This window comes from Falco peregrinus, chromosome 8 (assembly GCF_023634155.1).
Source record: "Falco peregrinus isolate bFalPer1 chromosome 8, bFalPer1.pri, whole genome shotgun sequence".
Taxonomy (NCBI): domain Eukaryota; kingdom Metazoa; phylum Chordata; class Aves; order Falconiformes; family Falconidae; genus Falco; species Falco peregrinus.
Window position 1 is genome coordinate 9,800,129 of NC_073728.1, and position 52,826 is coordinate 9,852,954.

The 52,826-nt window shown below is 40.3% G+C and overlaps 1 protein-coding gene across 2 annotated transcripts; it reads left to right on the forward strand.

Moving 5' to 3' along the window:
- Positions 1-1,775: 1,775 nt before the first annotated feature.
- Positions 1,776-46,529, forward strand: BARD1 (BRCA1 associated RING domain 1). 2 transcript variants are annotated; one of them, XM_055812462.1, is made up of 11 exons: positions 1,776-1,982; positions 2,114-2,170; positions 5,766-5,911; positions 12,658-13,649; positions 22,369-22,449; positions 23,140-23,312; positions 31,052-31,160; positions 32,662-32,797; positions 33,802-33,894; positions 44,197-44,294; positions 45,015-46,529. In XM_055812462.1, exons 1-11 carry the CDS (start codon positions 1,831-1,833, stop codon positions 45,342-45,344), a joined length of 2,367 nt encoding a protein of 788 aa, XP_055668437.1. In that variant the 5' UTR covers positions 1,776-1,830; the 3' UTR covers positions 45,345-46,529. The 2 variants fall into 2 exon arrangements, with proteins under 2 accessions (XP_055668437.1, XP_055668438.1); XM_055812463.1 differs by lacking the exon at positions 2,114-2,170 and having other exon boundaries at positions 1,847-1,982.
- The last annotated feature ends 6,297 nt before the right edge of the window (positions 46,530-52,826 follow it).

Sequence of the window (52,826 nt, forward strand, 5' to 3'; positions counted from 1 at the left end):
ATGATAACAAACAGCCCTCCTGTTCGCAGCCCTCTGCATTGGCAAAAAGGAGATGTGTGTGGATGGGGACACCTACATCCATTCCTCTCCCTCTAGGCTCAGGCCCCGATTCTGCAAGGGCAGAGTTACTTGCAAAGTCAAGCTGTTGTTTAACCCTTTGGGTCCTCCATACACCTCCACAGCTACCTTTCTCACAGATAAGGACTGGGAGTTATCAGGAATGCAACCAAAATGGCGTTTTCTGGGGTTGAGCAAGTTAGGAGATGGCACTGATTTAATAGAGGCTGAATACGCCACCATCGAAATCAGTGTGATGGTTCACCCTGTGACACGTCAGCTTGCCCCAGGTGACAGTAGCAAATTTTCTCGGATCAAGGGGGCTAAGAGACTTCACAATTCCCCATCCTGTGTGGTGCTGACCTCCTTGCACCTCTGGCTAATATCGGTAGCAAAGATAAATATTTAACCTTCCATAAATAAAGCAAAAATTAAAAAAAGTTTTAAATCCCGATTTAAAGCGTCCCTGGTGTTCCAGAGCTAGGGAACTACACAATCAGAGAAGTGTGAAACCTCAAAACTGAAGAACCTCCTTGGAAGACACGGATAACTTATCACAAAGTGTCTCCAGCCCCGGTTTAACACCCATCAAAGTAGAGGTCCTTCTCTGTAGGTGAAGTAAGAGCCGTGGAAAACGCCCCTGCCATCACCAGGGGTCAAATGAGTCCCTCTCGTCAGGCTGCCATGGCTCAGCCAAGTGGCAGTACCCCACATCTTGTTGCTTTTGCTTCGCCTGGAGGAAGTGGAGGGAGATGTGGGACGAGCATCAGCACCGACATTCTGGACAGGTTGCTGAGGCCGCTCTGACGGCTGTTTTCTAAGACTGTCGCCAACCCAAATTTTGCAGCTATGTGCCACCACGTCCTTTTATGATGAAGTTCCTTCAAAGAATAACTCGCTTGCTTTAATCATGTTTGCTCTGAGATTTATGGCTTGATGCTTATTCACTGGCAGAGCCTCTCGACACGAAATGTCAGTAAGCCTGTTATAAATCGCTCCTGGCATTCCTGCTCTATCTTTTATTTGGCCAGGAGTATTTCTACCTGAAAGTGATAAATTCCTGCTATAACTGCTTTATGTGCTCCAGTAATTACACTACAGGGATGGTGGGGGCCGTTGTCTGTGGAGGTACACCCTCAGAAACAGCAGCCTCTAAGAAGTGGGAGACTGGGCTGAACCCTGAGGTGCTATAGGACACACAGGCTGAGAAAAAACCCACTCTTGAAACCCGAAGTAAACAAGTATCTCAGTCACACTGAAGCTGGTGACTGTGCGGAAGAGAGGTTAGTAAATTAGATTTTTAAAGTTGGGGCGGGAAGGCATCGGCATCGGGCAGGCGCCCTGTCTGGGCTGGGAGGCTGCCCTCAGCACCATAACGCCGCCGCGCCTGCCCACCCGTTTCAGGCCTTGTTTGCGTAGCAGGTGTTTATGCTGCATTAAGTATGTCTGTTATAGATAAACAGATACTGGAAAGCCGTATATAGACACATCCGGGTTTAGGTATTTGATCAATTTGGCTGCTACTGACGTATCAACCCCGCCTCCCCGGTCGGCTGCCAGCCACCCCGCCACTTCCCTCAGACACCCTCTGAGGAGAGGACCCGCCCCTCCCCTGGCCCCGCCCGCCCCCCAAGCGCGGGAAGCGCGGCGGCCTCGGGGCGGGACGCGCGGTTCCCGGGGCGCGCATGCGTGCTGGCGGGCGCGCAGCCTGCGGCGCGTGCGCAGTGGTGGCGGGCGGGGGATTTGGAGCGGCGGCGGCGCCGGTACCGAGCGATGAGGGAGGTGCTGCGCGGCCGCTCGGGCAACCGGCTGGCCCCGGAGGGCCAGCCCCGCACCGCTGCCCCCATGGCGCCGCCCGGGCCCCCCTGGGCCCGCACCCTGGCCGCGCTGGGGCAGCTGGAGAGGGCGCTGAGCTGCTCCCGCTGGTAACGTGCTTCCCCCTCCCCTCCTTGCCGTTGCGTCCCGGCTGCCGCAGGCGAGCGGGGCCGCCGCCGCCGCCGTGCTCTTAAGGCTGCGTGTGTTAACACTGCCGCGTTTTTCCTTCCTCTGCCCACAGCGCCGGCGTCCTGCGGCAGCCCGTGTCCCTGGGGCAGTGCGGGCACGTCTTCTGCCTGTAAGTACGGCGGGGCGCGGGGCTCGGCCCCCCCGCCTCCCTCCCCCGGCCGCCGGCGCTTTGCAGAGCGCCCCGAGGCCTCGGCCGGGCCGCCCTCCTGGCTGCCATGCGTTGGAGAGGGGGCTGGCGCCCTGGGGAGGTGGGCGCCCCGGGGGCTTTCTGGCTGGAGGGCTGGGTGGGAGAGGAAGGTGGGAGCTGCGGTTCCCTTGTGGCCCGCCTCACCGCGCCTGGCTTGCCAGAGCGAAAGCCAAGCTTTCTGCGTGCTGCTTTAGGCTTCTGGGTGCTGGCCAGGTGCGAAGGGAGCAGGCAGTCTCGTGGAGGGGGGGGCCGCACTCCTAGTGAGGTAGAAGGTGGAAATGGCTTGCCGTCTTGTTGTCATCTCCAGCTCCGTCTTCCCTTCAAAATAAACAAAAAAGAGCAGCCTGTAAAGATGCTTCCCGCTTCCAAGGGGTTTTTGCTCTGCCTGGGGGGATTGGGTGCTGCTTGTCACTGCTTTGGCCTTCTGCTGTTTAATGGCTTTGTTCCTTCAGATCTGCTGCTGTGACTGTTCCTGTATTCATGTCCATCTGAACATGTTGGGCTAGCATGAGTACCTCTACTTCCAGTTTGTCAAGTAATCTGGGTGTTTAAAAAAAACTGAATTAAGTTAAAAACATCCTGCTAACAAGGCAGTTCCGAGGAGGTGGTAGTCGCTTGGCCTGTCTTAGCACAACTCACTGCATTGTGGTACAGGCAGAGTCTGAAATACTGGTGTCCCAGAATCTGGGGAAGGTGGTAGACAGGTAGAGCCTTCTGGCTGTCCTGTATGTCATTGTTTTTCACGGCATGCAAAAGCAAACACTGAGAGTTAAACGGTCAGTCATATATCTTGGCAGTTTCTCTGCACAGCACAGATATGAGCTGTCCATTACTTGCTACGGTGGAGAGGATAGATGCTTTCTAAGCTTGGCTTGTAAGCCAGTCTAGATATTCCATCTCTTGTTAATACTGTAGTCATTGTCAGGAAAAGCAGAGGAAAACCCTCTCTCCCTCATGGCTATATATTCACTCCCTGTCTTCAGCTGTACCTTACTAATGGGAACTTAAAGTGTTGAAGAGTAAAATACTAGAAAAAGTTTTTCTTGCTTTTTAAGGAGTAACTGATTATGGGACAGATGCCCTCAGCGTTTCTTTCCCCCAGTATGGATGTGTTAAGAGTCACAAATTACTTCTACCCAGACATGTGGGTTCTTTCCCAGCTTTGGCCGTTAATTGCTGTAGAAGATTATGCCGTCTGAAGGAATTTTTTGTTGTTTGCTCCATGTTTACTACCTGTCTACAGAGTACCTGGTAAAATGACACCCAGAAGCTTGTCCAGGTTATAAGTATGTTCCTATCTATCTTATAAAATGTTTTTCTTTTCCTCAGGTATAGTGTGGATTGCTGAAGGATAGTGTACGGATGTCTTGGTAAAAACTGTTTAGTTGTTGGGTATCTAAGGCCTTGTAGTTTTATTGTGGATAACCCTGTTTTCTTCTAGGTGATCATTTTAAACACCCACTGTTTCCTGAGGTATTATTAAAGAAAAATTTTCAAGACATCAGAGGATATGCTGGAAGGAGTAGCTAGGAGGAGTTTAAAGTACTCATTAGCAGCTATTTCTTATGCCAGAAAAAGTTTATTTGCTATTATCCAAGTTATTGTTATACTTGATCTTTCCTCGTTCATATGCCTGACCTTTTAGTCATCAATTTAATGTGTCCTTTGATGACTAAATCTTGGATAGCAGCTGGTTTTTTAAATGAACCTAAGGAAATTTTATATTAATTTGTTGAAGTAAGTTTGGTAGGGCATGGATTGAGTCTGCAGCATTCTGACGTGAAGTGATGCTGATCCATTGCTAAAGACAGACATTGCCCTGGAAGGAGTGGGGTGAATGGCTGGAGCTGGCTTCTGATATATGAATTGAAGTATGTCAAACTAACGAATGCAATAATTAGGTCACACATAATGTAACTGGTTCTCCCTCAGCATGGGTGTTATAGGCAGGGATATTAACATAAGTTTCTGCGTTTTTTTTCTTAGTAACTCTACTAAGTTAGTTACAGTCATTATCCATTAACTATAAAAAACCAACAGCTAGAAGTAATTAGGAAATGTCATGGTATAAAAGTCATTCTGCATTTTCTTTGCACTGCCTTTTATGGACATTGGAGACCTGAGGCCGACTTTGCTAGAGAACCAGGCCTGGCTGGTTCTTATCTTTGCTCCAAGTGATTTGTCAATGTCTTCTAGAATATGTCAGAGCCAAGAATTGTACTTCAGTCTCCTGATCATGGCAGTGTCTCAACCGCGAGTTCCTTTGCCTGCTCAGAGCAGGCTGTTTAAAGCACAAAACACACCTAGCAGCAATTTTTACATACCACATTTCCTGTCTTGGAGTTAACTGAAGGCGTGATGATACTTGTGTGGTGCTTGAGGGAGGGATGCCAGTGCAGAGAACAGAACTGAAAATAACTCCACTTAAGGAAAGTGGTGGTAGTTATAATTCTGGTATTGTTAACTGTGACGTTACTACTTTTGGGGTGTATGACTGTCGGCTTCCAAGCTGACTATATGTTTAGAATCTAGATGCTTTGACTTTGATCATCATCTTCAGGTAGCAGTGCCTTGATGTTACTTGCGTTCTCTTCCTCTGAATGTTTAACATGATCTGCTCACATTTAATTTTACCTTTGGCTAGACTTGTGCTTGCTATATGGTGGTAAAGTAACGGAGACTTTTGAAATTAATGTGGTCTTGGGTATGTGAAATTATAACGTATTTAATAGGACAGGCTGGAGTTGAGAAGTAACAATGACCCTTGAATGTTGCACTTCAGATGGCAAATCATAAGGCTAATGAAATCACTGGACTAATCAAATGAATAAAAGATTTTAGGCTCTCATGGGGAGAGTAGTATTACTAAGAAGCTACAAGGGTTAAATGACACTTACTGAGTAAATCTGTCCCCCCACCCCATCTTGATCATCTCCTGATATAAATCCTCTGAAAGTGAGAAGTGATGGAATACTCTGAACACTTGCAGATCCTCAAGAGACTTCTTATGGAAAAGTCTTCAGATGTGAAACTTCACAATGTCAAGAAAACGTTAAGTAGGAAAAAATGGAAATGATAGTTTACGATGGGCTGTCTGTAACTTCTTTAAAAATATAAGACTGCAGAAGAATAGCCCTACCTATAGCTGAGACGTAAAAGAATGTGTAGTTTTAACTGTTCGATCCTAATTGTTAACTGGTGACAAACAGCAGCAGTGCTTTAGCATACCTTGAAAATTTGGATCAGCTTGTGATTTTTATGGGAGTCACAAGATAACATGTCTTTCATGACAGTGTTCTGACAAGGCTCTGGACTTAGCTTTCTTAATTATGGCTTGTCACTTTTCATGATAAATATACCCTCTCCTGCATTTGTCACTTAACTCGCATGGGCTTTACAGTAGTGGTTTGTCAATGCTAAAATAAGAGATTCCTGCTGAGCATTTGGCTGTGAAAAGGTTGATAATGAGTACAGTAGATAACATGCTGGGTAATGGATTTTTACGTTTGACTTCCAGATCTTGCCTGGGTGACTGTGTTGGCACAGAATGCCCAGTGTGCCACATGCCAGCCTGGGTGCAAGATGTACAGATACACCGGCAACTAGATAACATGATTCAGCTTTGCAGCAAACTGCAGCATCTGCTGGGTGTGGACACCTCAGGTAAGAGCAAACCTGGGTCTCTGACAGTGTTGAGGCCAGACCGCTCGGTTTCATTTCACAGGCTTTATAGCGAACGAGTAGTGCAGCCCTGTTTAAGATTCTGAAAGGTTGTTCTGAATCATGTTTGGAAAACTTGATTTGAAGAGAACTGTCTGTATGGATTGCTCATTCTTTGAATCTGTTTTACTAAAAAATCTGCATGAGCAGGTTAGTCCATAATTCATTAGAATCTGTCTTCCAAAATTAGACAAAAGTGAGATTCCCAAGTCACGTAGCAGTTGCACAAACCAGGGGCACAAGTTGTCATATCTTGTGCTCTTAGGGGAGCACAAATGTGTAATGTTCTGCAGTGTACACTTCTTTAGGGGGGCCCTGTTAAAAGATTAATGCATATATTCTTTTGGCTCTTGTGTGTTTGTGCACCAAGGCATGCATGCAGTCCATGTAATTTTTAGTTTAGGGTTTCTGGAAAAAAATTGTGTCCCTTGCCTAAAAGGGGAAGGAGGCAAGTCTTAACTCATTTATTTTCTGGTCCCTAACAATCAGCTAGTCTGCTACAATGGAATTTTGTCATTGCTGACTGTGCTAGAAGATTGCAGAGATTGTATACTGGGAATTCATCTCTCTATCAAATTTTAGGCTGATTGTCAAAGTAGAAAAAAATGAAGTGAAATAAGCGTAGGTGAATGTATGTCTGTTCTGCAAGCTCAGAGAAGAGCATTTTATGTATTGCTAAGTTTTAGAAAACATTCATTTAGCTGTCAGATACAGAAAAGGTAATTCTTCCTTCGTTGTTGCTTCCTAATATGTTTATCTAAATTAAAGATTTCTTTTTAGAAGTTTAATCCCATCAGCACCTTCATGTTTTGGGGGTAGCTTTTTATTGACATCAAAATGCATTTAAGTGAGGAGGCTGGAAGCCTATGTCCAACTGTAATGGAATACATTTTATATAGATATAAAATTCCATGGTGGTTAAATCTTCTGAAGCATAGAAAATACAGATGATAGCTTAAATAGGATTTGAAGGTAACGTTTTAAGTGATGAAGGTTTCTAAAACATAGTTGCAAGAGAATCTGAGAGGAGGTATTTGTGATGCTATAAACAAACCATTTAAAATACAACATGGTAGTATCATTGATGCTGCTTAGATGTTTTGGAGAACTCTTGCAGATGGATTAACTCTTAAAAATTGGTCTGATGATTAACTGTACTAGAAGTTGAATAATATATTTAATCCCATAATTCTTCTAAAATTTGCGTGGGGTGGCTAAACAGCAGAACAAGATGGGATTCTTATTGTTCCTTGTTCTGACTTAAAGGCAGACACAAAACTGAAGTTTACAAGAGTGTTTTATTTGGACCTAAACTTATGAACTGATGCTGGAGATTTACTTTCCATCGCTGTGAAGTCTTTGCAGCGTACTAAGGATTAATGGCCTTTTGGATGCTTCATACTGAGGTTAAGGGAAGAACCTCCTGAGTTGGTAGTAGTTCACGGTCAGGAATGATTTGGATACATAAGTGAGCATGCTTTAATAACAGCCAATTACGTGTTGTGCTATGGCAAATTACAGAATGCTGTAGCTCTATGAATCTTGAGAGCAGAACCTTTAGGATGTTTCGGTCTCTGGAAAATTGTCATGTCCCATAGATATGTCTTGAACTTTATAGAAAATGAAATATGTTTGGATTTAGAGAATCATGGCCTCTCTTGTTAAGGGGCTGCTTCCACATTCTTATGGCACTGTACTTCTGACGTGTTCCTGTCAACAATATTTTCTTTTTTGTTAGAAGGTCAGAAATTGTATTTTATGTTCCGGTAAAGGAAATGGACAGAAAAATCAATCTTTCTGTGGAGGAAAGGATGAGAGGCAGTTGAAAAAAGGAATATTGCCGTATATTTTTTTATATATCTCTTTTACGTATTTGTTTTGTATGCCTTGTTTTGAGACAGTTGTGGCGTGTTTGAGGTCCTTGTTGACACTGAAAATGCAAAAGCATCATACTATGCATTTTTTAATCTACGACAAACCTAGTGAATGCGGTAGGTTGTGTGTCTTGTCTTGACAAAACCCACAGAACTACTGCGGCTGAAAAAGATATGGTTAAACTCATGTGTTGAATGTTTCAAGCGTAAAAATCCCTGTACCCTGATGTTCCACAGTAGATATGAGAGGGATCTCACTTTGTACTCCATTGGGTTGAGAACAGCTTTTTGCCAAACAGCATGTGCGTTCTAAGAAGCAGCAGCAAGTAATTCAGGAAAGACTACACAGAACAGCTAATGCTTCCCTTTTTAATTTAAAGGGAATCGCAGCAAATGACACTACAGAATAGTACTGGAGCAACTGAAGGGGAATTGGCAAATTATGAACCTGAAACTGGCTAGAAAATGCAAACTGTAGGTAGCAAATGCTAAGTCTCAAAATGAATTCACTTGTTTGAGCTGTTATATCTTTAGTCTGTGGCAAGGTGAGGAGAGCTGTCTGACCTTTTCACTGCCAGGCATCGTATCTTTACGAGGGTAAGGGGAAGCTATCTGGCTAGCAGGTGGGATGTCTGCACCTCAAAATCAGTAGCTCTAATGTTGTGGAGTTCAAGACATCTTGAGAATTGGAGTTGGTGGGATGATAGGCTTCATAGGTGGGTAATTAGTAAGAACTTGTTGAATCATGAGTAGGGTACTAGAGTTGAAAAAGGTTGATTTACAGTAATCATTTTGAAAGTGAATTTCTAAATACTTCAGCAGATTTTTCTGTTATGTTCTTTTAAAAAGAAGAGATTGTCATAAATTTTCATGGCAACCATTTATAGATGATTTTACTTTATTGTTTGTAACATGATCTGCTTTACTCTAACACAGTCAAACGAAGCCTTCCTCCTCCCTTCTCATATGGAGCTAGACCTTTTTGGACAAATCTTCCTAAGATCACGTTGGTGCTGGTAGGCTGCAGGAGAGATTGACTTTTGATTAGCCTTTATAGTGTCATAACTTAGTCTCACATTTACTGATGTGGAGGGAAAGATGTTGAACTCCTGTTGTAACAGATTACATTGCATTTCATGGATGCTATGACATTTTTCATAATAGCTAAAGATGAGTTTTGAATAGCTGGAATTTCTCCCCTCCACCCCCCCCACCCCCCATACCCCGCTGAATACTTAACTTGCAAAATAATCATTCTTCAGTGAAGGCACTAATGTTGCACAGATGGTACCAAAGCACTTCCCTTTGATTTTTAATAAGGGACTAGTTTGTCAAAGAGATTTCTCAACTTCTGTTCTGAAACCCATAATAGAGAATAATTTGAAAGGCACACAATGTGCATCATTATATTCCTTTGATGCAGATTAATGATAGCTAAACCACATTTTCTAATTGCTCCTTTTTTTTGCTGCTCTAGCCTGTTATTGCACTACAGCAGAACTCGGAGATGTAGCGCTCCAGTTGCAAGGCACTGTGTATCTACTAATATTTTTGTCTACTCTCAACCCTTTTAACACTTAAGAAATTCAGCTCCGTTAAATGTTAGCATTCAGAAACTTGTACTTGTGTGCAAATAAGTCTAATTTACAAAGAAATCAGTCAATACATTATGTATATGAATGTTACATTTAATAGGTAATGGAGAGTAGATTTACTGCCTTTATCAGCTGATTCTAATACTGTTGTGGATACTCTTTACACTATTGCAAGTGCTTAAAACTTAGAATTACTATGGCATGCTTTACTGATTTACCTTGTCTCAATGCATCTCCAAAGACTTCGGGAGAAAGTCTTATGTATTAAAAAGACAATTAAATCTCAATCATACGTAGTATTTTTTTCAGGCTCTGGCTTCCAACTTGGAGACAGCAAAGAATTCCTTTGGATCGATTTTTCGATAAGCAATTTTCTCTGAAGGTAGTTTAAGCAAATGCACTTAGCTGTCAGATAATACCCTCTTAATATAAATTAACGTTTACACATTAGACCATAAGAACTTCCTTTCAGCTTCTTAGCATTGTGTGTCTTCTCCCGCTCATAGCTCTGGGTCCAGCAAAAAACTAGGTTGTCAGGGAGGGTAGATTGGCCATTTGTCCTTATTACTTCTGCTCCCTACCTCGTACACTTTGAAAATGGTGGAAAGGGGCAGCAGAGTCTGAGTAACATTTTTTGCAGATGCTATGCAGAACTGATCAGGTAAAGCTGATATTGGCTACAGAGCATTCCAAAGGATGAAGTTATTGAAGAATATCTGAGACACAGCACTCGCCCTGGCAGACATTGCAGTTTCTTCTCCAGTAGGCTATGGATGTGTCCTGGGTGTGCACAGCTGGCCTCCCTGTGACAGATCTCTTTCACTGTATGCATGGCCTTGTAATCATGTTCCACAAGTACCTCCCTGTTCTATGCAACATCCTCTTCTTACACCTGAAGTAGTTGTATATGAGGAAAAATAATCCTGGAAAACTATTTGGTGTATTTTTAGCAGGTTTTCAATTATCTGACTAGTAAGTCACTGGTGAGCAACCAGTAATGTACAGATCGGTTTTAAAACCCTTGTGGTTGACTTTTCACAAGCTTTCTTGCTGCCAGAAGTGGTACATCCATAGCTTCCCATGTAAATACTTAATTGCGTTATGCTGCTTTAGATCATAGTTCTGAAGGACAGTGTATTTGATTTAATTTGTTGCTTGGACTTTGAAGTCTTATTGTGCTGTACACATCAAAAAGAATTCTGGCCATCACAAAGTTGTCACACAAATTACTTTTGCAAGCTAATTTTATTCTTGCTCTTTACTTGGAGATGACTGATAGTTCTAGCAAGGTAAATATTTTAGAAAGAAATCTGCTAGTTGTGTAAATAGTGAAGGCAAGACAAATAGTAACTGTTTTATTTTGCATCTGTTTGCAATCAAGCTCCTTTTTTAGACCTTATTGTTAGAATGAAATTGGATATGATATCTTTCTGAAGGCTAGCTAGTTACAAGATTTCAGTCTCAACCTCAGTGGGTTTTTTTCCTGTTAGCACCAAGCCCAGCCCTACAGGAAAAGCAAATAGCTGCATTTCTGTACTTGATTATTATCTTGGGCTACCTAAATGATTGATTAACTAACCTCAGGCTGTATTCTTAAAGACAGTTTTGGTCTAATGCCTTACATACTTCTCTAGCTAAATATCGTAACGTCTAGCATATTTTAATTCAAGGGCTAAATAGGGTAATTTAAATCAAGATTAAGAAAAACATTTAACCTTGAGATATTGCTTTAAAAGAAACCTAATTGTCTATTTTGGTGTTGAATTACTAGCTATACAGTTCTGTTTTAAGTGAAGTTTCAGGGTGGTGGGTTGTTTTTTTGTGGTTAAGAGACTGGGACTAGTTTGTGTGCTATCTGTTGAGTTTATCACAGCTTGCTGTGGGAAACAGGCTATAGTTAACTAACACCAAAAATAGAAAGTATGGAGAAAACAAATTATCTATAGAAAGTATGGAGAAAACAAATTATCTATAGAAAGTTAAAGCACCGAAGTAAAGGTGAAAGCAATACATTGTTGTACTGTCTGTGTCTTTTCATAACCAAGACTGTATAGTATTTCAAGAATGTTTTTTTAAAAAACTACTGATCTTGTATCTTAGTTCTGTTTAAAAATAATAATCATAATACTCATCTTACTAGGCAAAATTTTGTGATTGATTACTATAAATCACAAAGACTTTTGCAAATGGTAGTCCCTGAGGTTGGAGGCAACAGAAAAAATGAGCTGTATGTTCACTTTGGAGGACTTATCCAAGTAACCTAAAATAACTTAGGTTTTCAAGAGAATCTGTAAAAGGAAAAAAAAAAAAAAGAAAAGATAATAATAATACAAAAAAAATCTGTTATTCCTTTGCATTTTAAGAGTTGTTGCCAAATTAAATTGGTGTGTAACTTAGAGGTCACTTTATGCTCCTTAATTTATTCTTAAGCCACAGAGGACACCATTTATAGCCCTCATTCTCAACTGTTATTTCATGCATTGGGAGTACAGGATATTCCTCCGTCATCTTGGTTATTGATTTGTAATGTGCTGTACGATGTGACTTACAAAATTGCTCCACTGCGTAATTTTAAAGGAATGCTTGAGAGCATCAAAATGTTTAGATTCCTTGGAATTACTTTACCCCAGCGGGTAAAGGATCAAATGACAGGACACAATTACTTATACATTTTCTATGTATTCCTCAGATTCCTCTGCTATATCTGTGGAATCAAAGTTTCTCAGGAGTGTTCAACATTGTTATAAGGATGTTATTTTTGCTTGCTTGTGATTATTCTTCCTGCTCATCTTCAGATGAACTGTAATACCTTTTTAGAAAATTGTTTCTTTGCTCTTTTGTGTATGCGCAGACTTCGTTAAACCTATTTCCAAGGAAAACTCAGTGGGAGTACCAGCTTCTCTCCTTTCTCTAACCTGGTCAGAAATCTGTGCATGGTTTACGCTGTGAGCCTCAACTGTTGAGGAAATTTCTCTACCAGGATGCTCACTTGCCTAGTAGGTAGCTTTAGTTGCACCGAGATCCCTGAACTCGACTGGCATGTGACCGTGCCAGTTGTTCTCAAGCCATTACATGTGTGTTTTCAGAAGAAATGAAGGCACAAATGGGTTGTATTTAGGTAACACTTGATCAGTTATTACAGTTGTTATTCTGATTAATTTTTTTTGTGTTATTCTGCTGAAGAGTACTCTATATTTTTGCTCTTCCCTTATGCACTTAGATTCAACAAAAGATGCGTCTACACAAAGTGACCCAGACGTTGAAAAAAAGAGTAAGAAGGAACAGATAAAAATGTGGTTCAGCCCAAGAAGTAGGAAGATCCGATGTGTCCTGAACAAGAGTCAGCCTCAGACTACAAGTAGCATCCTTAGTCAAGACACATCCTCGGCTTATGATTTCTGTCCTTCCTCTTCTCCTGAAAAGCCCTCCAAGCCAACAAAAAAGCCAGTGCAGAGACAGAGTAAGAAGATGAAAAAGAAACGTCTAGCAGACATAAACAAAGCGTGGAGCTTAGAGAAGGCTGAGCAGAAAGGAGTTGAGAAGACTCCCAAGGGAAGATGTGTAACCATCTGCAGTCAGCCAATTGTCTCATGTACTCCAGAACCAAATAGCTCTGGAGAGACACTTCAGCAGGAGTCTGTAAAGGAAGCTGACTCCAGCAAAAATACAGAAAATGTGGAAATGTCGCCACAGGTAAAATCCTTAGAGAAGAAAGATAACAGTGAGGTCATGTGCTCTGCAGAGGCAGACAAGGAAAAAAAATATGCTACAGAGACATCACTGTCAATAGAAAATGAAACTATGCCTTTAAAACGTGGAAGGGAGCAATCCAGGCTTCGGATTACTTCTCGGTCTAAAAGACAGAGAACAGAGATGAGCATTATTGGGAAGTCAGACAGGCAGGCAGATTGCTTAGAGGAGTTACCTCAGGACTGCTCTGTCTCCCCAGCAACTGAATGCAAGGCACCAGTTCAGATTTCTTACTCTGTATCGAAACCCACTGACACTGTAATGAAGACAAGAAGCTCTGCAGTCTTTAAAGCAATAAATAGTCCTTCACTTCCAAAGTCTCCCTCTACCCCATCTACTTCTAAGACTTGTAATCGATTAGGAATACCACCCAGCCCTTCTGTGTTGAAGTCCCCTGGTGGTAACACAATTGCCAAAAGAAATTACAGAGGAGAGACTTTGCTGCATGTTGCTTCCATCAAGGTAGGACCGTCGTCTTCTAATTCAACTTAACTAGAGGCTTAAAAAGAGAAGTTACATTAAAAGTACCCTGGAAACCAATGACTTCAGTACATCCTGTTTGGGAGGTGGAGGTAGGAAGGGAGGAAATCTCACTTTGTGGTCTTTTCTTCTTGTAGGTTTATTGGGGAGTTTCCAACCCAATTCTCTTAATTTTGTAAGAAATTACTATTGGAATGATCAAAATGATTATACTTGAGAAACTCAGTGTACTGCAGTGTCAGTCATACCTATGAGTTCTAGAAAGTGATAAACATTCAAATGTTTTGGCTTTGTGTGCCAGAAAGCTGTCTCTGTGATTTGTTGTCAAAGAGTTTAGCTAAGTATTTCAGACCTCAGGTGATCCTGATCAATTTAACTTTACCTGGTAACTCAGCCAGGGAAAGATCTGAACTATCTATGTAAAGATAACTCTATGTAACTTTAATTGAAGTTAACTGTTTCTATAGTTTTTGAGATCCTCTACCTGATGCAAGTGTTGGCTCAAGAGGAACGACATGCTGCACCGTGTGATTCCCATGCTGAGCGCTATGCTCTGATCAGGCTGTTCTCAGAAACAGTGAGAGTTAGACAGAGTTGGGATGGACTTCACTTTTATGTAGGATCAATGTTATTCTTGGAATGACAGCTGTCACTTATTTTGCTGTGAAGTTACTATCTTAGCCAGTTCCTGCTGTGGTAGAACTTCATGACTTTGCTCTTTGCAACTACGTAAAAGCTGCAGGCAGGGAAAGTTGAATGCTTACCGTCAAACTAATCGGATGCACTAATATGGCAGCTGTCTTCTGAAAGGTCATTTCAAAGAGTTTGTAGTCTGGCGATTTAAATGTACTTTGTGCTGAATCATAATACAGAATACTGCGTGGTTAATAAACTGCCTATACTGGAAGAATTGATTTACCTGTAAGCATACTGACATTTATACAGCACTTCTATTTGTTGAGACAAAGGCTGTTCTTGATAAATAACTGTGTCCTCTTTCAAAGGCATTCTAATAAGCCACTCCTGCTGCATGAGACCTTTTTAAATGAAAGTGGCAGCTGAGCTGAGTTCAAAACTCATACTTGATGCCATTAATATGGAATTGGGGAGGAGAAGATAGAACATTGTCCTCATAGGACTCAAGAGCTTTAAAGGATAGGTGTCTTGTTACTTCATCATAAGTCCTGTATATTCCTCTTTATTAAAGCACTGTTTACAAATTATCCTTCCATGATTTTCTGGGAATTTATAAGGAATACTGTTGTGAGTGATTGGTTCTAAAAAAAACCTGATCTACCTTGAAGTTTTTGCAAAGGTATTGTTTCCAGCAATGTGTCTGATACTTCTTTGGAACACAATTATTTTAAGAAAACAGAGCATCTCTGCAGCTTATTGTGAGACTTGGAATGAACAGTAATACATTAGTAAGGTGGGTTTTCATTGCAAAGTATTTTGAAGATAAATGAGTAAAAATTAAACAGGTCATGCTATAGACAAAAAGGAGCTTTGATTAACCAAGTTTAGTGGTGTAGCTGGCACTGCTTGTTGGCGTTGGTACAGCCCTCTCTGGGAAAGGGACGGGACTATTTCAGTGGGCTGAAAAGCTGGCGTCCAGCTGTAGTGTAGGCGGTGGGGTGGGCATACACATGAATGCTTTTTTCATTTTGGTGTCATCTTTTAATGTTTATAATTATTGAGCTAAAATGGGAAGTTGCTTCTGTTCCTCATTAGTTCTGCTATATTTTAATCCGTCGATTCCATTTGCATTGAGGTACTTGTTAGTAAAGGCTTGTTGAACTAGGTAGGGCTTCAGGGTGATCCCGAAGTTATTGCTCTCTGTTAAATGTAACTAAAATAAGGCAAGGAGAGTGGTCTTTCAGTTGTAGCTTACTTGCACATATCTTTGTTTCCAGCTACTGGATTTCCAGCACAACTGAGAAAGTTGTTTTACTGTCTCAAGCTCAGCTCCTCTTCTGTAGAAGGAGGTTACACAGATGATCTCCTTTCATTTGTGTTCTTCTTTCTTACATAGCTTAATCGTGGGTACATTATGATATTCCGAAGAAGTTGCTGCATGCCTGGTAGTCAGGAAGTGTAGGCACAGTTACTAGTCCATGTCAAAGTGGATTAAGACTAAGTTGCTCAAGCCAGCATGATGTGAGGACTTGGTTTTTCTGCAGAACTATTTATTGGTCATGGGGTTTGGTGACATTTTACTTGGAGTGAACAAGAAGTAGTAGTGATTAATTGTCATGAATCTGCTAGGGGTGTGTGGCAATTGCAAGAAAACTTTTTTTTTTGCATGCAAGTATCTCACGCAACCAGTATGTTTCTACATAGCTCTTGTGGGAACCCTGCTATGGAACTGATAAATGCTTTTTCTCAAAGAAACTGGTCTTGAAAGTACTAGGCTTTATGCTGTATGTATATTCTCACTGTGCCTTTTTTCCAAATAGCCCTGTCATTTTTTTGGTTGCTGGAAGAAGTGTTTTTCTTCCAGTTTTGTTTTACAGGTGATTTTTCTCTTGTTCTTTCCACAGCCAGTAATGTTTTTCCATGTGTGTAATGGGAAAGAGACTTGTAGCTGCCACCCTCCCCCCAAAGTGAAACAAAGTCTAATTCTCTGGGACTTCATTAATTATAAAAAATAAATCTGTATTCTTTTCATTAGTTCTTAGGATCTAATACCCTGAATTTAATTAAAGCTAATTGGGTTCTCCCTTTTTTCTTATTTAAAGAGATAATAAACAACATTATCAGGCATTAAAATTAAGTGTATTGTGCTGTTTCAAATGATTCTGAGGGATTGTCTTCATTTACTACTAGTAGTTATTAACTTGCTGAAATCAAAACAGTCCTCGAGAAGGGTTCTAGTGTGGATGAACTTAATGCTGAGTTAAACTAATAAATTAAAATAAATGTGGCTCTTCCCATAGCAAACAGCAGTCGTGTTTATCTTCCTCTGTAGTCATTGGAGGTAAAACTTCCAATTAGTTAAAATACAAAATGTGACCTATTGCACTCCTAATATTCTAAACTGGTGGGAAATTGCCCAATCAACAGGCCTTCCACTTAGGAATTAACTAGTTAATACAGAGTCTTAAATCTACCGTGGAGAGGAAAGAATCATGGTTTCTTGGTACAATGCTTCAGGTCTTGGTTCTGCCTGTGTTTATTCTGCATTGCCAAGGGAGATGATGTGGGAGTTGACAGGGCGGAATCGCTGCTGCTGTGGATTCTAGGAAGTTTTCTAGTGCAAACTGCAATGCAACAGGACAGTGGAGGACCATGGCAACAGCCATGCTGTTACAAAGGAGTGCATGGGAGGCAGCTGGGAGAAGGTTTTGATTTTTTCTATGTTTTGTGTTGGAAGCAATTGGAGAGTTTTTCCCATTCTGAGGAAAGAAGAAATGACATCTATGCAGAGCATCTACTTGTTCGGGAGAAAGAGAGAAGGAGCATTTGGACCAGGTTTGCCTGCCTCCTGCTCAGGGACCCTTTAGCTTTGACAGCTGACCAGGAGAGCCTTTGTAAAGGCTTCACCCGTGGCTAGCCTGCTGTGCTGGACTCCTCATATTCATTATACTTAACACTAATAATAGATAATTCCTTTCAAGCCTGTGAGACCGTTCTTCCTCTTTATTGCTTTGTTAACAGTTAATGACACCTTAGAAAAGGAGAGTGAAAGAAGATTTTTGTGGTTTTGTGAACATGCAATGGCAAACATCAGATATTTTTTTAGATCGTTTTTCAGGTGTCTGACCTAGTCAGCTGTTCAGTTCCTCGCTTTTGGTACCGGATGGGTATGTATCATGGTTGAGTGTTGGGTCACACATGTACATGGGAGGAACACCTCCCCTCCTGCCTTTCCCCTTGAGCCTTTAGGTACAAGAGAGGAGTTATGCTGCTGTGTAGTCAGATGCTCCCAGCCTCCCCTCAGCAAAAGGCAGTGGATGGACAGCATTGTTCCTGCCAGCTGCTTTACAGTGAACGAATACATCTCTTGGTCCAAGGTCTTTTTGTCCAGACCTTGTGATTTTGTGTGGCAGGTGACCTAGCTGTGCATATAATACCCACTTCATTAGAGAAACGAGGTGTGCTGACAGAAACTAGCAGGATGACTCAAATGCAGGGTGTAGTACCTGAGCCTGCTTTGAAGTTGCAGTTTGACACTAATGTTAAAGCCAAGTGGTGCAGGAATGGTAAGCGTCCTCCTGATTGAGTAGTATCCAGCAGGTACCTTAAGACAAATACAAAAGTGTAGTGGTTTCAAATGCAGAACTTAAGAATATGAAAACTGGCTGTGAGTCACAGCAATCAATCTTCCCAAGTGCCAATTTGAAAGCTTAGAAACAAGTTGCCATGTCTCTTTCAATAATGCTTGGTTGTCGCTTCTCTTGTTTCTGAGGTGGGTTAAACTTAACTTTGTGAATGTTTTCTTTTTGTTAAGCATAACTACTTGTATGCTTGTTAGTTAATAAATAGCCTGCTGGGTAGGGAATTAATTTGGAGAAATTTGAGGTGAGAAACTCACTGGTTCCTGGAAAGAGTTTGTTGGAGGTTGGAGCATTCACCATTGCTATAAGCACTCTGTAATTCACATTTCCCCTCTTTGACCACTTATGAGTTGTAATAGTCTGGTTTTCCTCTCCCCTGCTATAACTTAAACAAGGAATGTATTTGGGTTGAAAAGGGGTTTTTTGTTCATTTGTTTTGATGTAAAGGTTGAAGTCACTTGGTTACCTTTGCAAATAAAGGGACAAGTATTTGGTTGAAGTGGTACAGGGTTTTAACTTCATCTTCCTGTACTGCCCTAATTCTTTGGATCTCTGTCTTTTGAACTGGTAGAATACATTCTCATTAATTTCATTTGAATGTGATTTTTTTAGGTGGAAAATATCTGTGGTTAATGGAAATAGTAAAAGGTAAACCGGAATAAACCCCCTGTAAAGCAGGACATGAGTTCTTCTTAACCATCTGTCTGCATTAAAAGCATGACAGTTGACTTGGGGGAAAAAAAAAACCAAAACAATATAAAAAACCTTGCTTAAGCCAAGTGAGGGTGGTTTTCTGGGCTCATTACATCTGTGCCTGCAGGAACTAAATTTTCATTGGGAGGGATGTGTTTGTAAAGCTGTGTAAATACCCTTCTCTGTGTAAGCCAATGCTGTCTTCTAGATCTGCCAACAGATGGCCCCAATGCCTTTCTGGCTTCTATGGTTTCCAGAGTTCCCTTAAGCTGTAGCAGAGGAAGAGCAAACCCATTCATTGCATTACTGTGTTGTCACTATACATAAGCTTTGTTACGAGCTTAAAATGTCCTTTGCTTTGTTTCTTCCAAACGGATAGTTTTACATTCTGCAGAAGTTTCTGCCTCTTCAGAAGCTGGTTGTAATCCTTCATTGATAATGAGATTTAAAAATAAACACTTCCCTGTGAATTGTTAATGTTGGCATTTTTCTACCTGGTGTTTGTCCTGTTCTCTGTTTCTGAGCAAGTAGTATCTCCTGTTACATTTCCACTCCACTGTTGCTGCAGACTGCTGTGACAAGCTGTGAGGGCCCCTCCTTGTAGCATCTGGTATGGTTATGACTCCATATTTAGCACTGGTGATTTTATGCTGGTATTGCTAGATCAAGTAAACTCAAGGGACTAAATGTACAAAGCTGATTTCAATATTGGTCAAAGCACAAATTTATGAAGCATGTTTGAATTAGCAATTCCGTGCTAATAGGTGTAGTGTCTTCTGTTTGCTTACTTGTGGAGGGAAGATGTAAGGTATGTAGATATTCTATGGCTGGGACTTGCCCCTACCAGCTCCAACATCTATTAGCTTTTAAATGTGAGTAATTCCACCATCTTTGTTAGAATTAGTCAGTGCATTAACTGTACCTCTTTAACTCTTGGATCACTGTCAGATGATGGTCCTGCTTGCAGGAGGGACTTTAATGTGTCTGCTAAGGATCAGCTTCTTGAAATGTAGTTTTCCACTTTTTTAAAGTAAATATTCACAATGTGCTGACTGAAGAGCCTCTAAGAGGACAAAAGGCACGTTCTCCTTTCTACAAACAACTTTAACATGTCTCTTATAACTGCAATTGTCAGCACCTGTCCAGTCATTACACAGTACAACGGGCCTGACAGCTTCCCCTCCCTTTCTGCCACTCAATGCTAGGTACTGGTTGCAGGGAGCAGGTTCCATTTACAGCTGAAATGATGACAATATTTGTCTTCTGTAAACAGCAAAACACCACTTTTTCTAATTTTGACTTAGACCTGGATTTCAGTCTGTGGATGCTGTCAGTACTGGTGTCCACACCAGCAATATTTCCTTTGATAAAACTGCAGCAATGTTGTCAAATCAATGTTCACATAACTCCTCTGAAACGCTGTGATACTGCCTAGTGCCCACACAAATTATTAGCTATGCTTACTGCTTTAAAGGAGTACTCTTGAAATGTCAAACCCTTGCTGTACATGTTTGCAAACTTAACTTGAAATGATAAGTTCAGATCTCGCTCATTACAGATAAATGTGTCTTCCCTCTGTAGAAAAATATCTAATGATGAGCACTGTCTTAGCTGCCTCTGAGGAACTCTTCAGATTTGATGCATGTTTGTTACCTTGCAACCGTAAAGAATATGCTGCTGTTAGAATTCTTTAATTGCTTTGAAAGATAACATTTTGCTGGGACATCTAAGTTGTGAACGTAATGCATGAAATTGATCTCTGATGTGTTAATTTACTTGACTGTTGGAAAACCAGTGATTCTTAGCATTTTTTGGGTGAATTTTGAGTTTTCAGTTTTTGCTTGCTGGATTTCTTGCTACTGAGCAGTCTCTTGATATTTTCTCTCAACTAAAGAGTAAAGATTAAAGTTATTGTGTTTTTCAGTGTTCCTCGATGGTTAAAAAAATGGGATTAAGTTATCTTTGTTGTATTTAAAGCTTAATTTAATATTCTCACCTTTTTTTAAGAAATGCTGTGGAGTAACAGGAATTTCTTGACTTACCACTACTTAAGAGTGCAGAACTTTCTGTATATCATGGATTAAACTCCTCTTCCCCCCTCCAGGCCCCAATTTTTTTATATATTGCAGATTTGGTGAAGGGCAAGAGCGGGATACCAGTCTGTATATTAGTCTTTTCTGGGGATTGCAATACCCTGATCTAGGGAAAGTGTTAGCGGTCATCTTGAAATGCTTGGCTGGGGTGGATCCCCCCAAAAAACCAACCAACCCAAAACAACAAAAAAAGACACCCCCACCCCCCAAAAAAACCCCAAACAAACAAACCCCACACCAAAAAACCCCCAACAAAACCAAAAAAACAAAAATCCCATAACCTAAAATAAAAATAGCTGGGGTATTGGTAGCAAGCTGTGCAGAAACTTGAGGCCTACTGGGGTAGTTTGGCCTTTGAAAAGCTCACATTATTTAGGTGATTAGTTTTGGTCATTAGATGGCCCTTGATGATCTCCTCCTTCCCTGTTACTCCATCAGCTGAGAAGTGGTGCATAGCTGCTCCTAATAAGAGTGCAGGTAAATCATGGCTTTGGCTTAAGAGGTGGTACCTGATGATAAGAGGTGTGGGACAGCCTGGCCCCGTTAGTTGTGTACCTGTAGCTGTGGTTCTCCCAGCATTGCAGCAAAAACTTTGGAACAAAATTCATGGTGCCCCTTCAGGCCGGGCAGACCTATGCAATTGCAGCTCTGTAGTAACAAATGCCAGAAGTGGGAATTGACATGGCACAAAGTGAGTTTTAAGTACCAACACCTGGGGTGCAGATGGTGCTGTGAAAGAAGGGGATCAAGGTCTGCTTTTAGTCTTTGGGTTACTTTTCCCACACGCTTTTAAAAAGACCCGCACTGCAGAGATTTCCTTGCCTTAGCTTCTGCTTGCCTATTTATAGCTACATCTGTATATACTCCAATCTTATTACTGGCTTTCTCTCTTGTAGAAGGCAAATATTAGTGTCAAAACCTCTGATTCGCAAATCCTGCTCAGTTGCTTCCTATGCCTTGTCTCTACTCAGCCTCTTCCCAGAATTTCTGCATTAGTTGCCACCCTTTTCCACATACATTTCCTTGCTTATAGTGAAAACTGAATATAGCGTTCTTCCAAAAAAGCAAATGAAAACTATCTTGGTAAAATAACTGTCAGAGAAAGTGTCAGTGAGATTCAACATAAGTCGTAATTGCAGTGTTAAATAGAACTCTTTCCCTTTTCCTTTTGACTTGTGGGAAAACAATTTATAGAAGCTTGTCAGGCTTATTCATCTTTTACCTATGCATGTTTCTAGCCAGTTATTTAGATTAGTTTGAAAAAAAAAATCCAGTCTGAAGGACAAGGGAATTCTCAATAAATGCTCCTGACTTTAGTCCTTGTGGTTGAATCTAGTGGACAGATTGCAATCAGCACAAACTTCTCTATTTATTCTGAGTAGTCTGTTATATGTAGCAGTTTTAGCTAAAAATACGTATTTCTGTAAAATGTGTAGGTGCTTCTAAATGAACAGTAATGATAAACTGTGGTCTGCAGACCAGTTGAGTTTTTGTTATCCTGACAATATCTAAATGGAAGACTGGTAACATTACATTTTTACTGCAGCTAAATTTATAATTCTGCATCTCATAAATTTTTGTTGTCTTTTGTATCTCCTTTGTTATTTTTTAATAACTATGGGCTTTTCTCCTATGTAGGGTGATGTAGCAGCTGTTGACCAGCTGCTGAAAAATGGGGCAGATCCCAATGTCAAAGATAATGCTGGCTGGACACCACTTGTGAGTGTTGAAGACTTTTCTGGTGTTATTTCACTTCTAATCAAATTTCATTTCAGCTCTCCTTTGCCATTTTTTAGTTCCCTTTACACGCATTTAGGTGGCAAAGGATTATGTGAAGTGACGATAAACAAGTTTAAAAGAATTTATGAGCAACTACTGACCTGCCCAAATCCAACACTCTGCTGCTGGGGCAGGGCATGCCAACGCATCAGCCTGTGAGTCTGCAAATGCAGAAAATATAACTATGGTAGCTAGAAAATTATCAATTGCAGACAATGTGATATATTTTATGGTTCTAAATGTCATCAATGTTTTTTACCATTTTGGAAATGTATCAAGTTGTTGAATGAAAATTACTCGAATTACAGAAAATAAATAAAAGGTTCTTTTCAACCATGACTTCTTCCTCTCCTGAAGAATACTCTTGACAGAGCGTAATCTGGGAGGCTTTATTCCCTGTAGTCCAATTTGCACACAATTGGCCTTTGTTCAGTTCATTTCTGTGCTTTTTATTAGTGCTAGGTTCCAAGGTTAATTCATGTCAGGAATGTAATGCAGTATCCTTGCATTGTCTTCCCCAATTGTCTTAACTGAGAAGTGTTTGAAAATTAATTTGGCTGGTATGACAGGAGTCCTTCCTCTGAATTCTGTTTCACTTGAGTTTCTGCTCTTACACGTTTACCCAACTAGCACGAGGCATGTAATCATGGGCACAAAGAAGTGGTGGAGCTGTTGCTACAATACAAGGCGTTGGTGAATACTACAGGGTATCAGAATGATTCACCGCTTCACGATGCTGCCAAGAATGGGCATGTGAGCATTGTTGAGCTCCTGCTTTTGCATGGTGCTTCCCGTGATGCAATGTAAGTAGATGTGGAATGTTATTTTAACTGTGGTATTAACTACAGCTACAACTTCCAGGGTGTATGTTAAGTAAATGTGATGCAAAGCTACTAATAAATGTGATTTATCTGATGTGAGGGGGTGGGTGTTAAATGTATACTTTGCTATACTTACATCCTACTTTTCCAGGTAGGTGTTGCCTTTCCATTTGGCTTTGTCCTAAGCTTTTCTGAGGATGTGTATGTCATAGATAGCTGGAGTATTGGAGATTGTACTAGGAAAGTAACAAAATATGCTTACCCTATTCTTACCCTTTCCTGTTGGGATCTTGTTATAGCTACTGTCAGACCTAAGATGCTGAGCTAGATGAGTTTTGAACTGCTACAGCTGTTTTCTGTCTCTTTACTTTTACTACTTTACTTCCTAGCAGAAGGTGTTTTGGTCCCATCTCTTCTGCCTTCACAAATGACATAGATACAGGCTGAAGTTTGGGGAGTGTTTTTTGTTTATTTTTTTCCTTTCTGGACTAAAGCACTAATTCTTGATACACTGTTTAATTAAAAAAATTTAAAAAGCTTAGAAATATTTTCAGCTCCATCTTCTGTACAGTTACACCTCCTGAAGATTTTGGCATTTGTGTATAGGAGGTGCTAAAGAATCTGTTAGTCTGTGAATAACCCTGCAAGCTATTAGTATTTCAGACACCAAATGTGGTTTTAGGTGTAGTATTGCTGTTGTGCCAGGGCCTGTGTGTGTAAAATTTGAATCCAATGCATGTTGTCAGTAGGTGTGTGTATACAGTAACACGATAGGATGAAGTCTTGCATGACATGAATTTCCTTGCCAGCCACATAAAGAAGCATAAACAAGTTCAGCTTAATCACTTCAGCTTTCAGTATTTGCTCTTGAAGCTTACAGAAGTAAGGTACTATGTAGAAAATCATAGGGTTTTCAAAAACAGTCCTAGTCTTGAATATGCCGGAGTTTTTTGTTCTTTTTTTAAATCAAAACAACAAAACAAACCTACAACTTTAGCATGAAAAAGTAAAACAAGGATCAATTGTTCATCTTCACTTTGTTCTTGAACAACAAAGACCAGCTCATCACACCATGAAAAGCTGACAGCTTCAGAAACTAATTTTCAAGCCACTTGAATATCAGGAACTGGTTGTGTGACACTTATCACTTGTCTGTCTGGTATTTGAAAGCGTAGCACAGCCAACAGCTTGATGCAAGGTTTTGACAGGACTGGTAGATTTGCACAGCCGAGACTCCAAATGCCAGCAGCAGACGCTTCAGGTCTCTTTATTAGCCTTAGCTGCATGTGTTCGTGCAAACTGAGATGAAGCTGAAGCTCTTTCAGCTCATTCTACATGAGCAAACATGACTTTCTATTGAAACAGAAGCTTTTTAATCATGGAAGGAGAGATTTATGTAAACTTTAAATTCTGTCTTGGCTTTTCACCGAGCACAGGTAATGTTCAGTTGTATATTAAAACAATGTGACTTAGGGTATGTCACAACTCTGCAGCTAGCTCCCCCTTGCAGTATTCTAACCCACTTCTAAGTATGTTACTGACTTAATTTCAAAGGTACTTGGAATCTCTACTGCATGGTGTTAAATACATATACTTTTTATTATTATTATTATTTTGACTTAAAATCTTTTTGGGAACAAATTTAGCTGCCTCTAATCTTTGTTTCATTTGTCTGGCAAAAGGAACCACAGGTGCTCTGGCAAAAATCCAATCCTGTATGTCCCCCCCCTGGAAAATTTGAGGTTTCCAAAATTTCTGTAGACTCTCTCTCTGGCTGAAATGCTACTGTGCATGTTACTATTGCATTGATGATGGAGAGGGGTTGGGTTTTGTTTGTGCTTTCCCCTATTTTTACAGAGAGCATTAGAGATGCAGAGAAGGGGATGCATAGGTAAAGTGTTCAGGCTAGAATAATAAGACTTTACTGACATCTTCCAAATCAAGAAACAATAGAAACAAGAACAGTGTGTCAGTCTTCTGAAAATGTTCTCTGTCTTCCTTGCATCCTGTGCCCAGCTAGCTTCCAGCAATGAATTGTGCCGTGATCTTCCCCTGAATCATGGCTTTGCAGATCTTAGAGGGTCTTTTTCTGCCACTGCCTCTGGTAGTTGTAGTTCTAATTAAACAGTGGTTGGATTTGCCTATGTAAGTGGGTTTGAACCTTCTTTAATGTAGAAGGTTTAAATTACTCTTTTTTTTTTTTTTTTTTTTTCTAGTGGGTGCAGGTACCCTTATAATGAAGTCACTTTTTTTTTCCTAGATCCCAGAGACCTGCAGACACAGGAGGCGAGAACAGGGTAGTCACTTAAGATCGTGCAATTATAGTTCTTTTCCATATGACTAGTTATAATTGGCCTCTTTTGTACTTAATGCAGGATCTGCTCACCTTCACGTTGTTACTTTAGCATCTTTAAAGTAGAAATTGAGCACTGAACTTGCATCTCAAAGATTTATTTTCTTTAGGAATATACATGAGTGCCTTAACTTTAGAGGTGTGCAGTATGTGAGCTAAGACTATACCAAACCATTTTTGCCAAGCTGATAAATTTGGCTAATCTTAGTCTTCTCTTTTTTTGGGTATATAAAACTTTCTAGTCCTTTTGTGGGCTCTTCAGGCTCTCACTGAACTAACTTTCAGCCCAGGAGAGGGTCCTCTTTATCCTAGCATAGCAAGATGATTCTTTGGTACCTCGTGGGAGTGGGGAGGAAAGATTGATTAGTTCACTGTGGTTACTTAAAGTCTTTTCTTTTAGCGAAGCTAAGTAAAATGCGAACATGATAAATGTATTCAAATGTTACTTGGGATGCTATGAAATATATAGCATGAAACCTCACAAAAGTGACTGATGTCTTGCAGCTGTTTTGACAGTAGAATTAACTCAGTTTTGTATCTTAATGTCCCTTGTGTGCTGGGGAGTTAATCTACTGGAATAAAAACAGAGCTTGTGTTGAATAGTCTGCTTAGAGCAGTAGTTTTGAAATTTAGCGTGATACTCAATTTTGCAAGATGAAATATTTTTTTAAAGATGTGCCATCTTTACTGACTGCAGGCCCAAAGGCAGGTAAGATCCACTGGTCTGTAGAGGGAGGTAGGATATGTCTGGGAGCAAATACAGCCGCTTTCTAAGGGATCTCAATTCATGAGGTGGACAGGGATTAGCATAACCCTAGCCATCAGAGAGCTGAGACTTTGCAGTTTCAGATTTAGATCATCAGGTTCACAGACCCATCAAATATGTCTCATTCCAAGTGAGTCTTTCAGGCTAGTTTTTTCTCCATGCATGTTAATGCATAGTGTGTTCAGAAGTAACTGTATGTAATATGAAGCAACGACATGTATTTTGGACCAAATGAATACAGGTGGGAACTATCTCTTTTGCCAGAAAGCAATCCTTGGATTTCAGTATTCCTGGGCAAAACCCAAAATTTTGCCAATCTGTAAGATTTAATAGTTGTGGCACTTCTTGTCATTTGAAGTTTTCAGTGACTGAGAAAGATATGAACTACAAATGAAAAATATTATATGGACCAGTGGACCTATTAATTGTCCTGTTGGTCTAGTTAATTTCTTAAGTTAATCTCCTACACATAGCTAATTTTTGTTTTATAGCTTTTTTCAAGTGCTCACTCTCTTGAATTGTCTTTTTTTCCTTGCTTCACAGCAAGCTAAGTGATTTGAAAAATTAGATCTGTGCATTTGCAATTTCACAGTACTTCCTAAATGCTTTCATCAAATGGGCTATCTTTCCAGTTTTTCATGCACAATAAGTTTAGCATTAGTAAAAATTGTTTTGTTGCCCCATTTTTTTAGATATTAGTTGTTTTTGAGTAGTTTTGAGTCTGATTCTGAGCCGACCTGTGGGAATGCTTAGGGATAGACTGTGGTCCTCTGTTTCGAAGAGCACGGTGGCAAAAACTGTTAGAACCTGTGGTTAATTCCAGGAGGTATTAGACCCATGGCACTGTCATAATTTTGTCTGCTTTTATAAGTGAAGAAAGTGCAGGATGCTGCGGTCTTAAGTGCAAGACAGTATGCTTAACTTCCTGCTGACAGTAGGTTAACTAAAACCCTGGCCTTGTTTGGATATCTAAGATGGTCTTTCTGGCTACACAGACTAAATTTTCTTTCTTCTGTCAGGTTCAAGAAAGATTTCTGCTTACCATAGTCTCAAAATACAAGTGCTGACTTCCACATGCAAATTGGTAGTTACACTACTGCACTAGCACCTGGTTGTGAGATTTCCATTCAAAACTGAACTCTTTTGTGGGGTGGGGTAAAACTTGATTTATGCTCAGCTGTGGAACAGGAAGTAAGCTGCTCCATTTTGATACTAGAAGTTAAAATTCCTGATTACAAAGTAGTATATAGTCATCATTAGCTTGTATCGGAAGCTGCGTAAGTTTGTGGCTTTGAAAGAATAGGCAGGGGTGTGTCTCCCTATTTATCTTCTCCTCTGGACACTTACTTCCTGAAAGCTTAATGACACATTTAGAAGGTAGCTGTTAAGTTTCTTTTTGACTACAGGAGTTAGTTCTGTTGTCTTCGTGCTGAAGACTTCAACGGTGTTGCACCATAAACTGAATCTCATTTTCTAAAGATTTTCATAAGCAATTATTTTGATATGTCAGTCCTTAAGATATCATCTGTCATCTCATGTAAAGTCATAGCAGATTACATTGAGTTGCTCTTCATTGGGCTCATCTTTGTTCTCAGCACAGTCATCCTGCTCTTTGATTGGAATTTGTTCTAGCCGTAATAGCCCTCTACCGACTATTCAGTACCTTGATGACTGACTAATAGGAGATTGCTTGTATCAAAGGATACATCTGACTCTTGAACGTTTAAAACAGCTTGCAAAAAGCCCACTCGCATTCTGGTAGAAAGAAGTATGCCTTAAAGACCTTGTATTTTAGCTCAAGCACCAGAGACACTTACTTCTCTCTTGTAGAAACAATTGTGTCTTCCTTCTGTAAAGCAGTCATGTGCATTGGACCCATTTTAACAAACCCAGACCTAAAGAGTAAGAGCACACAACTGGTTATAGACTTTTTTTTTAAAATGCTGTATGTGTGTGTTAGAGTGGACTTAATGTGCATGTCTCCCTTATTTGTTTTTTTGTTTTTTGCAAATGGGGTCAAAATAATTTCTTACTCTGAATAAGGCAGATGATTTCTGTTGTTCAGCTTAGTTGAATAAAGACAGATTTGAGCCCAAATTTTTGCCAAAACCTGTTTCCCATTCCTGTACCTTAGTGATGCCCTTGTGGCTGCATAGATCTGGTCCTTGATTTCTGATCATAGGGTTAAAAATAATATACATTCCTAATATGTTAAAAACTGTTCCCCTAGTAACTGCTCTGAGAAGTGTACCAGCCCAGTGGAGACTGGGCAAAGCATGATCTTTCTGATCATGGTTACTTTTTGGATGGTTAGTGGGTGCTAACTAAAAAGAACAAATCTGGTTTTAGCCCTTTTTCTTTGAAAGGGATGTGTAAATTACAATAATATCATATTTAAGACCTGTTGTTAGAATGTGCTCCATGTGTTAGGTTTTATTTTGTGAACCCTCTTTTTCTCCCGTTTCAGCTACTTTTTCCTCGCTTTCCTTAAGCTCAAGCTGCTTTGTTGCAAATAGTCAAAACTCTTAAAGCCATCCCTTGGGCTGGTGTTCCTTTTATCAGACCTCAGCTCCCAAGTTTGTTATGATTTACTTTAACTACAGCACCTTAACGTCCTGTGAATAGCCATTCAGTCAATGCTGCATAATGATGGGACAGCATTTTGCAATACACTGGTAAGAAGTGACTGAAATTATCTTAAAAATATAGAAAAAAAAATTAAGTCAATACAGAGGGAGTAGCTGGAGCTTTTATTTGTACAGTTTAATTGGCAAAAAATGTTCTTTAACTGTGGTGGCCTATATATTTATCTATGGTAAACATTCATGATGTTTTTTTCAGTAGTCAAGGATCTTACTGTGACTTGGAAGGGGGAAACACTCCCAAACTTCTGCTATCAATATGCAGTGATTTCTTTCCCCTGTTTAGTTCACAGTAAAAGGTCAGCCATCTAGTTGAAAGGTGATTTTTCGTGTATGTGCTAATATATATATTCTTTCCCCTGCCCCGCTGCCTGATACATTTTTCAAAGGAGCTCTATCCTGCAGCTGTTTGAGTCAAATATGGCCCTTATTTCAGGAAAGGGCAAGAGCTACCCTGATGATGCATGACAAAGCAGGAACAGCATGACAGTATTTAATGGGCTGCAACTCCCAGGACTGGGCTGAGATTTAACCAATTATAGTCTGCAGAATTTGTATTATGCTAGCTCTCCGCTCATTAGTAACAGAGAAGAGCTTGGAGTTGGTAATATTGTAAAACTAACAACTGTAAAATGCCACCCCAGAATCTCCTCTGTGGGGCTCTGAGGATTGTTGTTTTCCCAAGAGGCTATTTGGTGAGCAGTGCTCGGTCAGTAGCATAGAAAGGTGCTAAGGTCAGATGCGTCTTTCAGCTTTGCACTGGCCAAAGCCTCCTGGTTAAGTCTGAGTGAAGACTTAATGATGTGAGCTTCTCTTTGGGCTGGATTGGGTTATGGCCTTATGTGGAATTCCCTGTAAAGCTTCCTAGATTCGTACTCTGCACAGAAATGTGTGGCAAACTAAGAGACGGCACTTTGAAGATGAGGAGGTTTTTGACCTCTTTAAATGCTTCATTGTTTGATGACTAAGCTTGCTGGATTTCAGATACTGAGTCAGGGCTTTGTTCTCGGTGACAAGCTTCCCCTTCATAACGAGCTCTTATTATGCCTTTTGAGAGCCAGAGCTACATGATGTGGGGAGAAGAGGATCGGCTGGAATGGCCATTATTCTTGCAAAGGGCAAAGCAAGCAGAATATTTCCCAAGAGTACTGGCAGAGGATCGTGTTTGTTAATGGCAATTATACCTGTTCTGCGGTTTCAAGCTTTCCTGCACACGCTACTGTCCTGCAGCTGCAAAGCTGTGTGAGGAAGTGATAGAAGCCATGGCTGTGCCTGCTGTTGTGTTTATAGCAAATCATGTCTGTCTGAGTAATGCTGAAAGAATGAGGGAGGAAATGGGTCTCGAAGCATATCTAATAACTATGAGGTGCCACATAGGATGAATAGTGTTCAACAAAATTGGCAAACCAACTAGAATCTGAATGAATTGGCTATAATGTGTTCTGTGGAACAGCACGCTGAGGGGAAAATGAGATGTGTACTCAAATTTTGGAAGTGCGAGGGAGCCACTGTTCCCAAGTAGGAAGCAGACAGCTTTTCCCATAAAAGCATAACCACATCAGGCTCTGATGTTTAACACAGTATGTCATGTCTTTTATGGCAAATGGGTAAGCCAAAAATAAGTTTCTTGGTAATATGACTGCAATGAAGGATTAAAGCTGAAATTTCTGGGTCTTGTGAAGGATATCAACGTGCGTCTTGAAACAGTTTAACAAGGATTCTGTTTATTTAACTGAACATTCTGCTCTGAACATCCCTTACTCCTCAGCTGAATGCAGCAGCTTGTAATTCGGTATCCATCTGTCTTGGATGCAGTTCTTACTTGAAGCTTTGTGGTTTTTAGCTGAAATTACATATTAATAAGAAAGTGGGAGGGAAAGCTACCCAGCTAATGTGCCCAGTTAGTTAAGAATCAAGTCACATTTTATTTACTTAAACCCATCTGTGCTTGTTTTGCCAGTAATATATTTGGTCTACGGCCTGTGGACTATGCAGAAAGTGAAAAGATGAAGTCTGTGCTAACGTTACCAGTGAAAAATGAATCATTTTCACTTAAGCAGCCCTCGGAGGTAAGTGTGTGTTGTTTTTGTTTTGCTTATTAAAAAACTAGTTCATCCTGTAAGTATTGAAGGCTTGAACCAAAGTACAGTACATCACCTGCCTTTACAGGGAGATTTAAAATAGGCTGGGAAACGTAACTTGCACAATATTTCTAGAATATACGTGGGACGCTTAAAAGCTATGATATCCTGTGTTATAGCTTTATCTGGGAAAACAAAGGATGTTTCTTGTAATGTGCTTTTATTATAGGAGAATAAATGCTGTGTTATTCTTGAAGTATTGTTGATTGAACTTTGCTATTGTTGGTTTTTTTTCTGCATATTTAAATTTGCTCTACTTGCCAAACTGGCTGAAAGCAGCAGCAGCAGTTTTTGCTCCAAGTGCTTCTTGTGTGCCTTTAAAAGACTGCTCCAGTATCATCCTTTGTCCAATAATGAAGATACCAGCAGCTCAGCAGCTGAAAACAGCTTTTGGATGATTGTTCTGGGGTTTTTGGTTTTCCCCTCTTCTTCCCAAAGACTTCTCAGAACTTGTGACCAAAATCAGGTTAATTCAGGCTTGGAAAGTTACTGCATTATGAAATGCTTTGTGCTTCCTGATGAATGATGACTAAACTGACCTAGCTTATACAAGCAGTTCTGGTCTACTCCAGGGTATACAGCCTGTTATGATCCCTTCTCATTGAGGTAATATGATACCCATTGGCCAAAAGTAAACTATTGCAGCTAAACTAGCAAGGATATGACTCTTCCTCCTACCTGTAGCAAATGTAAGATGCAGCTCTTCTGTTGTAAACAAAACACTTGGTATTTGCATTTGCTTTGGGGATGAGTGTGTGCCAATGGATGCCACCAGCTCATGTGGATGACTCGATCCAAAGCCTGAGGCTTTAGAGTAACTGAGTCTTAAAGGTATGTCTGTACTGTGGAATCTGGGAATACGTACGAAGACCCAGGAGCTGAAATACCACATCCTTGTTAGCATAAGTCTTGCACAAGCAGCTCCTCTTACTTTTTTTTGTAGTATCTGCATAAAAAAAAAAATGCAGCATTCATTACTTTACAGGGCAGTGTATTAGGGACTCTTTAGTAAAAGTAAATGCAGGTATTAATTATGTAGGTTACCCAACATATTAGTAGCTTATCTGTTGGTAATACTTCACTAGAAGAAGGAGGCTTTACTGCTTTGTTGGAAATCCTTTCCTCTTTCAACACTGCAGTCAGTCAGGCTGTTTACACAGAGTTCAACCAGCTATGTGCGTGCACACCAGTGTCTATAAAAAAAGGCAAAGAAGAAGAAAAAATGAGGCACAAGTACCTCTGTCAAGCTTTTTTTCCCTTGAGAGCTAGTTTGTTATATAGAGTTTTATCTATGGACCCTGTCCACTAAGCTTGCCATAAACTGTTTTTCAAAATGTTTATTCTTAGTAAATGAAGCTGTCAAACAAGTTAGCTGTTTCTTCATGCTTTCTAAGCATTCAGCTTATTGTAGGATTTTCTGTTCATGCAGGCACTGAGCCCCAGCCAGCCAAGGGATGGACCTCTTGGTATATTGGGGAGCAGTCTTAGTTCAGAGCAACAGAAACTGCTGAACAAACTAACAACAGTTCTGAAGGCTCAAAGGTGTAATGAATTTAATAGCAGAGGTATGTAGTCTTGTTGAAATGTCTCTGTCCAAATATAAGTAACTACAGTTCTGCATTTTAAGATACCAGCTGCAACAGGGTTTTTTATCATTGCTAGTAAGTGCAATTTCTGAAATCATTGAATTATAGCTGTAGTAGAATGGTGGTGTGTTCCATGTAAGCACATAAAAAGCCTACCTGGTTACTGAGGCAGGAGACTTCCGGTGGAGCCACAGCTCAACAGTATATTATCTGTTGTTTAAAAATCCCTAAGTTCTCCTCAAAGACCTCTTCTCTCTACACCTTTACTAACTTTAAGGTGTCTGCTCACATGAGACATCCTGTAAGGTTTATATCTTTCAGAAGTGAATCTTAGGCAGAGATGCCTTTAGACAGACCATGTCGTTGACTAAAAGTTGACAAAGTTCTTCTCGCATGTCGTCTTCCTTATTCGTCATTAAGATGATGGAGCCAAATTATGGGGCCAGGGTGGCAGCTGGGAGTTTGTTCTGTTTTGAGGAGGGGAACATTGTCTTAATCCCCTCTCTTAGTTTTTCTTTGGAGTGCTGCTTTTCCTGCTTGTGAAAGAAATGCTAAGGTAATTTTCTTACAATCTTTCACATTCTGATTACTACTCCAGAATAGTGAGTTGAGTTTTGTTAGCTTTGTGTTGAAGCAGTGAGATCCCATAGTAAGATTCCTGTTAGTTATATTTAACTTTAAAAGGATTGGGGAAAAAAAATAGTCCCATAAACCAGAGCCGCCTCTGAAGATTTAAGTGTTAGCTTAGAAACTATAAAAACGTGACTTCCCTTTTTCACAGCTACTGTGTTGAAACCCACCAAATTTCTAATAGTGCTTCTACTTACATCTTAGTCTCAAAAATCACATACTTGTGCTGGCAAGAGTGGTTAATAAATTACTGTAGTCTGTTTATTCTTTAAATGGTGATTGATTGCTTCTTAGCCAGGCATGGTTCTGATTTTATGTGCTTTTAGTTCTACTGATGTAATCTTTTCTCCTAGTAACTCATCTTGTTATCCCTGATGTTCCGATGCCAAGTACTTTCAAGTGTATGATGGCTGTTCTGACTGGATGTTGGGTCCTCAGGTTTGAATGTAAGTATTAAATAGATGGGATTCTTCAGGCTTTTTAACCAGAAATTGTAAATGGGGTACCAGAGGAAAATTTTCTTTTTCAGCAACTGTCCTAATATCAAAACTAGCTTAACATAAAGTGTGAGTGTTTTGTTTTTTAATCTCCTGAGTGACAAGAGATGTAATTAAATACAACTACTCTTTCCTTGGCAAATGTGTGCATTTCATTACTAGATGTATGGCATAGGTCATACCCTAAGTATCAGTGGGGAGTGAATTTGTTCATTGCTACATTAAGAGTGATTTGGAAGATTATGGAAAATACCCTGGGAAGAGGAGGGAGGAATTTATTAAAATCTTGAATTTCATATAAGCAGCTTCCATTGAAATTGACAGGAAGCTTTTGCTTGCTTGATGTACGTGATCAAGGCCTGTAAGAAGGTGAGGTGCTGCCTATTTACATATAGGCTGAGATCTGTTAAAACTTCTAACCACGGTTAGGCTGTCAGCTGATCGTAACCCCTGTTTGTACTTTCCACTGAAGTTCTCTGTTGAGAAAATTGATAGGCTTTATGCAATCACAGGCTCGGGCAGATCAAATGTATATGTAACTTTTGATGCCCATTTATGTACATGCAAGCCCTGCAGACTGGAGTGCTCTTCAACTAGAATAGTAACCTCCAAGAAAAGATGACTTGCATGGTGTCTGCTTAGCATGCAAGTAGTTTTGATGTCAGAGTCACACAGAATGGTCAGGGTTGAAGGGACCTCTGGAGATCGCCCAGTCCAGCCCCCTGCTAAAGCAGGTTCTCCTAGAGCAGGTTGCAGAGTCATGTCAAGGTGGATTTTAAATGTCTCCAGGGAAGGAGACCCCACAACCTCTCTGGGCAGCCTGTCCCAGTGCTCTGTCATCCTCAAGGTAAAGTATTTCTCCCTCATATTCGAAAGGAACTTGTTGTGTTTCAGTGTTTGCCTGTCATTGTTGTGCATGTCATCTGTCATGCAATCTGTAATTAGTTTTTATACAGTGTGTGCTTTTTTTGTACAGCTGTTCTGTGGACTAACACCCCAAACTCTGCTTTTTATTCTTTCCAATACATTTCTTAGTATCTGCTTTCACAGTAGTTGTAAAAGCCATCTTCTTCCCCTTGACCTTTATGACTAAGTCCTATTAGCTAATAAGTACACTACAAATGAGTTAATTGTCCATGGAAAACTCACAGACAAATTTCATTCCAGTTTTCTACTGTGTAACTAAACATCAGAATATAGGATTCTTTAATGGTCTAAATTTTCCAGTCACTAATGTTTATGAAGGCACTGCTTAAAGCTTCAAAAGCTGCATACTAATTTTTCAAATAAAGCATGTCATCAGACTCTTTGAATATGGGACTTTTTTTTTCTGATGCGTTCATTTGCCTTGCAGATAGTCAGTGGATTTGTTCCATGCTTGTTTTTAAAGGGTATGTTGAATTCATGTCCCCTCAGAAATGTTTTCTGCAATGCCTACAGTGGCATCCGATTGTAGACTTTATAAGCATTTGCAAAAGGAAAAGGTTGTGTTGTCTTTGTATGGTGAATCTTACAAATAGGAGTAGCTTCTTGTTGAATACATAACATGGCAAAACACTATTTATGCCTAAGAAGCAGATGGATTTAGTAACCTCCAGACACTTTCCTGACGAAGTAGAAGGGAGACGGTTTCCTGTTTGGAGGTAGGGATGCAGCAAGAAACTCAGAAAGCTTAAAAGCGACGTTTGAGTTGTGTAATTGGAAAGGGTGTGTTCATGTGCTCTGGAACAATACCCTGACTGAATAATCTGTTTCTGTGGTGAATCACTTTGCAGGTTCTTGGCTTCGCTCAGTTCAGGAGGTCTGCATACCTTCTATCGTACATGCTAGGGTGATTTTCCTTTACTTCATTTTATCTTCTTGCTAGTCAGATGCTTAGAAAACTTCAGCTGAGTGGTAGGGAGACTTAATTAGTGAGACCTGAATTTAAGTGTTTGTGGAAGAACTTTTATATTTAGATGTGATTGGGGAAAAAAATAGTGCGGGGGCTATTCAGGGAATATTTACATATTTTTTTATTTGCAGCAGAGTTCTATTTTGTCAGTACTGATTGGTACAATCCTGACTGTTAATGCTCCCAGCTTAGTAAGCAACATACCACTTAAAAGCGAGTGATTCTCCTCCCTAGTGGGAAATGTTAGTAATAACTCATGGGGGTCTGATGCAGCTAAGTGCCTATAATTAACAGCACCACTCCATCTGTTCCTAGCAGTCTGTTATTAGTCTTCTTCAGAGTCATTACAAGTTAAACATTGTTATAACAAATAATGGGACTCCTGCTGATGAAACATTTGTCTAGGAAAAAGAGGTCTTTGCTTTGCTTTTCCATAACTTCTCTTTTTATTTATCATGGCTTTCTGACTTCTATTTGGATATGTTTCCTTAAATGTGATGCAAATAAACTTTCAAAACTATGTGCTCATTCTGGCTCACTTCTGTCAGTGCCAATGCAAATAAATTGGAGTTGCTTATAGTTTGGTGCTCTGAACTGTTCACTTAAAGTAAATTCATGTTCAAAAACTTCCCTGAAATATCTGAAAAAACAAAGCTCAGTGCAGCATTTTAATGAAATGCTGACTATGCATAAGTGATTATTAGAGGGTTTTTTTACTACAAGGTAAGCTGCATTTGACTGTTATTTCTAAACTTATATTTATAGTCTACACAATTACACAACTTTTTAAAAAATTGCATGCTTGCAAAAAACAGTATTTCATTTGAGAGTGGATTTCTGATGTTAACTCTTCTGTTATAGCAGGCTTTCAAGCTGTGTTTCTCTAATAAAAAGCAATTTCCTTCTCTTGTATAATTCTACAGTGCTTCTGTTTACATGTATCTACGCACAGATATAGTATCCATTAGTATCAGCAGAGAGGTAATGTGGAATTTTCCAGCAGAGTTTGATCTAAATGTAAGGCCTCTAGGTATCAGAGAGCCAAGATTTAAATATGTATCTCTAGTTTTGGGGTTCCCTTTTGTCTTCAGGTAGAAGATTAGGATGAAAGGATGTCACTACTGAGCAATATTAGATCTTCACAGAAGAAAAATTTCCAGTTGCAGTTCCATATTTTCCACATATAATACACTGTCAGCAATATATCAGCTTTCAAAGCTGCACAGAATTCAACTGAGACCCTGTTGTCACTGTGCTCCTTGCCCTTGGCCATATCTTTGATTGGTTTCATTATTTTATTGCCTTCATTATTTCTGGGATGGTAATAGGGCACAAAGTAGCATATCATTATCCTTCTGCAAGTAGGCTGAGACAAAGATTCAAGTATCACTGTATTTCCTTTATGCTTTTTGTAGAGCGTAGAATAGAGTAATTAAAACCAGCAGAAGTCTTTAATAGCTTTTCAGCTTGTTTTTTCTTAAACTGATTGTCATCTGTTAAAGCAGGGAATGAAAAATTATCTTGGTAACGATACGCATTGGAACAAAGTCATGTCAGGCTTTGCAGTGAACTGTCTGGCAGAATTGTAAGCATCTCATTGCTTATTCCTTCATCTGTTCCGCTTACCTGGAGCAGTGGCAATGATTCAGCTCTGATCATTTAAAGAATGTGAAACCCCCTGCTTTTCCTTTGAGGACTCAGAACAACTGGGAGTTGACTGGAAGAGCTAGGGGATTGCACAACCAACATTTGAAGGCAAAAATACCTTTCTGAATTTCTTGGAGCAACATGTCTATCCTTGTTTAGGCTATTAAACAAAAGAATTGTAAAGCTGTTTGAGCTGACTGCATTTCAGGCTGGACTGTCTCTTCCAGGCATAAACATCTTTTAGATAACAGGCTGATACTTGGCAGAGCCCTTCCTCCTTAAAACAGCTCAAAACTTTTGATCACTAGTATTTCATGCTTGTTTTGCAGTTGGAGACTTATTTCAACTGCCTCCTATAAAAGGACTCACAGCTCTGTGGGAGGCGGTAGAAATATCTCATGTGCATATGCATAGTCTGATGTATTGGGTATACAGCTGAGGGGAGTGTTTCGCTTCAACAGGGCCTGAACTTGTGCACTCCCACAGTGTCTGCACCTTCTGGAAAGAAGCAGGGAAACAGTTTTACTTCAAGGTTGGCACAGATTAAGACTGTGAGGCTGCTGGGTTTTGTAGAGAAAATGAGGGCGAGAATGTCTTAAATGTGGTGTTTGCAGAGCTAGGAAGTGGGTGGTTTGAAATAAGGACTAGAGGAAAAGGAAATTGTTTCCACTGCTCCCTCTGTTCTGTGTCATCCAGATACTAGATTTTTCATATTTAGAGAGTCCTTTTGCTCTAATTCACTTTTGGTTTGAAGAAAACATTGCCCTAAGGTACCTCATTGTAAGGAAAAGGATGGGAAGTACTATCTCATTCATTTAAAAGCATGTGATGGGATTCAGAGGATGGGCACTCCCAGTGGAATTTAACCTGACCTCTGCACCTTGGGAATGGCTACCTCCAGTCACTTTGATCAGTCTAGAAAGCAGCTGTGGCAAATCCTCCTTTCTTAAAGAAGACAGGACACTTGAGGGTTTAAGTGAAGTAAAGATTTTCATATTAATGCTCCTAGCTTCTGGGAATTGATGTTCAAGGACTTCCGAAGCATCTGTGCCATCATGTTTAATAAATATCACCTGGATTAACTTGTTAACTACCTTTCTTAAGCAGATTAATTTTAGTCTCTGCAGCATCTTGTGTCATTTCGAAGTGTTGGACAAATGGTCTGCTATTGTTTCACCAAATGAGATCTCTACCTCCCTCCATGAAAATCTGTGGTTCTAAAGTTACTTTATAAGCATATAAGAGACTATAAAAATTGTGTGCTGTATCAAAGACCAGTAATGCTGTTGATGAAAGCAAATTCAAGCTAGCCATGCCAAATTCCCCCAAGGTTTTTTCTCAGTCTGGATTTCTTTGTTTTCTGGGAAAGTAATCCCATCAAACTTTGCTCAATGTGCATGTATGTCTTAAAACCTAGTGTAGACTGAACTGAGGAAGTTTCAGTTGCAATCTCTACTAGATATTGGATGTGAAGTACTTTATCATCTTTGTTGCCATTGTGTATTTCTAAATTACTTTTAGCTGTTCTAAGAGATTTTTGGGACTAACCCCTGCTCTTTGCTTTATTAATGCAAATCCAACAAAACTCCATTAAGGCCAATTGAGTTACTGAGAGCTACCCCTGGGTATCTGTGGGTGATTACAACTTGTTCTTGGCAACCAGTTCTTTTTGTACTTCATCCTCTTTAAATTGTTCTTGCTGATGCAGTTTGATTATAAACCAATAAGACTTACATGAATAAGGATTATAGGGCTCTGATCTTAAATTTTGCAAACAATAATCTCTTTATTTCCAGTACTAGTAGCTACAGTTGTATCAAAGGTCAATTAATGACACCATTAGAGCGGGCACCCTTTTAACCTGCTTGCTCCTTATATGCTGGAAGGTGAGAAGGTAGGGGCAGCTATTCAGTGAGGTAATAAGGATCAGTGTAAGTAGTGATGCTTTACTGATCTTGCTAATGAGGAGAAAAAAAAATGAGCAGTATTCTCCCTGCCAAATGTGGTGGCATCAAGCTAAAATGTGGTTGTATTAAGCTGAAACCTTTTTCTGCAATATTTTCTAGGGACTTTAATACAGGCTTGGGTTTTGCTACAATTTGATGCAAATGATCTTGTTTGTATCTACAGGCTGCAAGTGTGAAATCAGCTATTTAAGAGGCCTTTAAATTTCTAATGTTCTGTATTTCTAGGGAAGAACTTTGCGTGACCCCTCTGCACGTGCAGTCTTGTCCCGGTGTGGTTTTCTGTCACGCAAGCTTTATTAATGAGTGCTTTCACACTAGAACTGGGCATTGCAAAACAGCTCTGGTCCCTGTGAAATGGAAAAATGCCATTTGCCTTGGTACAAGTCTTAGCCTTTTGCAGGTAATTGATCCAACTACTGTGATTAAACTAGAGGGCCATTAAAGCGTAGTTGCAATAATCACCCTTTTCTCTTTTGGGAAGAGAACATGTTAAATGAATAAACTTGATCAGCCTCAAACCTAGAAGGTCCACAGCTTTTACTGGCAATAGTATCAATGAATAAATCAAGATTGAATGGTCTTATTTTGTTTTAGAACAGACTAGATTTTTAGTCAAGCTCACCTGTTAAGAATGCACAGACTGCGAATGTGGGAAGAAAACCAGTGTAACCCTGATCTGTACCCTTTCCTAAAACTACAGCTGTCCTTTCAAAAGTATATTTACTTTCCTCTCCACTTTCAGAGAGCTTCTTTAAGAGCTTCTTCTGAGATTCAGTCCTGTTCTCAAATTTTTTTTGCTTAAGTACTGAAGCTGTCCATCTCAATTTCAGAAGGGAGGTGACATAGTATTGATGGTGTCCTAATCACTTTTTAATTAGTATAATAGCTAGTCTTTATTTAGACCATTCATTTGACCAGCATTTTGGCATCAAGTTTTCACCGGCGTTTTTTCAATAGTGTTGAACTGTATCTGTAATCTCTGGAGTTCTAGGAATCAATTTAACATGGCTTCTGTCTTGAAGTCAAAGGGGTGCTATACCTCTGACTTATATAGGAGTGCTATAGGGTCAACAGAGCTTCTGGAAATATCCCTGTAAAAGTAGCGAAATGATACAGCTTTGAGTACAGTATGGAATTTTATTTCCTTTTATATGTTCTCTTAATCAGGGTGACGCTTGGTTGGATGGAGAGACTATTAAAAGGGAACTGTCATTATCCAGCCACTTACATGTTAGCAGCTTTAAAATTAACAATGCCTACTCAAGAAAAAGGCCTAGGATTTACTGAGTGGACTCAGTTTAACACTCAGTTTTCACAGAGAATAAAATCCATAGCTGGGGGGGTAGTAAGGTGGGTGGAGTTAGAAGGGTCTACAGTAGGCTTTAATCTTCTATTTGTATCCCTACTCCTAAGTGTGAAATTAAGTAGTTTTTTTAGCACAAGGGCATATTGTGGTGGCTGTGCCATCTCTTAGAAGAATGATAAAGCTTGTACATACCCAGTGCTTCCAGGTGACACTGTATATGCAACCAAAGCTGATGATGCTGTCTTTGGGAACCTCACTTACGTGCCTCACTGCATCTGAAAATGCTAATGCAAAATTAGTGATCTAGAAACATATGACTTGACATGAAATGTTGTGTGGAGAGGGGGGGGGGAAGAATGGTCAAATAGGAACCCTTTGTTTAGACAAGTGCATAATGAGTTAGGTAGAAAGGCAACTTGAGCCCTCTGTCAATTTATGTCAAATTTGAGAACAGGGTATATTTCGCTATTTTCTTTCTCTCTGATTTTTTATTATAGTATGTGAATACTTTCATTCTCTAATACAAAATCTTTCTAGTATGCAGGAGTCACTGAAGAGGAATGAGCTACTTGGGAAGAAGAAATCAGTCTGAAGTTCCAGTTTGTAGTTAAAGGATATACTGGTGTCTATCACTTAAATTATTTTAGCTTTCTTCTAGTTAAGAAGCCTTCCTTCGTGGATAGATACTCCTTGACTGTTCACCTTAGGGTTGTAAGCACCTTCCTCAAACACTGGTTGCTAACTGTGTCAGTTCTCTGAATATATAGCTAGACCATGTTTCTGATGACCAAAGACATGCTGTTTGCCTCATTTCCTTGTGCCTAAGGCTCTCCCTCCACTGTTACCCTGTCTGTGTTGTCTCTTTCCAAGTGATACTCTGGTTGTGCTGTTGATGGTAAGATTGCCGTGAAGTATGTTGAAGTCTGAAACACCACTTCTGAGCTTGAGGATTCCAGTAACTTACTTTCCTCTCTTGCTACCTGCACATAGACAAAGTGTTAGATCAGACTGCTTGAAATGTCCCTGAGCACAGTGGTTGCAAAAAGCATTAGTTCTTCTCTATCAAATATGACAAGACGCGTGAATCGGAACAAGTTCTGCTTCTACATCTTGCATGAAAATTATGTTCAGAAAATGTACTATTTTTCCATTACCAAAAACCAGTCTGTTGTTCCATGAAGGGCTGTGTGTGTGTGTAAGGCCTAACAGCGTGCCTTTTAACATACTTACATTAAGGAAAACACCTGGGCACCGCAAACTTATGTTCAGTGCTTTTTATGCTATCTGGAATACATAGCTTTTGTGCCACAAATCTGTTAAGATACAGAACTGTTCTGATTCTAGCTGTTTGAGAAAAGTTAAAATTAAGAATACTGATCACACAGGCACTGGCTAGACAAATTGTCTATTTACATATTTCCGGTTTTTCAAGGAAACAAATGTTTATCTTGTGGTTCTTTATATAAGACATGTCTCTTGCCCTCTTGGAGGATTGTCATTATGTGTGACAAGGAACTCTGAGGCACACAGATTCCTTGGAGGACTTGGCTGTGTGAAATGGACAGACAGATGTATGCAAAACAGATGTAACCAATTTTGTGTTTTCTAACAGACAATCCACTAACATTCGTTACTTTCATGACTGACTTGTCGGGGTTTTTTTTCAGGCAAGTAGCAGTACAAAAAGACATTGTAGTCTTTTGTATTCATTCAAGTTTTTATTACTTTCATATCACATTCGCTTCATTTACTGATGCTGGCACTGGATGCTCAGTTTGCGAGTACTTGTATAAAAACCTCAGCTCTGTAGTGAAAGTCCTTGAAATTGAGCTTTTGGTGGCAGGTTGAAATAAAACATGCTCTTAATGGGTGGATAGTTCTGTTCTTAAGACTAGATGAGACTGTTTTTTCATTATTCTAAGTGGCACCTATTAACATCTGTATTTTTGGAAGGAAAGAATAGCCATGTAAGTTGGAGGCAAACTGACACAGGAAGTCTTGTTCAGTTGTGATGATTACAAAAGAAAAAAACCCCACACTTTTAGATTTGAGTTATGAGTACTCTGAAAATAAGTTATCAGTATTCATTGCTGTTATCAATAATGAATATGTAAGTTGCTTTTCCAGAAAATACATGACTAGGTTGCCCTTCTAGTTCATGTTAATTTTCCTTGAAGGAATTGGCAAGCGCAAATAATCAATCTGATATATGCACATGGCAGGAGGTATTTGCCATAGTATTCAGCCAGCTGCGGTTTTCTGTATAGGTTTTTTTTTTTTTTGATGTAAGTACACTAGAGGACTTCTAGTAACTAAAATATGAATTCCCATTGCATTTTGTAAGTTTGTATGGACTGGTAGTAAATTACTAACAGCTGGCTTTCAAGACCCCTCTAGATATTCCTGTCTATGGCTACTTGTTGCTATGGTATCTTCTTCTTCTCTTCATAGTCTTGGACTTTCTTCCTTTTTTAGGATCAACCCATGACATTTTACTTCTGATTTTGTTCGGTTTGCATTTTTTTAGATACAGTGGTTTTCATATTTGTACAGTAGAAATAAGTTGCCTGAATAAGAAGCACTGTGCAAGGAGTGAAGTACTACTTTAGAAGTTACAACCTTGACAACATTTGTAAAACCTCATGGAACGGTTCTCAAAATCAGCTTTGCAAACTTTCTTGGGTAATTTTTATTAATGAGTGCAATGTATGTGCAGGCAAAATGTTCCATCCTTGAATGGATGACCACAGCAATTTCTCTTTCCAAAGTGAGGTCAGGTGGTACATTTAACCGATGTTAGTGATACATTAGCATCAGTGCAGTCTGTATTAGAAAAAATAACTAGCCTTAAAACAAGGTAAAAACATGTTGACTCTGAAAGACAATCTCATTATGCAGCACTGGTAAGAAAAATGCATGCCACTGTTAAGCCCTAGCATAAATCTTCAGTTTGTGCTGATCTTGGAGACCTTGAAATCCCATCTGATTTGTTATTTGAGGCCGTAGCTGTTCAGAAACAGCTTGGTGCTTGCTTTGTAATTGCTCTTTATCAGGCAATTGCTTCCATTTCATAACTGTGGAGCTGGTTCTACATGCTCACTTTAAGCTTCCAAATGATCAGCAATTTGACATTTGACATTAAGTGGTTGACCTTTGGTGGGTAAGAGGGAAAGCTAGTAATTCCTAGTGTTTGCTGCACTGACTTTAGTGTGGTATTACTTCACCTGACTTGCATCTTCAACCACTCTTGTAAATTTTTTCAAGTTTAAAAGCAAATCGCTAAAGCATGCAAGCCTTGACGCCATGTGGATGCGATGTTTTGCATTAAGGGTGATCCTGTAATCTTAGTGCAACTCTTTAATCCCTAAAATGACATGCAAGCCTCTATTACAACATGGGGTCTCTAATTCTTGCCTGCCTTATTGTGTTTTTTGTAGGGGTGCGAGCCTGTCTCCAAACCACAGTTCGAGAACAAGAAGAGAAGTATGAAATCCAAGGTGGCCCACAAAGAGGCCGGCTCAACAGAGAACAGCTGGTGGGTTTTATTGCTTGAGACACATTATCTTAATGACCTTTGGTTCATGCATTTTTGCCCTTTGCCACATGTGCAGGTGCAGTAATGTAAAATTATAATGTGGTCTTGTACAGAAATTTGATTATGTGCAAGGTGATCAAAAGAACTGCGAACACCCATAAAGCTGTCATTTTTCTCTATTAGTGGTTATGTTGCTATAACCTTGTCAAAGGAAACGCTGTATTACATTCATGGAAGAAGCTGTATGGGACAGGAAGTGATGCTGCTTTGGCCTTCCCTGCTCAGCGTTAGAACCTAGTTGAAATTATCTGAAAGTTGAAAGAAAAATGTTTTTATTACTACTTGTTTCTATATAGGGCCACTTTTATATTTAACTGCATTAATTTCTGGTTACTTTCTGGATTACACTGGAGAAGTTCATTAAATGTGTTATAGCAGTAGCTTTAAATATTCCTAGCTCATAGTTCAAACCCTGTTGGCTGGAAAATATTTAAACATAAGCAAGAATTTACTGTGTAAGCAAGCTTTTCCTGATTGTGTGCTTATACTGAGGACCGTAACATGTGAAGTTACTGTTCTAGCTTCTAGTGTGTGTTATTTTAAATTGTATTTCGTAGGCACTGATTGTTCCTGTCCCTTTTTTTTTTTTCCTCTCGTGTACTTAGTTGTGAAGTCCTGTATTTATACATTGTTGTGGTGTTTGTTTTTTCTCCCACTTAGCTGCCTAAGTTGTTTGACGGATGCTACTTCTATTTTATGGGATCTTTCAACAGTCACCAGAAGAGTGATCTTGTGGAACTGGTCAAAGCAGCAGGAGGACAAATTCTGGTTAGGCAGCCAAAACCGGACAGTGATGTGACACAGACAATCAACACGGTGGCATACCATGCAGAATCTACTTCTGACCAGAGATGTTGCACTCAGTATGTGATCTATGATGCGTCTTCTAAATTCAAGCCGGAGAAAATTCGTCTGGGCAAAGTCTGGATGGCCCCCTCCAGCTGGCTTATAGACTGTGTGATGTCATTTCAGCTCCTGCCTGTAAAATGAATATTGATGCCTCATGAGCAAGGCTTTTAAATGTGGTGAATGTTCAGCAGTTGGAACACTCTGGTGAACACTGGTCTGAAGCTATGATTTATATTTTGCACTTAGGAGTACAGGAGAGCTTTGACTATTCAAATTAGTTACTAAGATCACTGATATACTAGAATAAATTAATTTACAATGGAGGAGAGACATAAATATACTGCATTGACAAATGTGCCTTGGGTTATTTAGAATGCTTTATTTCTGCATTTAACTTAACTGTAATAATCACTGACATCTTTTAAGTAAGGTTTTGCAAAATGAAACCTTTTGTATTCTTGACTTAAACCATCCCTTTGTAGGTGATAGAGCATGACCCCATTTATTTTGTGTTTAATATCCATTGACAAGGATCTACTGTATGTGTCAGGATTTCCCAGCCAGGACAGAATTTGTATTTATTTTTAAAGATAAATACAAAAAAACCGTGCATTTCAACATAGTCATTTCCCTGTGTAGACATCTCTTCTGCCAGATGACGTGATATTTCCTATGACTTCTTACAACTGAATTTTGCAGGGAATTCTTGGCGTGGGTTAAACCTTGTAGAAAGTAGAGTTAACTAATGGCCTGAATTCATTTGAAAGTGAATGATTTTGAAAACACCATCTTGAAAAATCTTGGTCTAAAATTCTTGAATTATAGCAAGAGTAATGCTTTATTCACTTCTGTCCTCTTCCACACTTTTAAAGGTGAGACTTAAATTTTATTCTATTTTCTGAAGTTTTTTAAGCGACAGGATCCTTATTAAATTACTACAATCAAAAATACTTCTGTAAGTACGGATAGCTATCATGGTTATGTTAACAGAAAAAGTATAATGATCACAAAAGAATTATGCCTCACTTTGCACAATTATGCTTAAAATCAGCTGGCTACATTGGAGTAATAATTGATTCCTTCACATTTGTTACAGTATTTCTCATAATTCGTCGTAAGATGTTGTCAGAATCTTACTTCCTTAGTCTGTGCTCCTACATGGTATCTTGCATCTTTTCTGTTGCCTTAGTTTGCGATTTCATAATTTAAAAATGGTGTCTTGCAGTAATACATGGTGCAAATGATGGTTGTGGGCTGAAACCAAGTCTCTCGTGTCTGCTTCTGCTTTGTGTTTGCTTGTAATAAAAAAACTTCTAGTGCCAGTAAGTCTGGAGTATCTTATTACATGAGCTTAGCTGCAGAATGAGTGCACAGTCCATATGTATCTTGACAGGTAAATGGAAATGTAAGTACTTTTCTGTGAACTGGACATGGCTGCGAAGATAGCATATCCATCTGCAAGAGCAGCTCTTCTCTTGTAGCTATTGCCATTGGAGATCCTGTGCCAATTTTCAATATGCTCTGTAGAACTCTTCAAAAGATACACTTCAGACGTAACAGCTATAGTTTTCAACAGCATCTACTAGACTTCAGTAGCTGGAGTATCTTGATCTGTCACTTCTACTAGACTGAATCATTGCTTTTTACTAAATGCAGTCCTCAAGTACTTGCATGTCTGTGAGCAAGCAAAAATGCAAGGCTCATTAATAAATGGAACAATCCATGGAACTAATGTGTTCTGGGTTTTTGTGCAGATAAACACTGGCAGCAAATAAGGTACTGAGTCGATACCGCATGGACTTGGTCATTTATTTTAACGATTGTAGCACATTTTAACTTGGCATTTCATAGCACATCAATATACCTAATGTGGTATTCTTTGCAGAAGTAGCAGTGAATCTCTGCAAAATTCTTAAGAATGCAGCTTTTCTGCTGTGTACCAGGAAGAAGTTTGGCCCATCACTAATGCTGTTCTGTGTCCTAAAGCAGAAGCAGCAGGTTTATGGGTTTTAAGAGCCATTTTTCCTTGGCAGCTGAAAAGAAACTCCGGTAGAAAATTGCCATCAGATTTTTTAACTCACACTGAACTCTTCCTAGTTCTTTGGAATAAAGTTGTGTTTTTCAAGCAGGGTTACTATCAAATCACGTTAAGAATCACTCCATGTCATACTGAGGAGTGATCCTTACCCTTCTCATTGTACTCAAGATTAACTCTGGCCTGTCTCCTTCAGGTCTCCTCAGGAATTCAGAGTTTGAGTGTGATCAACTTCTGTAGCCTCATGCACTTAACGAGCCTCACAGAACTGCAGTAAGCAGACTTTGATGCCAGAATTGCAGCAGGTGTCGAACACTACTGAAGCAATAGGGAAGTACACAAAAGCTAGAGGTTGGTGACACAGACCCTGCTTAGTTCACTCTTGCTAATCATTAAAAGCAGAGGGATAGCACTTCTGTCTACAAAGAGTCTTGTAGTAAGGATAAATCTAGTCCCTTAATCTATTGGATTTTGGCTCATGAAAGCAAGGTTATAAAATCATGAGGCACGTGGTAAAAAAGGGGATGTAGGTTGTTTCTCGCTGTCTCTTCTAGTCCAGGCTCAAAATAGAAGAGGTACTTCAAGCAGTGTGAGTAGACTTGTGGTACTGACAGCCGTAGACTGTTCGGGTACTGCATGCTTTGGCATAGCCTGAAGCAGGGAGTGGATGAGTTCATCAAAGAACATCTGTTGAAGGTTAGTAAAGAACCTTAGCTGAACATGAATTTATATTGGAGTTCTGCTAAATTGCGTATACTTAATGTGCATTGACGATGGGCATTTGAAGAGGTAAAAGTCAAGACTTGCATTCTGGATTATAGATGTTTTTATTACCCTTTATACGTCAGAAATGCTGTGAATCTCAGGCTAATGATTTTCAGGCAGCTTCCCTTGAAATGTATCTCACTATGAATTAGTTAATCTGGGACACTTGGTAACGCTTTCAGTGGCAGTGCCTGGGGTTCAGTGACATCAATTTAACATCACTAATAGTTGATAGAAGAAAATATTTTTAATAAATACCGTATCATCTTTTTGAATGGCTGTGGCCTGTGGACTAAGGGAGAATGTATGAAGCCTGGACAGTTTGTTTTCTTTGTTGCTGCTGTTTTGTGTGGGGTTTGTGGTGGGTGTGCATGTGTGTGTATTGAAGTGAAAGATACTTGAGAGTATGGAGATTGCTTCCTTGCATTGGTGTCCTAGGTAGATCCATCCCGGGGAATATAGTCGCAGAATACCTCGTATGTTTGGCTGTTTCTACCTCTATTTGCTTACTCATTTTCAAAGTTCTTATATCCCTAAAATATCAATAGTTCTCTTTAGACTTTGTTCTACCAGCTATAAAATAAAATCTGTTCTCTCTGTTGTTGAACATTGAGGATTCATTTGTTTCTTGAGATACCCAGAAGTGACTTTTCTGAGGTAGAAGTGAATGGCCCATAAAAAGAGCTTATCAGAGCAACGCAGGAGCGCTAGATGTTGCAATATTTCTGCAAGTGTTTCAGGGAAGCAACAGGCAAACAAGTGGTACCACTGGTGGCTGCTTTTGCTCTCAAATTAGGAGGTGCTTATGGATGGTCCATCACCTTGCAGCCCTCTTCCGAATGAATGTGAATAACAAGCATGGGAGGGTCCAAAGGCTCCAGTAACAAAATTGTCAGCAAGTGCTTTACCCAGCTGGCTTCTACACAGCCTTCGTTAGGCTTGAACTAAAGCCCCTCTCCTGCTCTATTCCAAGTGTCTGAGCTGAGGCTGGACACGACCGTCTGTGTGGGACCCAGCACAAAGTCATCCGTGATCACCCTGGGCAAGGCTCCCAGAAGGAGCAAGAGCCATCGAAGAGCAATATTTCAAGGAAAGGAATAGTTCTAGGCAGGGAGTTGAAGTTGGGTTGTATTCCCTGCCTAGGTCTGCTGTTCTGTTTAAGACTGAACTTAATCTGGAGCAGTTATTTTGTGCTGCAGTCTTCCAGCAGATCAGCACTTTGGCTAATGAAACCCTTGCAAATACTCTGTTCAGGACAAAGGTGTCTGTATGGAACCCACAGACTTGTAAAACTACACGTTGGTGGATATTTGGGGCAAATGGGTAAACATAAGGATTGTCTGGTCCTCCGGCCTGCGCTTCCCGTGCTGCTGATTCACACGGGCTAGCTTTGCTGTCAGGGTTGTAGAGGGAAGGGGAAAAATTGGCTTGTAACTGTCAGTGCTGCAGTGCCAACAGAGCTGCTGGGTAGGAGCGGCTGTTCCTGTGGATCGGCTGGACTGCCAGCGATGTCTGGATAGCAGCAGCATCTTGAGATCTTGTTGAGGGCAGGTGTATGAAACATGGTACAGCAAAAGTTCTCTGTTTTTCTTCCTTAAGCTATTTTGTACTTTAGCACTGGAGAATCACCTATTTTTGTCTTGGAAATGGGGTGAATTTAAAGTCAGTTTAATTGGTGTCTGGCCCTGTGTCATTTTTCCGGCTTTCTTCCATAATTTGCAAGAAAAAGCAGTTTGATGGAAAGGTTTCCATCTCTTGGATACTAAAGCAGACCGCACTGCGTTGCAAAAGCCAGCAAAGTAAGCTTAAATATCAGCTTAACAGCTACAGAAAGAGGGCTTTGGACAGCCAGATAGTATTGGCTAGGAAACGGGCAGCACTGTCTCAGATGGAACAAATGAAGATTCAGCTGTTTTTAATAGCAGTGCAGCATGTTCTATCTTTTCAGACTTGTTTGATTTAAATTAACGGTAGTTTAACTAGTGTTAAATTACCCTTAAAGCAGAAGAACATTTTGTATGTAATCAGTTGGGGGAAGGGGAGGAAGGTTCCCACCTTTCTTTTTTTTTTTTTTTTCTTATGGAAAATATGCATCTTCTGTGCTTCAGTTTCATTCCTGGCAGGATGTCTGCTCTGATGAGCTAGCAGAGAACTGTCAGCTCCCCCTGCATGTTTGAGACACTGCTGTCACTTGCAGAGCGCAGATGCTGAGGCAGTGACAGGCGGCGGATGGCTGGTACCAGCACTCCTGTTACGCAGCAGGGGCTGTGATGTCTTGCCTCAGTGGGCGTTGGAAGCGCTGTGCACCACAGCTGGGAGAAATTAACCGTGCAATGCCATGGTTAGCTGCCTTACAGTATCTGTCCTGGGTGTCCAAGTGTATTTAAGCAGCAGAGAGGTTTCTTCCCTGATGGGCACAGCTGTAAACCCCAGCAGCCCTTTCTCAGGCCTGAGTTTACTTTGGGGCGATGCCCGCTGAGTTACAGTGAGAGTGGTGAAGAGCAGCGCTGTGCTGCAAAGAACGAGCAGTGCTTACCTTCACAAGCCCATAAACTAAACAGATACACAGTGAGAACGGGGTTAAAACATGCATTAAAAATGGGACGTAAAGCAACAGCTAAGCTGGCTGTCTTGCTCAGCTTGCTGAACTGATAAAAATTTACTTTTTTCTTCATTTAGTGTGGGGCTGGGTTATCTTCCTGCTGGTTTAGCAAGCTGCTAATTCTCAGAGGAGTCAAAAAAAAGTGGTGGTGGGAGCAGGTGTGAGGCTGCCTCTTTTGGCAGCAATCAGCTGGGGTTCAGTTGTGATATGAAGGCCTCCAAAGCGAGCTTTTCCGATTGCTGTGCACACTGGTGCACCCCACGCTCCCCTGAGGAGGTCCCAGTGTCTCTTGCGGGTTTGCAGTGGGTGCTGGTGGCAGCCTGACCAGGGAAACGGTTCTCTCCTGCTTTGCTGCAAGGGTCAGCTCTGAACAGCTGGTGCCAGGGAAAACCCAGATCAGCTATAGTTCAGGTCCAGCTGGAATTTATGGTTTCTAGCAAAATTTAACTTTTTTCTCCGCGGCATAAAAGATGCGAAGGAACATTTGAAAAAAAATATTTGGGGCCTTTTAACAGAATTAAATATTAATATGGGTAATGCAATCAATGCTGTATTGATTGCGTTAGCCACAATAATGTTTAATTCAATAAGTCTGCAGTGCTGGATCTTTTTCTTCCCCTGTGTTTATTCTACGCTGTGCAGCAATGTAATGCCCGTGTGCCCTGCCCAGCTGCGTCCCCTAGGTTTGTTCGAGGAGAGCAGGAGCTGATAGCGTGGGGAGAAGGAAAAGAAGCCAGGCTGCACTTGGGGTGGAACTCCTTCACGTGCCCTCAGGTTAAAGTCAGTCACCTATGTGGCTGATAAAGTCTGGATTCAAAACAGCTACTCTTAGTGGCATGCATAGTTTTTAAAGGTGTCACACAAACAATATTGCTATTAATGTAAATATTGCTCGTGACTTCCACATGCTTTGCTTCTGGAGCCTGGGTCTGATATGATGCTTCATTCCTGCTCTCAGCAGTCGAGTTCCAGCAGCTGCATGTGTCAAAATGGGAAGAATTTCCACGCCAAGCTCTCTAACGTGCTTCTGAAGAGGTGCCAGGTTCTGGTTTTAAACTCAGCCAAGCTTGAACGATTTTATCTGTGGTTGTAGGCAGAAGGTTTTTATTAAATTAAAAGTCACAGTTTTGTTTAACTGAAAATTTGGAGGCAGATGTTCTCTCCAGCTCAATCCACTCACAATACAAGTTTTCTGATCTCTGCTTCTTTGCCTGCTGTGTGCCTTTTGAACAAGGTTTGGTAAAAACATCTGGGAACAGCCTAGAATAAGTGTTTGGGGGTTTCCAGTGAAAGGTTTTTGATATTTTTTTTTTTTTGTGGACTCTTTCAAGAGTTTCCATGGACTACTGGCTTCTGGTTTTAGAAAAACTGCTTGATGAAATCGACCTCGACTCATTACTGAGAGGTGGAGAAACTGCTCACACTGGATGCGAAGTTCCTGGGGTCTGTGCAGCAGCATATGTTTGTGGCTTGGAAGTGGGGTGTCCCTAGCTAGCTCAGGTCTGCTGAGCTACAGACTTGCTCTCCCACCCATCACAGGACACCAGACTTACCCAAGGAGCTGGGTGGGTGCTTGGGCACGTAGCCTACCCTGCACCCCAGGCTAGCGTAGAACACAACTGGTCCTGCCAGCAAGGTAAGCTTTTACCAGTGCCTGTGGGCCCTGAGGATGCTGTCATCAACGGGCAGGGAAGTAGGGACAGGATTTGATTTGTTCTTGTTGCATTCCACCTACATTTGTCGAACCCAAGAAAAACCCCATAACCTTGCTCTTAATTCGTCTTTACAGGGCACATGCATTTCAGCACAAAGTCTTATTTAGCATGCAGGGATGCAGGTAGGACCTAACAGCATCGGGCTCAAAAGGGACAGGCACAGTGAGCTCAGCTGGTCAGTAGGGACCGGGTTCGGAGACAGCCATACATTTTCACTTGTTCTCGAGCACCTGCGGGTCAGGTACTTTAAACGGGATTTGGACAGCAAAGACAGATTGTGAATGTAAAATGGAGCTCCGGGCTTTGATATTGAAGTCCCCAAATTCACATCTAAAGGAATAAGTGATCAGATGCAGCAGCTCCTGTGTTAAGACGGCATGGTTGTGACACATGCCATTCAAGTGGCAAGTTCTGTAAGATCCATAAGTCAGAAGGAGCCACAGTTCCTACGAGGCCGGGCAAGGCTCTGTTTAAGCAGACAACACTCAAGACTGTTGACAAGGAGA

Bases quoted from the DNA above. Each gene is read 5' to 3' on its own strand.
- BARD1 (XM_055812462.1), top strand. From the start codon at position 1,831: ATGAGGGAGGTGCTGCGCGGCCGCTCGGGCAACCGGCTGGCCCCGGAG. The intron at 32,798-33,801 runs GTATGTAGTCTT...CTTTTCTCCTAG, and splicing joins TAATGAATTTAATAGCAGAG to TAACTCATCTTGTTATCCCT. The intron at 44,295-45,014 runs GTGGGTTTTATT...TCTCCCACTTAG, and splicing joins GGCTCAACAGAGAACAGCTG to CTGCCTAAGTTGTTTGACGG.